At 30.0% G+C, this 60,948-nt stretch overlaps 5 protein-coding genes and 1 pseudogene across 6 annotated transcripts; 2 read left to right on the plus strand and 4 right to left on the minus strand.

Annotated features, from left to right (window-relative positions):
- The first annotated feature begins 5,182 nt into the window (after positions 1–5,182).
- Positions 5,183–8,244, plus strand: LOC124833456 (WAT1-related protein At2g37460-like). The gene is made up of 7 exons (XM_047307950.2): positions 5,183–5,472; positions 5,555–5,617; positions 5,705–5,821; positions 6,608–6,848; positions 6,972–7,133; positions 7,568–7,719; positions 7,806–8,244. The coding sequence occupies exons 1-7, from the start codon at positions 5,276–5,278 to the stop codon at positions 7,993–7,995; spliced, it is 1,122 nt and encodes a 373-aa protein (XP_047163906.1). The 5' UTR covers positions 5,183–5,275; the 3' UTR covers positions 7,996–8,244.
- A 2,209-nt stretch (positions 8,245–10,453) lies between these two features.
- Positions 10,454–15,708, minus strand: LOC124833461 (type I inositol polyphosphate 5-phosphatase 8-like). Of its 2 annotated transcripts, XM_088092128.1 has the most exons (11): positions 15,524–15,708; positions 14,587–14,632; positions 14,392–14,476; positions 14,207–14,281; positions 13,981–14,059; positions 13,751–13,855; positions 12,072–12,435; positions 11,674–11,870; positions 11,472–11,580; positions 11,233–11,381; positions 10,454–11,077 (listed from the first exon to the last, which is right to left on the minus strand). In XM_088092128.1, the coding sequence occupies exons 2-11, from the start codon at positions 14,614–14,616 to the stop codon at positions 10,807–10,809; spliced, it is 1,464 nt and encodes a 487-aa protein (XP_087948254.1). In that variant the 5' UTR covers positions 14,617–14,632; positions 15,524–15,708; the 3' UTR covers positions 10,454–10,806. The 2 variants fall into 2 exon arrangements, with proteins under 2 accessions (XP_087948254.1, XP_047163913.1); XM_047307957.2 differs by lacking the exon at positions 15,524–15,708 and having other exon boundaries at positions 14,587–15,362.
- Positions 15,709–31,519: 15,811 nt separating this feature from the next.
- LOC124833459 (zinc finger protein ZAT11 pseudogene) lies at positions 31,520–32,262 on the minus strand (annotated as a pseudogene).
- Positions 32,263–37,428: 5,166 nt separating this feature from the next.
- On the minus strand, positions 37,429–38,113 carry LOC124833460 (zinc finger protein ZAT11-like). Its single transcript, XM_047307956.2, has one exon. It carries the CDS (start codon positions 38,026–38,028, stop codon positions 37,561–37,563), a length of 468 nt encoding a protein of 155 aa, XP_047163912.1. The 5' UTR covers positions 38,029–38,113; the 3' UTR covers positions 37,429–37,560.
- A 2,469-nt stretch (positions 38,114–40,582) lies between these two features.
- Positions 40,583–48,367, minus strand: LOC124833452 (diaminopimelate epimerase family protein). Its single transcript, XM_047307945.2, has 9 exons — positions 47,991–48,367; positions 47,749–47,916; positions 47,351–47,421; positions 46,972–47,029; positions 46,612–46,791; positions 46,145–46,229; positions 44,607–44,666; positions 44,430–44,503; positions 40,583–40,886 (listed from the first exon to the last, which is right to left on the minus strand). The coding sequence occupies exons 1-9, from the start codon at positions 48,255–48,257 to the stop codon at positions 40,770–40,772; spliced, it is 1,080 nt and encodes a 359-aa protein (XP_047163901.1). The 5' UTR covers positions 48,258–48,367; the 3' UTR covers positions 40,583–40,769.
- Positions 48,368–54,867: 6,500 nt separating this feature from the next.
- On the plus strand, positions 54,868–55,856 carry LOC148198038 (uncharacterized). Its single transcript, XM_088115158.1, has one exon. It carries the CDS (start codon positions 54,924–54,926, stop codon positions 55,713–55,715), a length of 792 nt encoding a protein of 263 aa, XP_087971284.1. The 5' UTR covers positions 54,868–54,923; the 3' UTR covers positions 55,716–55,856.
- Positions 55,857–60,948: the final 5,092 nt, after the last annotated feature.

Raw genomic sequence — 60,948 nt, forward strand, 5'->3', positions numbered from 1 at the left:
TATGTGAAACCGGTGCAGAACACAGATATGACCTCGGTTGCATGCAGAACCGAAGCCGAAATGGTGTCTAAAAAGTGACAACTTTCTAAAAAGGTGATACGAGGTCAGACTTTTTGGCTGACAAATTTCTGAGCAGGTGATACTACCTCGGTTTCATACAGAACCGAGGCATAAAGCCTTCATTTTAAGCATCGGTGAGCACGGACCCGGTGTCCAAACAGTCTTAGGCTTCGATGCTTTCCTAACCGAAGCATATAGTCTTCGCGTTGTGCTTCAAATTCCAGAGTTTGCTCATTTCTTCTCGCGTTGTGCTTCTTATTTCTCTTCGCGTCGCCGCTGTTCTCCCAAGGGCTGCCTCCACCAGCGTTGTCGCTTCGCTTCGTCCGTCGTCGCTGCCGTCCATTGCTTCTTCGGTTCTTCTTCTTCGCGTTGCTGCCGTCCATTTCTTCTTCGCTGTTCTTCAGTTTAGATCCGAAAAGGGTTCGGCCCTTATTTCTTGTTTAGATCCGAAAAGGGGTGTTCATCCTTCTTCCCTGTTTAGATCTGCGCACAATAGGGCGAGATTATCTTCTCACGGAGAGACCCAACTTTGTGGCAGCACCACCAGCGGTCTCGTGCAAGCCAAAGACGGAGGCGCGGCGAAGGCGCAAGGGCGCAGTGGTCGTTCCTTTTCTTGTGGCGGGGCGCGGGAGGGAGGCTTCCTTCCTCTTCTCTATTCCGATTCGTCTAGGTTTTTTATTTCAATTTTTGGATTTTTGATTGGAGTTTCTGCTTGTTCCCTGTTCAATTTCTTCTTTTTGTCAAACTTATGTTTCGGGAGAAGAAGGAATATCCGGGGGCGGAAGGGGCGATGGGGTGAGTGGTGGCAGAGTTGAGACCTCCAGGAACAGAGGAACAGAGGAACAGAGGCTGGTGGAGAATCCTTCTTGTTTCACTGAAAATGCGGAATTGCGTTGTTGTGTTGGTAGCTCTGAAAGTGGGAAGGTGAAATGATGATGGTGGCAGTGGAAGATGGGTGTCTGCTTATGCATAAGAACATACATCAAGAACATCCTAAAGGTTAAAAAAATTAAAAAACAAACAAGTTACTGCCTCAGTTACGTAAAAACCGAGGCATAAATCCTGTTCTTTTTAACTCAGTTCACAACCGAGGCATAAAACCTACTCCTTTTTACCTCGCCGATATATGTCTCGGTTGTAGAACCGGTACCTATAAACAAAAGTAACCGGTGCAGTATCCTCTTAGTGCACTAGTGTTTTTATCTATTCTCTTCTCATGTTTTAAATGTTGCTTCTATATCCCTTTACCTAGCTATTCGATTTTAACATAAAATCCCCATTCAATATTGATAAATATAAATAATATTCAAATTTTAAATTAAATATAAAAAATATCCATTCATCTTCATTCGTATATCAGTTTTCTTTTTAAATTATTAAAATATATTTATCTTATTAGATATTTTAACAAATTTATATTAATTTTACATAGTCTTGGTCTCATCATTTATTTTCAAGGCACTTTGTTATTTTTACTTTTTTTTTCTATAATTGTTTTACATCTTTGATATTTTTAAAACATATTTATATAATTATGATGTTTTTTTTGGTATTTGACATAGAGAAAAAAAGTATGTTTTTTTTATATATATTTGATTATGAGACAAAAATTATATATTTATATGTAAATAAGGATGAAGATAAACATTTTTACTTCAAATGAAATAATTAAATACGTATTCGTTCTACCATCCCATGTTGCGGTCTTTAATCAACACACTTAACATTTATTCATAATATTTTGGTTTAATAGGTTCGGAGGTCCCTATATTTGCGGGTTCGTTTCACTTGGGTCCTCCAATTTTAAAAGTGATCAATTAGGTCCCTAATTTAACAAAATTGAGTCAATAATACCCTTTCCGTTAAATGCAAATCTGAATGCAAATTAAAAATTGCAGAAATTGCCACGTATTAAGCTCAAACTCTGCCACCTGCAAATAAAATGATGCCTCAGCATGCCACCTGTTTAATTTGCATTCAGATTCCCTTGCATTTAACGGAAAGGGTATTATTGACTCAATTTTGTTAAATTAGGGACCTAATTGATCACTTCTAAAATTGGAGGACCCAAGTGAAACGAACCCGCAAATATAGGGACCTCCGAACCTATTAAACCTAATATTTTCTTCTTAACATATTCTTTTACATATTAATATTCTAATCTTAAAAAATCCTCTTATTTTTTGTAAGATAATCTTATTTTAAATATTCAATGCGAATTTTAACACTAGAGCTAAAAATTATATTATAGTGTACATAATCCAATTTCTTTCATAAAGACATAAGATTTGTGGAGAAATCCATTAAGTTATATCAACTATGTTTTTCATTTTTACTACAACGACGTTGTTATCTTTTTAAAATAAATAAATAAACATTTTTTATTATATTAATCAAATTGCTTTTGTTATGGTGCAACTTGCGTGCTAATAACTCTTCCAAATAACTCACATGTCAGAGTTAAATACGCAGAAACTATTTGTCCTTTCAACCAATTTACCATTTATAATGTCTTTTACATACCATAGTTTACTTCAAGTATTATATACATATACAAAGACTTATATATTCTTTAAACTATCATTTTTTTCCTCAAATGAATATTGGGTACCTTTTAGTATACCTTCTATATGTTTACACAAAAACTTTCCTATTATTATTGATGGTCAGAGTAGATACTCTAGGATTTATCTTATGAAGAAAAATAGTGAAACTATAATTTTACTTTATGGCTTTGTTACATTTATCCAAAATTAATTTAACAAAATCAGTAAGAGCATAATAACTAACAATGCCAAGAATTCAATTATAAATGATTTTTATGACAATACTAGCATAATACATCAAACTTCTTACATTAGAAATCTAAAAAAAACCTAAGTGGAAATGAAAAATTAACATCTTCTGAAAATTACGCGATACTGCCTCATGTTTCAATCAAAACTTCCAAAGGTTTTTGGTCTTTATGTTATTGTGCATGTTATCGACTTTTATAAACAAACTTATCCTATCATAAATAACAAATGTCCTTTTCAAGTGTTTTAAATTAGCACCCAGTCTCTTAAACTTACTAGGTCTTCAAATGTCTTTATTTTGTCTACACATCTAAAAGGATAATAATATATTAATATAGATTTTTTACAACATTTTAATATTATTTTTATTAAAAAAATAATTTTAAGAATAAAACAATTTTTGTTAAAAAAATAAAATTGATAATGAAATATGTACACTAAAAAAATTATTGAGCAAAACAATTCCTTCTATATATATATAGTTATATATAGATAAAATTACACTATTAATAATTTCTTACGTGGACGGTGGGCCAGTTCGCAAATCCACAAACCGTATGGAGGACTAGAAAAATTAATCTGATTTTTTTATGCCGAAGGGACTCATCCAACCTGCCTTTTGGGAGCCAAATGAAGGACCAATCAAAACGGTTTGCTTGCATTGGCATTCTTATTCAGCACCAAACTATCATCCTCCATTATAGAAATCGGTCATATTTCATTTGTGCCATCCCTTGTGGACCAATACTCATCCAAATACCTTTAAGTATTTCTCACAAACTTCCACACTACCCTTTAGTTCTACAGGATTCCTACAGTGGGAGAGGGAAGGATCCTCTATAACGAGTCTTCAAGTGTTTGCAGTACATAGTTCAATGTGTTTTTTTACAGCCATCTTCTTTACAATTTTAATTGATAGAATCATTATTTTCATCCTATTTGAGATCTTTTTCTTCTGCCATGTTTATACATCAACATTAAAACCACTAATTATGATAACGTAATCATCCCAAAAAGCTTAATTATTCAAAAACCATGGATTAATAGTAATACATCTCGATAGCCTGATCGTGTTGACCAAGATGATCGTGACAAAAAGAAGGAGAAGAAGGAGGGACAAGTAGAATGGGAGGAGATGCTCAGAGACTTAATCATCTGGTTTTTAAACGTAAGGGGCAATTAAACACAACAATAATTCAAACATAAGAACAAAAACAAACACAAACACACATCAACATCATGTTAATTAGGGCCAACATCATCCAGGATTAAGAAATAATATTAGGTTATTTTGATTGTAGTAACTAAATAAAACCAAAAGTGTTTGTTTGTGTTGTGCACCCACAGATAAAGAATGAAAGAGGTCCACTTGTGTATAAAATAAACTGTGAGTGGGTGCCTGAGAGCAGAAAATAGGTGGAGTATCCAAATACTGATGCTAGTGGCTGCACATATTAAAAGCACAAAGAAACAAACTGCTTACAAAGGCTTAAAGCTACACCAGCTACAAAGTGGACCTCAGTGCTTTCCATTGTTTGAAGTCTTGACCTAAGACCAAAGTCACCAAAACTCTAACGCATTACACAACAAAGCAAAACTAATAGCAGAGGATATGGTTATTATGCTTGTGCTAATCATGCTTCATGCGTCGCTCTCGACTATTGACTCATTGGTTTTCTATTCAATAATGCATCTGAATAATTCACCACCCTTTTTATCCACAACTTTACATTGTTTCGTCCTCTTCCATTAACCCCCTAAGAGGAACGAAAGTACACCTCCTGAATTTTGCAGAAAATCGGAAATAAACAAAGCTAAAAGGATATTTGTCATTCCGATATTGATCGGGATTTTACGTCCAATTGGTGCTGTCACATAATCAAGATCAGCTCCATCATGGATCCAAATCATTCTCTAAAAGTAAACAAGCACCTCATTGGAAATCATCTACTGGGGCACTACTTTTCTTCCTCATCTTCTGACAAAGAACAGAAAAAAATTGTCGACAGAAAAATCTACCTCGTAATTATAGTTTATTAGTAATAATCATGTAAAATAAACGAATCACGAAAGAAGAAAATAAAAAAGAAACAATTGAACGATATTATTATAAAAGGTACTCCATGATGAGTAACACTCCAACTATGCAAAAAGATAGTAATAATTGAAAGCAGACACCGACATTTTAAAGAATTTGAGGATCAAGTACGTTGATTACTGTGACTCTCCCACTTGGTTACGTGAAATAACAGACGTCCTATTTGAGTGTATAAATATAATGTATACTATACTATTAATTTTCTATGCACCAATTCATGTACACGCCACTCCACTATATAAACACAAGCTATCTGTGGTGCACCAGTGTGCTATCTTATTCTTGTGCCTCAAGAAATAGGCTAGTCCCAAGCAGAAACAAGATGGCTTGTTATCAACAAAAACTGTTTGAAAGACTGAAGCCATTCATAGGTGTAGTTTTCTTGCAGTTTGGATATTCTGGTATGGATGTTCTATCCAAGGCTGCACTCAACAGGGGAATGAGTAACTATGTATTTGTTGTGTACCGTCATGTTTTTGCCTTTGTTGTCATGGCCCCTTTTGCAGTGTTCTTGGAGAAGTATGTTTTTCTCTTCCATTTATGTGTGTACGATTATTTGTGTGAACATGTTATTGAAGTAATGCTGCAATACTTTTAACAGGAAAGTGAGGCCGAAGATGACGTTTTCGATCTTCATGAAGATAGTGATTCTCAGCCTGCTAGAGTAATTTCATGCATGCATGCTTTTTACACTTTCTGCTAACCATGCAATATTCATGCACTTAACTCTGTCATTACTTTCTTATGGCAGGCCAGTTATTGATCAAAATTTATACTTTTTGGGAATGAAGTACACCACAGCAACCTTTGCTGTTTCCATGTACAATGTTCTCCCTGCCATTACCTTTGTCATGGCTTGGATTCTTAGGTAAAATTCTCATGCCTTTCAACAATTCAGGTTTATGTCTAAAAAGACATCATAAGTTTTGTTGGATTCTATTTTTGAGGGTGTATGATTACATAAATATAATATGAGCTCAACTCATACAAGAATGGAAAACATTTTAAACTCAAAACCTCAAAATATTGAGTTTGAGTTTTTTTTTTATAATATTTAATTTTGCTATTTCTAATCAATGAGACTTAAGTTCATTGTATTTCTAACAAGCTTTTTTATTAGAGACATAGTAACATTAATACAAAGAAGGTTGTATAATTATTTTGTATAACAATAAGAAAGCTGGAAAGAGAAGAAAGATGAATATCATGATAGAAAGAAATTAAGAGAAAACAAATTATAGAAAGTGTAACAAGACTTTTATCATTAAAAAATTACAAATTAAAGGTATATATATATATATATATATATATATATATATATATATTATATAGCATTCCACTAGACTAGACTGATGGAGAGTATAAAATACGTGTAAACCACTTATGTGTGAATAAAACGAATAAAATATTCTCACCAATTTTGTAGTTGCTTGATTATCTTTTTCTTTTTAACGCATTAACTTGTTTAGTTTGCTAGAAAAACATCTAAAGTAGAACAATTAACATTGAAATATACAAATCATGTTATGTCTGTAACTGGATGCATTAGGAACCACTTCAATATCTATCTGTAAAACTCAAAAAAATGTTACATGAAGCGAACTCTATGTGCTATTTTCATGAAATCTATCTGAAACTTGAGTGGCAATCCCAGGCTTGAGAAGATAAAATTAAAAAGCACACGCAGTCAAGCAAAGGTGGTGGGAACTTTAGCAACTGTTGCAGGTGCCATGATCATGACACTGATAAAGGGTCCAATACTCGATCTATTTGGAACACACGCCAGCAATACAAACAACGTGCAAAATGGTGGGGTAAATCTTGAACATGCAATAAAGGGATCAGTGATGATCACAATTGGCTGCTTTAGTTGCGCTTGTTTCATGATTCTCCAAGTGAGTCATCATCGTCGTCATCATCATCTATCTATCGCTGTTGATAGAAGAATGAATCCCAATCACATTCTTCTTCTGATTTCATGGGGTCACTAATACAATTTCATCTCTTGCTCTATCTAGGCTATTACCATTGAAGCCTACCCTGCTGAACTCTCTCTTACAGCATGGATATGCTTATTGGGAACGGTTGAAGGTGGCATAGTGGCACTGGTTATGGAAAGGAATAATTTTTCAGCTTGGTCTCTGAAATGGGATACAAAATTGCTTGCTGCTGTCTACAGTGTAGGTTATTTACTTTTATGGCTGATCAAACATAAGAAAATACAAATCTACCTCTGAGTTTAAGAAAATAATACATAAGTTTGTTTCAAAGTCATTAGGTCCTGAAGGTATCATAATTATGTCTGTTTCTGCATGGCATGCATTTAAAGGTTTTCAATTTAGGAGAAAAAAAAATTACAGACACTTTGTCATTTGGTTATTAATTGAGAATCACTGGTCCAGGATCACTCAAGAATTTCTTGCTCCCACAGAGGGTTCACTGGATCAGCATTGCCATCCATAAACTATATATTTATTGCAGACACTATAACAGATTAACTTTAAAATAGAATTTATAAATGCCACTACACTACCTTCATGCATAAAGTATCAAATTTAATAATTAATTTTGGAATATTTTATCATGTCTAAATTTACAAAGTATTCTCATGCAGGGCATAGTTTGCTCAGGAATGGCTTATTACATCCAAGGAGCTGTGATGAAAGATAGAGGTCCGGTCTTTGTGACAACTTTTAACCCTCTCTGCATGGTCATTGTGGCTATCATGGGCTCCTTCTTTCTGGCAGAACAAATGTACCTTGGAAGGTAATAGGAAATCCAATCACATGCCCAGAAAACTCACTAAAAACTCATAAGAAAATTAAACTAAATAAATCTGAATTTTTTTACAGGGCAATTGGTGCTATCGTGATTATTGTAGGACTGTATCTGGTGGTGTGGGGTAAAAGCAAAGACTACGAGTCATCAAGTACGATTACTGAAGAGAATATGTTGTCAGCCAAGCAAACAGTAGAAAAGAGCAATAGCAAAGAAGAACATTTCAGTAACTTAGGCACCATAGCACGAGATGAACAAGTATGAGGAAACATAACAAATTCAATCTAAATTTCGGCAATCAGGGATATTTCACCATCCAAACGCCTATTTGACAGAAAAATGATATACACGTTCTTAGTTATTTCATCCTTCAAATATTATGCAGTAGTAGAGTTTTTCAATATGTACCACACTCTGGTATGTCAAAAGGCAAGTTTTAATATAAGGCAAGAAAATCCCAACAAAAGAAGACTGAACAATTTCGAATACTAGTTATATTGATGCAGAGCTCCATATCAAGGATCAATTTCTAATTCAGAATAGCTACAAATTTCAGAGGCTGGAGATTTATTTATTCCAACCAGCTCACTCACCAATTCACTTGAAATGACACCATCCAATTAACAAGTGAATCTAACATAGTGAAATTTGATTTTCAATTCTGCATAACTAATAGTGAATGGCTCAACAGGCATGTATGATACTATAAAACAGGGTTTGGTGAAAATCATTTTTCTACATAAGGAGGTTCAAAAAGCCAAGTCGGATAGTAGACCTCTCAAATTTGACTAAACAATGCCTCTCATCATCGAGAGAATCTCACTTAATAAGAATCTTTAACATTATATAAAACTTTTCCTATAGCTCTGCAAGGAAACTTTTCCTAACACAACTGATTTGTAGTTATTCAAATATGTTAGTCAATGAAATAAAACAAGTAAATAGCTCTGTAAATCTATTCAAGTAAATCTTATGGTGAAACTATTGGAAAACAATAAAGAAGAAATGAAACAGAGGTTTAGTTAATCTCAATGACAAGTCCATCGTGTCAGGACTAAAAAATGCACTATGAACAAGATCACTGGGTTACAATAAATTACCCTAACATAATTTAGACATATCTTTCATGGTTCCCTTTTGTTCTCGACAAGGATGATTTGTCCACCATTGAGGAAATATTTAAACACCTGCGCTGTTGTTGATAATCAACGAGGAAAGGTGTCTACAATCCAAACTATTTACTCATATGAACACTAACAGAGGAAACTTCTGCTTGAAGATTTGAAGTGCTTGTTGAAGCAGTAACTGGGTCAAATAACTGGTCAATAAAATGACAACTAAAAGCATGAACAGTTTCCCCAAGAAGTATTGGCTCAGGACATTCTTCTCAAGATATGTTATGAAACCTTCACTGCCTGTAGCCTATTGGAAAAATACACGCACCTGATAGTTTTCCATGAAAGCAAGGTCTCGTCCTTCAAAAATCCAGGATTCTTTCGCTGCCAAAATGCCTGATTCTGGAAAGACTAACACGACAAAAAGTTTCTAAAAAAGGTGAAAAGAATTAGACTGTTGGTTCAAACACGAGGAGAGGAGGGATTCTTATGTGTGCTTTAGATAAAATAAAGGCTTAATTACCTACTTAGTCCCCATGTTCGGAGGTAATTTGCTGTTTAGTACCCGGTTTTAAAAATGTAGGCATTTGATACCTATGTTTTGAAATTTGTATCAATTGAATCCTACCCACTTAACGCCGTTATAAATGTAACGTTTTTCTGACTTTGTATGTGATTTGTGGACGAGCGTTTGTGGACGAGCAATTGATAACGCTCGCCCTGTGGACGCAAGTACGTTCAGTGGACGCTCGTCCAGCGAAGCGAACACCCAGTCAGGCAGAAGAGGACGCTCGTCCAGCGAAGCGAACGCCCAGTCAGGCAGAAGAGGACGCTCGTCCAGCGAAGCGAACGCTCAGTCAGGCAGAAGAGGACGCTCGTCCAATGAAGCGAACGCCCAGTCAGGCAGAAGACGACGCTCGTCCAGCGAAGCCAACGCCCAGGCAGAAGAGGAGGCTCGTTCAGCGAACTAAGAGGACGCTCGTCCACAACCGCTCGTCCACAAATCACATACACAGTCAGAAAAACGTTAGATTTATAACGGCGTTAAGTGGGTAGGATTCAATTGATACAAATTTCAAAACATAGGTATCAAATGCCTACATTTTTAAAACCGGGTACTAAACAGCAAATTAGCTCCGAACATGGGGACTAAGTAGGTAATTAAGCCTAAAATAAACTATGACTAGTAAGGATAGGAACACCATTAGTAAAGTGAAAAATTCACTTGCTGATTTAAGTTTATAGGAGTAATAAAAAGTAATTTCATTATTTTTAAACTCCAAAAAAGGTTACATTTTCTTTTCAATATTTTATTATCATATCTTTACTCTTTATTATGTTTTTCCATTTGAAGATTTTCTTTTCATGAAGTGTAGACTTTATTTTCTTGGATATAACCGGTTCCTGTAAATAGTATTTACGAACAAAATTAATATTTGATTCAAATAATTAAAGAATATTCATGAGAAAGCAACAACAATAATAAAGTAAAATAAAAAGTACAAACAATAAAAAAACAACACCTTTAATAAATGCAGAAAACCTTCTCAGTGCATAGTGACAAACACCATCAATGTTTGTTCTATACAAATAATACAAGTTGAACATTGTATTAAAAAATATCAAATATCGATATATTAATAATAGTAATAAGTATTGCTTTGATTACAATTTAAAATTTACAAATATTATCAATCAACATTTTCTTCTTCAAAATTTCCTGAGTTATTCATAGTATATTGACAACTATCCTAGCCGCTCGAGAAGTCGAGGTGTTTGGCCATAGTTCCAACACAAACCTCTTAACTAATCCCCACAAAAAACATCAGGGGTTGTTAGGGTACACGAAAATGAATACCCGAAAGACATGGATATATACCAAAGTGCACCATCTTGGACTGCGTTTGCACTTGAAGGTGGTATCGATCCGAAAACTACCTCTGCCTAGTGTCTTACGGACTTAAAACCTGGGAACTGTGTCGATGCAACTTTGAGCTCTCGTTAGCAGGAAGAGTTGCTCTTCTGCTTGGACTTTAGCAGCACTAGTTGATGACAACGCAGTACTTGTCAAGGGTTTTAACGTACAGGACCTGGGAACTCGATATTTGCTCGTCAAGTCCACTTCAACAGAGAATAGTGAATAAACTGGCCTGTGGTCTGAGAACTTGGACTCTCCCCGAACATACCACATCTGATTCAGACTTTCTCCTTTCCAAAGAATTCGATCGCACCTGATTTCACATCCCGCACAACCAATTTTGTCTCCGTTAAAAGAACTAAGCAATACAACAGTAATCATATAATTAATGTTACGTTTCAAAGGACTTTGCCCTTGGTGGATGACAAAGCCCAAACTATAGATGAATAGGGAATTCTCAAATCTTACCAAGCAGGAGTTCGTCGTTTTTCCCTGGATTTGGAAGATTGGGCAACATAGTGATCAGAATTGGTCATGTATTTGTAAGTAGGAGCAAAGTATATGTCCCCTTCATTCCAACCTTTGAATACTCGACCAGCCCTCTGCTCTATCCTTAGCTGCCAACCCAAGTAAACACAATATATAGTGTTAGCAAAGAGATTTTAAGTAATAAACTAAAACACCAAAAATCATAGCAAACATATTACCTGATCCTTCTCCAGTAATGCCTGCCAATTATTCTTCTTTAGTAGTTCATGTGTGTCCTCATAGCCAGCAGCTAGTCGATAATTCAAGTCGCCAAGCCAAATAATATTACTATACACATACCAAGAAAATTCAAATGATGATCAGAACAGATTAAAAGAAACTAAGACTAAAAGGTAAAAATTGTATAAGTAAAGAATTTACTCGTGTTCCAAAATACTTTCAGGAGGGAGAGAATGAGGAAGAGATTTAAAGGAGTGAGAAAATTTGGTTTTCTTCAAGATTTCCGAGACGTCCAAGTTTCTTCGCAATTCGTCACCAAATTTCTCCCCAGAAGCCAAGTGGGTGCAAACGAAGCAGAACGTGGTGTTGTACAATGTCATGCTAATCGATGTTGAACCCTGTTAACAAGCAGAACAAGTAAATAAAAATTGCAAACTCTACTTGTCCACAACGTTTATGTTACATCTCAATCAGAACAAAAAACAAAGGTCAAGTGCTCACCAGTATCCTACTATAGTATAGCCATTTTTTAGTGATGAAAAAAAATTACGAGAATTGCATGTCATGAGAACGTAATTAGAAAATGGATTTACATTCACCTTATTTCCAAGATAACCCATGATGCCTCGGCCAACACAGGACACTTTCAAATTGGAAACATGGGTGCAAAGATCCGCTCGAACCCACACGCACAAGAAAATACCAACCATTTGCTTGCTTGCTGCTAAGCAATAGCGTCGTGGAGTCTTAGGAAACTTTTCTCCATTATCCAACTCACCATCTAAAGGGACAAAATCTGAAAAACTTTGCCTACACTTGAGGTCGTGGTCACCATTGTTCTCATCATCGTCATAGTTGTTGGTGTTCAAGGCTTCATGCATAAGGCCCAACCACTTCGCCGCTGGGCCACTGTCCTCCGGCCCAAGTACGTTCCCAGCATTTAGCGGTACGATTTCTTGGAACCTAACAAAATTCACGCCAATAAATCAAATGAAAACAACTCCACAACAATGCTAGTCAAAATTAATGCTACGCCCACTTTCCTTTTTATCTCTCTTTCGAAGTTATTTTTGCACCAACCAAGAACACAATAAATCTTTTCATTGAATTTTCTATTTTATTCATTTCTCTCTTCATTTAACAAAATAAGTTATTTAAAGATTAGAAAATACATGACATTATAATTAATAATTGGTGTATTGAACTTTATATATAATAAATAAAGATAATAGTTCTACGAAAAATTCGATACTAATGAAGTATGAGGGTTAAGTATTACTACTGTTTACTGAGGAAGTAAAACTGATAGCATGAGGTACTGTAGAATATTAAAATATAAAATGTGTAAAGTCCACTAGGGTTCCAGAAAAAGCTAAAGTCAACTTTTGATGCTGTAACCGTTCTGAGATTTCTCATTCAACAATTTTTTCTATAGAAAAGAACAATTAGAAGTAATTACACAGTTTTGTGCGGTTGCAAAATTATTGCATAGTCAATTTCAATGTATAATTCTGAATTTTAATGTAAATAAAGAAAATAAAATGTTGTTTTAAGATTCTTTTAAGATATGTTGATGTTACTTTAAGAATAAAAATTACTTCTACGTTCTCTGAATAAAATCCAACTATTATTCTACGCATAGATCATTTTTAACATATATATATATATATATATATATATATATATATATATATATATATATATATATATATATATATATATATATAGACACATATAGTCCATTCTTTTGTTTTTATACTCTGACGGTTTGGTCTTCTTCTATTTGTCAAACATTTGATGATTTAAGAATTTTAAAGTCTCATTAATAGTGTTTTAAAATATGCAATTATTTAGCATCACACAGCAAACATCAAACAACAAGTTATTAAATAAGGATCTTGTAGTTCAAATACGATACAAAGTAATAGTTATATTTTTATTAAATAATTTGCAACACGTGCCTGTTAACATTAAATATACTTTAGCATAAAGAATTAAGTGATAGTGAATTGTAAAGAATATACTATATTTATAATTAAAATAATTTTTTATTTTAAATAAAGAAATTTTGACCAATAATACTGAATGAAATGATTTAAAATAAAAAAACGATTTGAATTTATGTTAAGAATGTATTAAAAATGAGAATAAATATGTATTTATATACGTTTGGTAGAGAGGAAATAAGTGGTGAGAAATAAAAAGTTGAAAAAGAAAAAGAACAAAAAAAATATTTTATTAGAAAGAAAAAAAAAAAGAGATATTAGAAGATGCATACCCAATTACATAGATGTGAGGGTCGGAAGGAGACGTGAGCCAATTCCTCAAACTCAAACCTTCCTTGGGTGATTTCCCTCCCACATTCCACGTTCCCACGAACATCCTATAATTCCTCAATCATTTTCACAACTCAATAACTTATTTACCCAAATAACTGCACACACACCACTTTTATAATCTTTGAATAGCCACACATTATTTCAACGAAGGGTTTGATGCAAGTATTACCTAAGGTTCATAGCTCCAGTGCCACTTTCAGGACTTGATTGCTTCCCAAGCACCAAACCTTTCATTCCACTCTTCCCCTCTTTCAAAACAAATCCACCAATTATAAGTCATAACTACTATTAAACCTAATTAATCAAATTCACGCTAGGCTTAAACTCATTATCATCATTCAAAATCAACACATCATTTCATCTCACGGCTTAGACGTGTACTGTTCGTAAGTTACCTGAGAAATCATCATCCGGTACGGCGACGTAACGATCTTCGTCTGAGAAACTCTTTCTTCTTTCCATCGCAGTTGCTGCGTCCACACATAGAAGAAAACAAACTCACGGTCAAGGTTTAACACCAAAAGTGAAAACCAAACGCAAATTCAAAACCGATAACGACAATTGAAGAATCGCGTTTCACCTGTTGCATCGTAGTCTGACTGAAACTTCTCAGCACCGTTCTTCGTATTGAGCCACTTCCTCATGGCTAATTTAGGCCACGAAGACTGCATCCCGAAAATTAGAATTGAAATAAATAATCGTTTCGCGAACAACGAGAGAAGATGAAAATGAAAAGGAAAAAGAAAGAAAATAGCGTGGTGGTGCATGTGCTTACCTTGGATAACTTCTTCGACTCTGTCTTCATTGCTGATGACTTAAAACTGAGACAAATTAGAAAGCAATTAAATGATGAGGAGAAAGAAAACGATAAAGGAAACATAGGTGGCGGCAACGTTTTAAGATCTAGATCATCCAAATCCTAGAGGGAATGTTTTATATTCCATTTGGTGATTTTTTACTAATTACGGGATGTCATACATGGAAAACAAAAATAAAGAAAATTATGTGGATCTAGATATTTATTTACTTATCCAAGAAAATTATGTCAGTGTTTAAAAATCTTAAACAAGCGGTTTTCAATTGCAATATAAAAGAACTAGTTGCAGGGGAAACAGAGACAGCTTTTGAGACAACAAAAAAAAAATATAACCTACATGAAAAATACACAAAAGGTTGGGTTCTTTGAGTTACGCAAAGTTTTGCACTTTACAGAAAACAGTGAAGAGATGAACTACTAAAGAACCATAAAAAGTTTGGGTTTTGGTACTTTTTCCTTCGTCTTTAGGCTTGTAATAATTAAAAGGAAGTTTGTGATCTCGATGAACGTCCATTGAAAAAGTGTAGCTTTTCTGACTTCCTCTGTTGTAAAGAAAAACTCTTGAAGGCATAATTTGATCATTAATTGACTGAAGAAAACCAAACCGAAAGAAAAAGTGAAAGGTCTCTTAATTCTGAAAGTCTTTTGAGGAGGCTGGAGAAGAATAAGATGCAGAGAATAAAGAACTAAGTTACAAGCAGAACAAAATGCAAATCAAAGGTTACTGAAAAGTGAGTCAACGACATTGCTAAAAGAGACCGTTCTTCACAAATTTGAAAAGAGGGATGAAAAAGAGCAAAGAACGTAGTGATAGTAGTTAATGGTGATTCTAAAAGAAAATGACAACTTAAACCGATGAAGCTACCCTATAAACCAGGGTTGGAAGATCACTTACAAGAATGGACCAAGGTTTCAGTTTAACAGTGGTGATTAGAGACTCTCTCGCTTTCTAGTCCAAGCTTCAACTTCCCTTAATTTTTTGTTTATGATGTAATTAGAGAGAGTTAGAAGAGAAAGAATAAGTGAGTGTCGGAAGGTCCTGTTAGTTTTGCTTGGTTCCGTGGATTGAGAAAGAATGCAGAGAAAGCTTAGGTTGGGGCGTTTTCAGGAAAAACAAAAGAGTTATGCGGCTATCAAAATTTATACATGTACGGAGATTTAAGATTCAAGATTCCAGAGGAAAAGAAGAGTGGGTAATTCTTTTTCATGATTTTTAAAATAGTAATTATTAAAATATTATATATATTATATATTGAGGCTATTTTTAATATGTTATAATTGAAAAAAAGACTAAAAAATATAATTATAATGCTGTGATTAGTTTTCATTGGTCTTAAAATCTAGAAACGTGGAGGAGTAGTTTTTTGAAAGATGAATCTTTTGGAAATCTGAACTGAGGAGAAGAGATTTCATAAATCAGAACATGAAAATATAAAATTGTTAAAACTTTTAATTAATGATTGATTTTGCAATGGTGGGTGTTGTGGCCTTTACGCATTTGCAAGAGCAAAGAAACGTTGCTGTAGTGGTTAAAGTAACTGAACCACTCCAATCTTAACCGTACACCTATCAGCTTTGAACCGTACTTGATCCAACGGCCAGGGGAAACTTTGTACTGGGTACTGTCTGTCTCTCATTATCCACGTAATCACAATTAATTAAACATAATAATAGAATTATGGTGATAATGACTTAATGATTACTGGCGGAAATACAGTGTCGCATTTTTTTCTAAATATTTATATTAAACTCATATATTATGAATATGCATACATTTACATAAACATTCACTTACACACCACCCCTTACATTTTTACGTTGTGAATTTACAAATGTTAATAATTTATATTATCATACAAATATTTATAAAAATGGACACGCATGGATGTAACTATTATACATGCTCACATCTTTCTGTACATATCTGAAACATCCACTCACATACTGTATGCACATATTCATATTACAAATATTCATATTACAAGTAGAATGATACTTATGTTTTTTCTAGATGCTATAATATAGTTAATAGAATATAATATGATGGAAATATAGTTAATTATGTTGAATATTATTAAAATCATGTAATATTTATAGAAAATTAAATAAAGTAAGTAGAAAAAGAAATGAATTTAATTATTATTTTTTAAAAGAGAAGAAAGTATAAAATATTTAAAGTCAGGAAATAATATAATAATTTGTGTGTTTATTCATGATTTTAATAAACCATAAATATTTGAGAAAAAAATTATATAATAAATCACATTTATGTATTTAAATATAATAAAAATAAAGAATATGAATATCTTATTAAAATGAAAATAAGAAGATGAATAAGAATTTCATAAAATAAAGACAAAATTGAGATAGTATTTACTGTAAAATTAAGTATTAAATAATAGGATAAAAAAATATAATAAAGATAAACATGTAACTTATGTAAAAATAATATTTACTTTTAAATAAAATTATTTAAATTGTTACACTGTTATAAAATTTATTAAACTTAAATCTTATCAACAAAAATAAAAGACTAATTTTCTCTATCTCAATTGTTGAATGAATAAAAATTTAAGATTTATTAAATTTTTAGTGTGCTGATGTAACCTTTTATATCTATTTTTTTGGTTATGTAATTGTTATACCTGAATTTATATTTAAAGTAAAGAGATAATTAAAAATATGTTTGATATAATATAATAAGTTTATTTAATAAATTATTATAGATGGTTTTAGTTTTCGTATTTTATATTTTTGTTTGCATACAGTATTTAATTATGATTCCACAAAACAATATAAATTATATTAATTACTTTAATTTTTATAACTGAAATATAAATATAATTATTAAAAATACAACTATTGATATTTAACATTATAAAAATAATTCAAAAACTATATTTTAGTTTATTTTTTTCTTCAGTTATTAATTGTATTTGAATTTTATTAAAAAAAAATCAAAATAATGATTATTTTGACACAGAGAAAATATATTTAATACAAGGTGAGATGCATATCTTAATTAATACCAACATGTGCCCTACGTTGTATCCTTCTTGGTATCAGTTTTCCATGCCAGATGCATAGTGTCCTGTTTGGTTAGGGTGTTTTATTACGAGAGTCCTACCTGTTGTTGAATAGTACTTGTGTATGTCTCATTCCTTTCTTATGTTTTAAATTTTGCATGCCAAACTTATCAATAGAGAAAGAAAAGACAAAAATGTAATAAAGTGAGAAATGAAATGATAAATGGAAAAATAAAAATAAGAGTGAAGTGTTTTAATACACAGGAAAATATATGGTTGTTATAGTGATGAGTCACAAGTAGTTAAGTGTGTTTAATAAGATTTGGATTGAGCAAGAGTTAGGTCTGATGAAAGATTAGCTGGGCCTGTATCACCTCAGATTGAAGGCTAAGTGCCCTAATCATGTTCCCCATTTATTCAACAAGTTAAGATGAGTTTGAGAGTGAAAGAAATATTTGATACGGTTGAATGAAGTGTCATGTTCAAGCATTGGTACGTGGTCCGTGTGTCAAACTCTTAGCAGATACCTAGATTATGTATCATGCCTGCCTGTAACCTACCCCATCAATGTGCCAAGTAATTAGCTATGATATTCATTAAACAAAACAAACCATTCGTACGAACAAAACAACTTAATTCAATTTATAATATTGCCAGGTTAGAAAGCATATCTATACTAAATTTTGTTACCACGTGTTGGTTGCGAGCTCTTATACTATCATGAGATATCATGGCTGTCATCACAAAACGAAAGGTAAAAAAGAGAAAATAAAATAGAAAGAAAAAGTGAAAAATTTGAATACTATTGAAAATAACATAAGTTTGTACAAAAACTAATTTTATGTGAATATAGGAAGAAAACACGGAAAAGTGAAGATAACGTGTATATGACATGAATCGAATGAGACAATTGACAAGTTGATCGGTCGAATCATAATCAAGATTAGATATCGAACATAATTAAGCTAACTTTGAATCAGGTTATTAGCATATGGGTTGTAATTGGACCAACACTAATCAGAAGTTTATTACAAAAGTTTATAAGTACACTTTTGATATTTGAGTAGTTGGTCACTTTTATTACGCATTTATTGTTAAAATATTCTCACACACTAATTTTAGTATCAGTGTGTTTTGTACAGGTAGCATCCGATAAAAAAAAAAGAGAGATTTGAAGACTAAACTGCAACCTAAGCTTGGAGTTTGTAGATTATTTGAGCAAAAAATATTAACTTCGACTTCATAACCAAAACATAATTGTTATAAAAGCTCTAAGCGATGTGTAGTCGAGTTGTACGGTCTAATTATACTGAACTATATAGTCAAATTATACTATCGAGTTGTGTTGCTAGACTATACTGAACTTATCATTTTATTTGACTTTGATATCATCTTAATCTAATTTAATCTTATAAAAATAATATATACAATAAGTTTTTTTGTAAATCTATTTTATATTATCTTTATGTAATTCAATCAATATTATTATGTTTGTTTGATTTCTAAAAAGTCTAAACGTGACGATAGAATTTAACAACCTTTGAATCTAAATATTTTTATCCATTAAAAAGCTACCCTTTTTATGGTGACTCTTAGATGTATTTAATATGAATGCGCAAATGAAACTCTTTTAATTCAAAAACCTAGTACGAAAAATTATTTCGCATTCGTGGATAAACTAAACTCTTTCAACGTGAGCAAAGTAGATGTGATGACGATGAATGCCTAATTCATTATGTATATACACTCACAGATTGGCACCTTCTGCCTCACGGATTAACAAGCAACGTGGTACAAAAAAAAATTGTTTAACTTAATGGATCAAACAAGGTATACTTTCATGGCGAGGACACGTAAACTAATTAGTCATATTTTTATTGGGACTTTGTTGACAGACGCACGAAAAATTTAAACTTTTTGACCAAAAAGATCAATAGAAAATTGCTAGATTGCAATATCTTGGCCGGTTCAATGTAGATAGGGTTTGTTATATTTCTTATGCTATGAAGATAGTAACAGAATAGGCAAAAAATAGTATATTAAGGCACATCTTAGGATTTGAAATCTAACCTGATGTTAATCATCATTAATTAATTAGTTGTCGAAGAATTAGGACGCATGCCACACAAATGAATTGTCTCTTATAGAGCAAGAAGCTGAATTTCATATGTTGTGCATCCAAGGGACTTGCTTTTACAGCTATCACTAACTTTTGGATTAAGTTTTCACATTCTAACTTCTTTTCTTTTTTTAAATTTTAGTTTTGGAAATTGTTATTCTCCATATTAAACATCAGTTTTGTGACACGTTGTAGAAAAACCCTAATTATACTGTATAGAGACTTCTCCCTTTCCCTTTTTGAAATATAATTCAAGATCATCCTGGAACCAAAGTTTTTATGACATCCATGTTGTGGACATATAAGTTCTTCCAACATTGTAAGACAGAAAGATATATCCTACGAGATTTAGAATGTTATTTCTACTTATCTGGTTCAAAATATTTGGATATTCAGCCCGTAACACTTGAATTTCAACATATTTAAAAACAAACTTTAAGATATTCAGAGCAAATTATATACTTTTAAGGATCATCGAACAATTCAAATATGATATGATAATTTATTATATTTGTAAAAATTTAATTTTAAGTAACAAAATTTGTTTTACATAACTATATGTTATTTATCGATCAAGAAATCTATATTGATACATCTCCTCTCGATTTATCTTAGAGTCTCATCTATAAGAAACAATCCATCTAAATGTAAGTAGAATATTATTATTTTCGATTATGATTGATTTAGGAAAAGTAAAATTAATGTCAATTGATAATAAGTAAAAAAAAGAGAATAATAAAGGACTGATATATATTATTTTTGGATAATTTTTTTTAAATGCTTAAATGGAAAGAAAATAAAAGGGAAATTTAAATTTTATTTTTTTATGTTAATGTTAAAGTCATCTTTTTTCAGATAAGTTAAAATTACTTGGATTTTTTTTTTCCACTAAAAACTTATCCAAAGATTTAAATAATTGATGAGAAGGCGTAGTAAAATCTTTGTGTCAGTAAAATCTTTAATATAATCTGCAGTTTATGTTATAAAAGCACTTATTTAATTCTCAGTAATTAATTATCTTCCAAAGTTTATTAATTTTCTTAAAACTATTTATAAAATAAATGTTTTAAAAATATTAAAAATAGATACAATTAAGGGTTTTTTTTGTATAATGTTTTCTTTTATTTTTATCTGCCTCTCAAAATCACACTTTAGTTTGTATATCACCCTCCACAAAGTGTCTAAACAATTTTTTTATTTTCACCTTTAAAATTAAACCATATTTTGAAAATAAAATGAAAGTCAATATTATTATAATTTTGGCTATATGTGATGCATCCACCCTTATTACTTAACGTCCACTCTACAATATATATTGCTCAATGGAAAAGTCAACGAAGTGCAATTCATTACAAATACAACACCTATACCTTAGCATATAGATATGAGGAACAGTATAAACGACAATCACAAAGCTGTGGAACACTTTGAATTGTAGACTTTTAATTAGCAGTATTCAGAAAAATCGAAATCTAAGTTTCTCATTTACTGATCTTTATAAATATGCTTTAACATGATTATGTATACAAAGCACAGTGTTAAGGTTGTCCTAGTCTTCCTTTTTTTCCACCACACATTAATATTCTTTGTAGTTTTGTTAACGAAGATGAACGTGGATGGAATAAATGAGTATATTTGAACCATTAGATTAAAATAATCTACACATCCAGAATATATAAGTTAGCATCGACTTAATTAATAACTCGACACTAACGTTTATGCATTGTAATATTTTTTTAAATATTTAGTGACAACTTAGTCGATACTAATTAAAATAGATAAAATATTAAAATTAAATAAAATTAGTGTATGCTAAGTCATCAATAATTTTATTTATTTTTAATATTTACTTCAATTTTTTTTATAATTAGTATCCTCTTAACTAAGAGGCTAACTTTAAATATGAATATTAAAAATAAAATAAGTATTCATTAAGTCAACACTAAGTTTATTTATTTTAGTTCGTGTATGTTGAATCAAAACTAACAAATATATTTATTTAATAAAAAAAATTAAATTATTTTTTTATTTTTTAATTATTTTAAATTAATATTTTATACTGTATTAGGATAATTGATGGTAATATTTGAAAGCTAAATTTAATTTTTTCTAGAATGTCAATTCTCAACTAATTAAGTTCACTAAATAAAATATAATAGTATTGCTAACATACAAGTAGTTGTGTTATTAAGATTTGGCTAACCATGGATAGTAACAAAATCTTCCTTTTTGCATCTCAAGGGTTAACTACTGCCATGTCAATATGTAAGTATTATCATATATAAATTTGTTGCTAAAATAAATTACACTCCTGATTAAATATATAATATTATTTTTTAACTTAACTCATTTGACATAATTAATATATATTTTAAACATAATTATACAATTTTTGAAATATAACATGAGGTAATATTATATATCTTTGAATATTATGTAAGTACGACGATAAACTTCAAGAATAATAAGTTCATGAATTTTGAAATGATGAGTAGTACTTTGAGGAAAAACAAAATATACATTACACTAATATTTTTTAATTATAAAATAAAAAATAACAACCATTAAAGTTCTTGGGTAAAACACCAATGCTTGTATATAACTTTTGTATAAAAATTTTCTTTTTAATCCAATGAAACTAATAGTAGAAAATGGTACTCAAATCCATTCACATTATTAAAAAAAGTATATATGCTTAACTATTTATTTTTGTGTTTATATTTTTTAAAAGGTAAAATATTTCGATTACAAAAAATTATAAAATAAGTTATTCATCAAAGAGTAGAGATCAGCAACCTAATTTTTATCTCTCAAAATCGAATGTTCTCATTACCTACGGTTGGAAAATTAAATTTGCATTCATTGAACTAATAAAGTATCTTATTTATTGTAAATAACTTTATGATGTATTTCATAGTTTGAATTATTTGATAATTAATGTCCAAGGAGAATTCACGATGTATCAAAATATTTTATTAGTGTTAAGAAATTTCTTTTTAATATAAACTTTGACTTTTGCTTTATTTTAGGTTTATATAATACTTTTATTTTGGTTTTGGTTTGATGATTTTAATTTACATTGGATTTGAACGCCTCTAGATAGTTCGAAGAAAAATAGAATATAATATTTGGTGTGACATTCTTTATTATATAACTGGGTTATTAAAATTTAATAAAAATGTTTTATTAAAAGTTATTATGTTTCTTTAAATTTATAATAAAAACACGACATGTTTTAGGTCATCAGTTTTAAAATATTTTCGTTTTTAATCTCGATGCAATTTTTTTTATCAATCTCTGTCACTTTTGGTGTATACTCTTAAGTATAATCATTAATTGAACACGCAGTAACTATAGCACATAAGTTATCATTTAAACTAAAAATATTACGTAACATGTATTTTTAAATAACTTATATTTTTAGTTCTTGATTATTTTATTTTATTTTTTTAAAATCAGTTTGGTTTTTCAACATTTGTTTTCACTAACTTGAATCCATCAGCAATTTGTTAATCTATTTTAGTCCCTAAAGCTTTTTATGTTTTAATTACATGATTTAAGCAAATTTTTCCTATATCTATGAAGTCTTCTTCTCTAGGGATTACAGGTGGAAATACGCCAAAGTTTATTAAGAAGAACAAACTCTTCAAAAGATGGATTAGGGGTGAAGGATTTGAAACTATTTAATACCGTCCTAATTGGAAAGTAAGAGTGATTATAATAAAGTTAAAATATGGGTCTTAGAGAGCTTAGAGGAAATAAAACCAACAACTATGACTCTTAGTGAAGGTATATCAACAAAATATATTTGGAGAGAGATAGTAAGAATTACCATTTAGATAATAAACTGTTTAGGCTTAATTCATGATTATAAATTTGCTAGTTATGGTAAGCTATTAGGCTTATATCTCTTATATTATGAGAATTTCAGAAGATTATGTTAATTGTTTGATCAAGTTTATCAAAGCTAGAGGTGAGAGGTGGAAAAGTCAATTTAGGTTAATGATAGAAGGAAAAGGGATATAAAATAGAGAAAAAAAGAACAAAGATGTCTTAGGAAATGATACTTTGAATTGGAAAACATAAAAAGTGGAAGTAAGAATGTATAAATGCTTATTTAATGTTGTTGCCACCATTCACATTATATGTCTACAGTTTGAAAGGAGGAGAAGAATGAATAATCACTAAAAGAAAAAAAGTAAAGTTGTCGAATATTTATTAGTAATCATTAAAATTTGTTAATAAAATTATAATTTTTGATAGTTTATCCACGGTTAAAAAAATATAGATAAAATATTCATTAACTAATTTAGAAATTAATAATATAAATAACTTAAACTTTGATTGTAGACCAATTTGGACTTTGGTTTAAAAACCAATTATAACTTGTTATTATTAATAAAGACTACTTTATATATAAATAATTTTTAATTTTAAAAAATAGTATTTAAGTTAATTAATATATATAATGATTAATTATTTTTATCTATATTAGTTGTTTTTAATTATTTTCTTGTGATATATTTTATTTGTACAATATGTATGTATAATTACAAATCAAAATATACTAAACAAAAATATCTATGAGCAACTCAAATTTTAAAATTTATTGATAAATTTGGTCATCAATCAAAATTTGTCAGTAAATATAAAAGTTCTTATAATAATATATATATATATATATATATATATATATATATATATATATATATATATATATATAATGAACCAATTTGATATCATAGTGATCTATTGCCACTGAGGACTGAGTGTGGTAGATGGATTTTGATACGGAAGGAAAGAAAAAAAACTATGAATAAATTACAAGGAATTTGCTTAATGTAGGGGGCTGTTGATAATTGTCCCATGAGTTCTGTTAACAACTTATATACGATATAGATATAGTATAATAACTAAACAATAATGTTATGATAACTGGTAATTAATGACCTTAACTTCAGGACTCCGTATTAAGAGAAGTCGGGCTCTTTTGGTGAGATGGTCTTCAACCTTTGACCGATTAGGCTGAGTATATGTATACAAATATTCTCAAATAAAGCAATATTTATGAATGAAAACACAAGTGATCTATTTGGTCTCCTTCATCACAGTACAAAATGGATTTTGATAAAGGAAAGAAATAACAAACTTTATGAACGAAAACACAAGGAATTTGCTAATGGGGTATGCAGAAAATTTATACTCTTTATATTCATGCGAACATTATGTTGACCACTAGTGCTAGTCGCAACCATGTGAAGCAAATTGTAAGGAAAAATTCGTCAGCAATGACGATACTGTAATTGTCTGATACCAACTCTTTTTCTTTTCTCTTGATCAAATAAGTCTTTTGATTAATGGAGATAGTTTCACTCAATCAACCACTAAGTACAATAATTACATAATTTGCTTTTAATACACTAATATATTATAGTTGATAAAAATCCAATTATACTGTTTTACAACCTAAACTTCTATTCTTAATAGTAAACAATTAAAATGGACAATAAAAACGAGATTCACGTGACTAACAAAATTAACCAGTGGTACATCTTCATCAGTGTGCATTCGGTGATTCTTATGTCGATAAATAATAGGACTTGTCATTTAGGAACATAAACCTGGAGTGCAGTGCCACTTGCATTAGATGATTTATTGTTTGAATATTGGGCATGTCTCACAACAGTGACAAGACCGTTGAAAGGAAATCAACCAACCCATTAATTTGGAAGTGAGTAAAGCATGCAAATTTTTGATAGTAACATATACTCTTAATGGAGTTGTAGAAGTTGACTATAGGGGAATTTTGACTTTCCTCGAATCATCAAGTGGTCTATATGACGTGAATATGATGGGCTGAATATATATATATATATATATATATTATATATATATATATATATATATGTTTATTTTTCCCACAAGATTTGGATATCATTGCTCGTAATATCAACCACAATTAATGTTTTTCTTAATGCTATTACAATAATGGAAGGTTTGGATGAGAACTCAAGGATTCAAATATTCACGCACAGAAAGAGATGTGTGAATTTCTAGCAAAAGATTCAGGGCTTATTGAACCGTCAACCATTCAAATTAAATAATAGACAATAATTGTTAAACGTTGTTTAATTACTTTGACAAGTCGCGTATATGTTCTTTGGGTCTATTAATATTAAGTGTCTATTATATGGCTCTCTTCATTTTTTATTTGGATGTTATATTGTGAATCCACAATGTTTTGTAATGAAAAAGTGAAATTTATTTTATTTTATTAAATTTTGTAAAATTAAATTAAATTTAAATTTTACCATTTTGATATTACTATGATCAAAGAGGTAAAAGCATTCTGTTCTGGAAAAATGTTAAAGAGGAAAATTTTTTCTAGAAGGAAATTAATAGTGTTACTAATAGTGATATAATTGTCGTGGATAAAATTTAATGTTATGAAAATATTAATGCGTCCAGCCACAATAGTAGTACACTATAAAGTTTGCAACAGAATCCAGAAATCCAGCTTTTGGCAAAGTTGTACTCAACTCCAACTTGAAATAATTTATTCCAGGGATTGATGATTTCGTAACTGACTTCAGTATTCGTGTCTGATTCTAGTTATCTAATGATAAGGTTGCCGGCTTTGCCCACAACTAATCATAAATTATGGGAAGAGTTGAAAAATGTTCCTTTCCTGAATGCATTAATATTAGGGTCAATTTTCATTAGAAGATAATAATGATATATATTATGGTTATTGTATCACATTCTTTCACTTCATTAACTTATATGCAACAACTTACCCATGGTCTAGATTTTGCAGCACTGTGGCTGTAGGATAATTTAGTTGTAGATGTATGATTCAAACTATTAATAAGTCAAACATAATAACATTTCACATGCAGTTTTTTTCAATTCAAACCTATGGCTGAAATGCAAACGGGATGAATGGTGTCTTACAGGAATATTCAAACTTATCTTATATTTTTTTAGCATAATAATCGATTTATGTTTGGAAGTAATTGATTTATGTTAGTCAAAATTTGGTTTTCACATGTTTTGAAAATAATTGATTATTTCAGACAATAATAGATTATGTTAGGTATTTTTAAAAAATTAATTCATGAATAATTGATTATGTTAATTTTAAATGGTTTCTAAGTTATACGTAAATCATAATAATAAATTATATTTAAAAACAATCCATTACATAAGTGAGTAATCTCAATTTTTTTAAAAAAAAAAAAGCTCTCTTATATATATTGTATGCAATTCATACTTTAAAAAAAAAAGTCTTGTTATTTTCTAAAATATCATTCTTTGTTTTTTTCTTTTTGTTTATAATTAAATTTTGTTATCTTGGCCGGTGTGAATTAAATGTTTTCGTCGCTAAGGCTTTGTTCACTTGAATAGATTTGGGAGAGAGTGATTGAATAGATTTGAGAAAATTTGATGGTAAATTTTTTATTATTTATTTGAGTGGATTTGGAAGTAAGTGAGAGTGGATTTAGAAGTAAAGTTTGTGAGAATTAATGTAGGATTTGATTGATGTGACAGATTAAAATAAATTTACTTACAAATCCACTTTCACTTACCTCTAAATCCACTCAAATAAACAACAAAAAATTTATTTTCAAATCCTCTCAAATACATTCAATCACTCTCCCTTAAATCTATTCAAGTAAACAAAGTGTAAGTGTTTCGTATATCTTGATCTAGTTGTCTAAGTATTTATAGTATTTAGACATTTTCAAGATTTTAATAAAATATCTAGTTCAAATTATCTTAATTAATCTAACGTAGATTTAACAGAATCAAACAAATATAAAATATTTGTGTTTATAGATTTTATTTATATTTATTATCATTATGTTATTGGTACGTATTAATCATTACATTAAGTTTCTTTTATTATTAATAATTTTAAATGTTTTTTTTTGAAAATTTAAAAAGTACTTGTTAATCGATTCATTCCTTCTTTGATTATGTTTTTTAGTAAATTCTTTGTTTTATATATGGATAAATTGATTTTCATAAAAAGTTTAATAAATTTAAAAATTATGAAGAAAGTCACGTTGAAAATGTCAATCATATTACACTTAATCAATTACATTGTCAAAATAATAAATATTTTAAAAAATAGTTTATATTTATAATTATATAAACAATCAATTATATGAATAATTGTTTATAACTTTATAATCATTTACATTATAATAAGCATATATAAACAAATCATTTACTTTTAGTTACACAATCCAAACTAATTAACATCAAACTTAAAAATTCTTGTAAAGAAAAAACGTCAAAGTCATATGTATAACAGTAGTTTAAAATAAATCGGTGCTTCCATAAAGAGTTATTGAAGTTTTGATTTACTTAAATGAGGTCAAAAATCAATGGGCATTAATCACGTTGGGACTGACATGAAACAATGTCTTCTCCAACAACGACTTCTTTAAAGAGGTCAAACGTGTTGTTGAGAATAAAACAAGATGCATTACATGAATGAGCTTATTTTTTTCTTTTAACAACAAATATGTTAAGATGAATGAGGTTATATTGAAGATAGTGTTAGTATTGTACATAACAAATAATTGTAAGAATACCTTAAAAAATTTCTTACAATAGTATTATATTTTTTTATCTTTTACTTTATTTGATAAGTATTAATTTTTTTCAATGTAGGTATTAAATCTATTTATTTGATAATTTTCTATTTTAAGAAATATAAAATATTATGTAGAAAAATTCTAACGCTTTACATTAACTTTCTTTAATCCATGCTTTAAATTAATAGATATCATTGTTAGTTGAATCATCATTTTGAGCAATGTAATAATTTCCGTGTTCAGTATTTATAGTTTGTAATTATTTGGAAGAATAAAAACTCAATTGTCATCACAATAATGAAATAGGAGAAAAAAAGAAGATGAAGCTAAATTCTCATATATTATTATGAAGCAAGTTATTGAAGACATTGAAGGAGAATGCATAGGCTTTTTTGTGGGTAAAAAGGGCCTAATGTATATGGGCTTGTAAGCCCAATGTTTGAACAATAGAAACCTAGTTTTTTCTTATTGTTATATATGATAACTTTGATTTTACTCTAATTATTCAAACAACACAAATGTTATTGTTCTGTTCCAAGCTAAGAAGCTAATCCACCTTCAGTGCATTGAGATCAGAATTACATGTAACAAGTAGTAGCACTCTTTCAAAGTAAGCTTAGCAACCACCAACAGACAAAATAAAACATAAAAGGAAATAAAAGTCATCCAACAATGATTTTGTGATAATGAACCATAATACAGTGATAATTTGTTGTCACATCTTCACTAATATCTCCCACCATTCTATCACAATTTCATCACTCCACCACTAAAACCATATATTCTGGCTCCCTTTACTCCACCTCACTTACATTAAAAAAAATCATTAAATAACAAACTAGATTTAAAGACAAAAGATAATTATTCACTAGATTAATTAAATTAAATATTAAAAACGAGTAGGTAAGTTCTTTTCAAAATGGGTACTTCTGCAACATGTTTAACTGAAGAAACATCTTCATTAATGGAAGCTCTGTGTCTTCTCATGTGGCCTCCACGTGCTTGTCCCATCATTGTACACACATGGATTCAAAAGAAAGCAGCTTGTGAAGAACAAAATTAGTGAAACAGTGCCTTGCAATTTTTTCTATAAAGGTGCTGCTCTGCGGATTTCAAATATTCAAAATCCTCTAAAGAGCATTTATATACGAAGCTTTCGTGTTTAAGAATAAATTGACTAACAAAATTTATTACATAAATAATATTTGAATGTGTATGATACAAATAAATTAATTTTTTTATCAGTCTTTGGTATTTTTTTTTGTTTATGTTTATTAAATTTGAGCATTTAAAGAGTTTATAATTTTGTTTAATTGGTGTATTAATTAGTTTATTTCTAATCAGTCTAATTTCTGATAATAAATCAATAATATATTTTCTTTAACGTAGAAAAATATTTTCATCTAACTACTTCAATGTCAAAAGATATTTAAGGTTTCCAAGGTAAACTTGATAAACTTTTCTAACCATTCACTTTGGGATTGTTTCAATTTGTTGTCATACAATCTTCACTTATATCTCCCACAATTTCATCACTCCACCACTGTAACCATATATTCTGGCTTCCTTTACTCCACCTCACTTACATTAAAAAAAACATTAAATTTAAAGACAAAAGATAATTACTCACTATATTAATTAAATCAAATACTATTTTATATATTAAAAATTATTGATATCTAAAATAGTTTTTTTTATCAATAAAAATATAATTGGTTTGTAAATTTAAATTAATCTCTAACATTTTATTAAATAAAAATATTAACACAAAAATAATAATGTATGTTACTTAATTTACATCTAACAATGAAAAAACACACCTAAAAAAAGAATAGTAACATTTTTGTAAATAAGTGAAAATTATTTATGTTATTTTTGTAAATAAATGAAAACAATTTATGTTATTTATATTGACATAAAATATGTCATTTATACCTCTCTCTTTACATTGTGTATTTTTCATGCAATGTACATTTATGTGTACCATAACGACATTGGATTTGAAATTAGTATAAAAGATCTTCAATGTGTTAGTAACAATAATTTAGAATCAATAATATTAAGTAACTAACATTGATAAGTAATATTAAAGACAAATTTAAACTATAATTCATAAATTAATTATAACTTTTTTTTATTAATAATAAAGACCATTTTAAATACAAATATTTTTTTAGTAATAAAATAGTATCTAATTTAGTCAATATAATATTTAATTATGTTTAGTTTTAATTGTTATTCAATGATTTTATTATAATGTTAACTATCTCCATTGAACTCTTAACCATGTAGCTAGGTTAGTTTATCACAAGAAAAGGGTGATGAATGGAAGGATTTTACATTCATACACAACCATGTCCATGTCATGAAGCTCTGTGAAGCATTATAACCCTTCATCAATAGTCCCATTCTTGAATACCACAACATTTTATAAACAGAAATTATGAATTGTGAGTAAATATTTTATCCTATTATTGCAAAAATGTTTCTCATCTTTTGTAAGTGTTTTTATTTTTTAAAGAAAAATGTTTTTTTAACAACTTTTTCATGACAACTTTTTTTATATAAGTTTTCGTAGCATCGTTTTAAATAAACGAACTAATAAAATAGTAGTTTATTGTTAAAAAAAAGTTGTTAACACGTCCTTTTCTAAAATATTCTTTTTAACTGTTTGACTTTTCGTATTCTATGTTCCAAGAATATCAATTCACAACGAGAAAGTTTACGATCTTGTTATTTTATAAGCATTTCTTTCTTCTTGAACTTGCTTACTACTCTTTGAGTTCTTATCTTCTGTTGAGATTCCCACCTAGGAGTAAGTTTTCAGTTCTATGATTCTTTGAGTCGATTTCTTTTTAATTTGCTTTACAATTTTTAAGTGTGCGAACAATTTTCTTAAACCTTTTTCTTGTTTTACTCTTTCTTATTATTTTCTTACTTTAAGGATCTACCTTACAAAATTTTGGTAAGCCTTTTTTGACACGTTATAATTACTTGAGTTTTTGTCTTTCTCATCTACGAACATCAATTCTTGATAGTAGGTAAGTTTGTTAAGTGTTTTTTTTTTCACGAACATGCCTCGCAAATATTTGTCTTTTTGCCTTGCCTATTTGACAAAATCAATGAATAAAAAACGTGGATAAATTCAACAAAACCATTGTTGCAGCTTCGTTTCATCTAATATTACAAATCACGTTAAAAAAATTGAAAGAATGCATTACACGAATTGAAAAAAAAAAGAAAAATAAAAGGATGCTAACTAATAGAAATTCTGAAAAGAAGAAAACTAAATACAATGAAGGGAAAACAAAAGAAGAGTAAAGAATCAGACTAGGGCACCAGCATTGAGTGGGGTTTTTCCAAACAATAACTTGAAGTCATTCTCTAAGGGTGTTAGGTTCAAGTCCATGCACATACCCCTCGTGCTATTTGATCTTTTCAAAACGGGTACTTCTGCAGCATGCTTAACCGAAGAAAAATCTCCATTAATGGAAGCTCTGTGTCTTCTCATGTGGCCTCCAAGTGCTTGTCCCAATGAGAATTCTTGTCCACAAATGGTACACTCGTGCATTTTGGGTTTCCTAATTCCCAAACTTAGACCTATAGGCTGTGCTTTGAGTTCATCTCCCTCAAGTTTCGACCTTTTATGGCTAGCCCTATGGCCACCCAATGCTTGAAAAGACGAGAACTTTCGCTTGCATGTCTTGCACTCAAATTCCACATCCTCAACATGTTTTCTCTGTAACTTATTTTGTTGGGGGCACGATAGAAGCATTAGACAATTTGCCAAATCAATCGTTGCAAACCCCTCAATTTCTCTCTGTCTCTTCATATTCATGAAAGATTTTTTCTGTTCTGGGATTGGTGAGTAAAACATGGACATGGAGGTTTCTATTTATAAAGCTCTTCCACACACACACACACACAAAAAAAAAGAAAAAGTCAAGGAATTTGACTGATTTAAATAAACTAATTACGAAGGCTTTCTTATATTAGTAGCAATCAGTGCTTGAAATTAAGAAAAATGTGTATACTTTAAAGTAACAAACCTAAGACTGAGGGTGGCGACTGGTCGTACTTTGAAGGAAAAATGACACAAAGGCCCTTCTGTTTTGAAATGTCTCGTGTGACATTGGCATAAGGGTTTGTCTCTTTTGGATATTTCACAGAGAATGTGTGCTCGTGAATTGAAAACCGCGTGTTGTGCACACTGAACGGGTCGTGGATAGTGAGCTAGCTACCCTACAACAAGTGCAACTTGGTGCTTTGATTGTTCTTTGAAACTCCTGAAATTGTATATAAAATATAAGAGGATAGGAACACCACGTTTTTATTTCTACATATATAGTCAAATTCATTAACGAAAACGTACAATGAATAAAATATATGTCACAATGAATAATTTGATTTTGATTGTGTAAAGGTTGAAGATGGACTGCGTGCGTTGACATATACGAAAATGTTTTTCTACATCCACAACTCATTTTTATGAGATTTTCATTATTAAGAAAATTATGTTTTATATTTATAAAAGAAGAGAGAAATTGAAAAGTAAAACAAAAAATATAAATGGCAATTTAAGAGAATCAACGGGGTAACCTGCTTTTCCACGTGTATGTTGCTTTGTCATGCTGGTCTCACAATGTGCTAACACTGATGAAAAGAAAATAAGGTTGAATACGTAAATAAAGCAATGAGATACACGTATTTTGATTTTATGAATATCTATTTCATATTTATTTTTTCTTTTTACTTTTTTTTAAAAGAAATATCAATAGGATAGTATTGACCATGGAGATGTTTCACTGGTTTTTTTTATAAGACGGTCAAACGTTCAAAAAGCCTTGTAGAACTTATACGACTCACCAATCTAATTCTAGAAAATATTGTGTATTTTATTATTTCATATGTCATAACAAAGGTATAAGGGCGTAAAAATAATAATATTTGACAGAATAAAAATGAAAAAAAAAATACAAACTTTTCTTAAGATTTTTTATATTACAAACTTGACCAATATTAACATTTCTCGTGCGTACTGATCTTTTTAATATTTTCAAAAATATTGTAAAGTATTTTCTCGTAATGAAAGTTACTGTTAATGTTAAAAAAGTAAAGAGAAGATTAATTGAATTTTTATATTTTATTTTTTTTGTTGAATTCGGATAAATAAAAGGTAAAAACAAAAATAATATTTATAATTTCTCATTAATACAAATACGACTTAAAAGTCTCAAACTCGAGGACTTCGTTTATTTGACTATTTTTTGAACTGAACAGGCTTTTGACTTTTTGAAAAGACAACTAAGCCCTTACTGCCCAAGTAATCGCTGACGGCAATTTCGACCACGCCGACATTTTCCCTTCAAACAAACAAACGGTCATTTGATATATTTAAACTTAGAACAGGATACAGTGTCAACTAAAATAAAATAATCAAATAAAATTTCATCTTTTTATAAGTACAATTCATGAATCTAAAGTCCTAAGTCTAAAATTCTAATAAAGCAGATAGCTTTTTCTAAATTAAGTTTAATACATCCCCTTATTAACTATTTTATTTTAGTAAATGATATAATTTTTAAAATTACTTTTTAATTATATATGTCTATGAAGTTGTAAATCATTTAAAGATTATATTTATAATAGTGATTTATAGGTTATATTAAACTCGTTTAATTTAAAGGTTATTAAAAATGATTGATACGTGATGTCTTTCTCATATTCAAAAGATATTTAATATTTTTAGTAAGTAAGAAATTTAACAATGAACTGTAAGAAAGTGTAAATTGTTCCTTTGACGACATAATTTGAGGGAATTCTTCTGAAAACAAATAATATAATGATTTTAATGTTGGAAGCAATGGGCACTGAAAGCATTCAAAAGAAGAACAAAATTAGTTGATGGTGATTAGTATAAAATGAATTGTTAATAATTAATAGAATAGTATATGATAAATAAGATTGAGAAGTGTGGTCTCTGTTCAAAGTGTATGTGCTGTGGGTAAGTATGCATGAATGGATTAAGAAAAATCAGTCACAAAAACAAACTTTTCTTTTATGTTTCACATTTGGTTGGTGCAGTGAAACAGTGTCTCTGTAGTTTTTTTAAATCTTATACACTCAATCAACCCTCTTTATGTATATGGATAGTCAAACCTCAAAATGGAACAACTATTTTTTATCAGTTTCAATTTTCAAAATGTATTTATACAACTCGAATAATATGATAGAAAATAATTTGGATCAAGGTTAACAATTTACTGTCATACGAATTGTTAGCGGTTTAATTGTTTGTCTTTGCATTATTATTTGTTTTTATGATTTGTTCGTTATGTTTGAAAGTTATTTACAGAAAACTCTATTTATATTTATGACATAATTCACTGGACATCCGATCAAATATTAACTAAATAATCATATGATACATTAATTATTTTGTTAAACAAGTACAATTCATCAAAAAATCCATACATAATTTTATCAATTAATAATAGTAAAAATTAAACAATAAGCTTAAAACTTTATGCTGAGTAATTTGTGATAGAAAATTTTCACATCGTCAATTTAACTCCATTTCCTTAAGTTTATCAGTCACACATTTGAAATACTCCAACTAATTACTATTGAATTTAATTAATTTAGTTTGGTTTAGTTTTATTTAGGATAGACGACACCCCAAATCCAACTTGAATTCTCAAATTAATTAGGTAAATCCAAACTAACGATTACCCTAATCTTCTGACAAGTATCATCATCAGTAGATTAAAAAATATTAATGAAATTTAATATAAAGTTAATAATTAATTTAAGTGAAAATAAATTATGCAGAAATGAAAAGTACAAATATATATATATATATATATATATATATATATATATATATATATATATATATATATATATATATGGGTTTGCTAACACGCGTACGCCTGTTTTTCAGTTGGTACATTTTTAGCAATGTGTACTGGGTTTTAGTAGACAAAAATACCCTTATATATCATGGATTCTAATAATTTTCATTCTCAAAACTAAAAAAAAAAAAAAAACCCCAAACCCTTAGGCACCTCTCTCGTTCTTCTCAATCATTTATTTTTCACCTCTCTCACTTCAACCTTTTCTCTGTCATCCCCACTGTAGCTCCAATTGAAAACATCAGAAACATTGCCTTCGTAAAGACATGAGTCATTGATATATTCACCTTCAGGCAAAGGTTCATTCAAGATCTCTTCAATTTCACCATCTTCACTAACCTCTCTAATTTCGTCATCTACATATGTTGAATCATGATCTCTAAAAAAATCCTCCAGGCCAATTACCAATTCTTTTGGATGTCATTATGTTTGTGAAAATTAGATAAAATTATATACGACAAAAATTATAAAATGAAAACTCATTATAAAGTTATTTTTTGTAAGAAATTGTTTAACAACTGAGTGTTTCTGATTTTTCCAGGCCAATTACCAATTCCTTTGATGTCCTTATGTTTGTGAAAATTAGATAAAATTAGATAAGACAAAAATTATAAAATAAAAACTCATTATAAAATCATTTTTTGTAAGAAATTGTTTAACAGCGAGTATTTCTGATTTTTTCCAAGTCAATTACCAATTCCTTATGAAAATTGGATAAAATTAGATAAGACAAAAATTATAAGATGAAAACTCATTATAAAATCATTTTTTTTAAGATTGTTTAACAACAAATGTTTTTAATTTTTTCAATTGGGACTACAATAGGAATGATAGAGAAAAAATTGGAGTGAAAAAGATGAAAGAGAAAGGGTTGAGAGGAATTTTTGATTTTTTCAATTGGGATTGGAGTGAAAAAGATGAAAGAGAAAGGATTGAGAAGAATTAGAGAGGTGAGTAAGAGTTTGAGAGTTTTTTTTTTTTTTTAGTTTTGAGAATGAAAATTATTAAAATACCCTTAAAACTTAAGAATATTTATATATATATATATATATATCCAATATAAAGGTTTTGAAGTCATTCAATCTATAATTATAATAATGCATAAAATATTTACACTATATCGACATATTCAAATTTGATTCATGGTTTATGGTTGAAGATCATTACTTTTTATAAGAATATTTAAAAGTCAAATAATATTATCTATTTAAACCTTATTTCTTTATTTATATCTATTATTATAAAGTACGTATATATATATATATATATATATATATATATATATATATATATATATATATATATATATATATATATATATTTATTGAGTTCTCCTCCAGTAAATATATTATATTTTATTTATATACTTTATTTTTCTTAAATACTTTACTATTCAAATTGACACTATTGAAATTGAAGATATCTATTTTACATGAAAATGATTTTATAATTTCATTTCGAGTTAAAATTTTAACATGCCATATCAAAATAATAAATCTAAAAATTACTCATTTTTATTTTTTTTTCAATTGAAAAATTTCCTAATGTTCTCATCCATTTAAAACAAATAGTCCTTTTTCATTGCACTCTAATTCACTTAAATTATTATTAAATAACTATAATGCTTTACATTTCTTAATATCGAATGAAACTTAAAATATAACCAAGCAGTACACGAAAAAGAAACTTGCAAGCATAATATTATGGCGGAGATAATATAATTGACTTGCTCCATTCTAGATAAAAAGGAATCTAACGACGACGAAACTTCACACATCCTCCACAAAAGAAAAAACAGACAAATAGTGACAAATGTTACAGACACATAGTTTTCTTGGTTACTTCAATTTAAAGAAATAAAATCACATAATTTTGTCCATCCCACTCCATATCCAATATTCTTATTCTACAGTTTTTCAATAAATATTTACAGACAACAAGGATTGCGATGAAGAATCAGAAAATTGTATTCCTTTAGAAATTGTAGCTGCAACAGACTCAGATGTTACACATAATGTTTTTATCTATCAATGTTGTGCAGCAAAAGTGCTCATCAATGACTCTAAATTTCGGCTTTATCATTATGATTGTTACGTGTGTTCGGCAATAGAAATATTGTGTGGGAGAAACAAATGTATTAATAAAGAATCAATAATAGTAGGAGCCTAAAAGAATCATCTACACGAATGAATTTACAGAAAAGATTGAAAGAATACATGTATAGGGGAAAATGTTAGAAAAAGTATGAGAAGGAAGATGATTATTCTCTAGAGGTGTAACTCCAAGTCCAAGCACATAACCCTGGTGCTGTTGGACCTTTTCAGAACTGGGAATTTCGCAATAACTTGGTCGATAGAAGGAATAGGAACAAAGCCTTCGTTGCTGATACCTCTGTGTTTTCTCATGTGTCCTCCCAGAGCCTGCCCCAGAGAGAACTCTTGGCCACAGATGGAACACTCGTGCATTTTGGGTTTGCTCCACAAGCTAAGACTTTTTCCCTGTTCTTTCAGTTCTTCCCCTTCAACTTTCTGCCTCTTGTGGCTTGCCCTGTGCCCTCCCAGTGCTTGAAAAGATGAGAACTTGCGGTTGCACGTCTTGCACTCAAATTCCAGAGATCCAAAACCTTTCTCTTGTGCCTTGTTGCTTTCTTCAGGACAAGAGAACAGCATAAGACACTTTGCCAAATCTAAGTTCTCGGATCCTTCGTTACCACGTTGTCTCTTCATTGCTACCATGTTGAAACGGAAGAGGTGTTGTGTGTCTCGAAAGAGTTTGTTATATGAAAGTATATATGAGATTCAAAGGCGGTGATGAGAAACTCTGGAACATGGTATGAGTATTTATAAGATTTGGAATCGAACCATGTTAAGTTTTCAAACTAGAATAAAAAAGACATGTTGGACTACGCTTTTGACTAGTTGTATTTTAATGACGGGAACGCCCCAGTGGTTACGTAGTTGCTTCGCGAATATTGTCGTTAAATTTGTCTTCTTTGGAATTTGGAGAGTGAAAGTATGTGGTCCACGTGAGGCTTGTACCACACGCTCACTTCTACTTTTAACTTTTCGCCGCGTTAAATACCGAGTGAACAGTCACCGCCCGCAATACTTCCTCGAAACTTCGACGTGTCCTTTTCCTTAGCCAGAACATTCTCGGCAGTTTCTAGTGTTAACGGAACTTGAACAAAAAGGGAAAGGAGTTATTCATAAAATGGATTTGGTTGAATGGTCGAAAAATCATGTTTTTCTTTGTGTTCCCAACTGGGTTGGTTGGTAGAACCATCGGAAAGGTCGTGCTGTATGTGCTTTCACACGGGGATGTTTGAACTTGCAGCAGAATCCGGCATGCTATGTGGGTAGTGAAACTTCATACCCAGTCAAATTTGGGCAGCTGTTTAGTTTCTACTTTGCCACCACAGTCATCCCTCTAGCAAGTTAACAGGGAAAAATTATACTTTACTTTCAGCTAATAGAAAATTCCATCCCTTGATTCCTTCCCGATCTGGTTCTAGGTTTTTTTGGTGAACAACACAGGCAACGCGCCCCTAATATCTACTTCTACTTAGTTGGTAGGTTTTTGGTAGGTCGAACTATTACTTTCAAACCGGCGTCAAAAACTTCTTACTTGTTATTTAGTATCGATGGGATTCGCTAAAAGATTATAGGATACTAAACTTAATTAATTTATCACTCTGCTTCAACTTCTGTTTATAATATTTATAATTTTTTAATAGATTTTTTTATTAGAATTACTGATCGCTTAATCCTGGCTATTCGATTTTATTTTTTTGGTGAAGATAGCTTTCACCGAGTAACGGACTGACCGTTTGTCCCATACTTTACAGTAGGGATTTTCATCCAACTACCATGAGTATGGATTCCGATGTGTAGTTTCATCCTATTTCAACTACTTGTGCACAAGGTTCAGTTCACATCTAACTAGAATCAGTCTTGGGTTTGGAATTTTTGCTTTTTGCTTGCGGACTGTTATGTTTTTTCGGAGACATTCAACTTGTATTCTGATGAACCCGAACAAATTGTTCATTCGCATTTCACGATATCATGGAATGCTTGATCATCGTTTAATGTATTTATATTCGGGAAATAGTTTTTGAAAGGTTTATATTGCTGTATTTTCGAGTATTACAAAAACGCATAAATTTGTGTAGATTATACTCCTTCAAGTCGTTATACTACTATACACTCTTTATATCTTTAAAAGGTTTATATTCTTTTGAAAAGGTTTATATATACTGATACACTTTTGATAATTTCGAAGTGAGTAGTAAAAGTTGTGGATCTTGTATGCAAAAACAAAGTTGAGTCTTTCTTAAACTTGTATCCATGTGCGCTTCAGAAGATACCTACCATCCTTGTTTTATTTAATAATGAAAAGTAAAGGACATTCGAAACAGAAACTATAATAAAGATCACTTAAAAATTGAGGTTTTGCAAGAAATCACTTTAGAAGATATTTTTCAGTCTTAAAAATATGACTTGTATAAAATTCATGCATCTTAGCAAAACTAGTAACGAAGAGTAAAGGATATGATTTATCATTCATAAGCTGCAAACATAACGGATTTGAAGGAACAAGACATTTGTTACACTCTCACCTTTATAACAACATTGCCATTAATTTGACAAAAAAGCTAAATTATTACATTTATAAAAATTAAATATAGAAATCAACTTAAAAATAATAGAGAAAAATAAACTATTAAGTCAAAAATGAAACTTTATAGCAAAATCCTTGCCAGAGGATCTAGAGGTGGTATTTATTTGGATTGATCAAGAGAATTCCACATTTGACTTATTGTAAATTTACTTGTAGAATACAGGCAATAAAGTAAAACCCGCGGTCACTCGCTTGCTACCTTTCTGAAGACAAAGTGCGAGTATTCTGACGAGATATATAATCCTATTGGAAGCTTCTTCACGTCAAATTCTGTAGTAAGCTTATATAATACAACTATAGTATCATTTTTTTTTTCCTGAAAAGATATCTAATAAATTTTACATAACGAAAAAGTTTCAATAATTATACTATTTTGATTGTATCCTTGATTGTATCCAAGTAGAGATTTTGAAACAAAATAAGGTACATATCCACCTATTGCAGCATTTAATTGAAAACAGTGAGTATCTTTTTCTCACCATCTTACATATAAGTAGATTTGTTTTTTGAAACCACTACACTGCTAACATCATCCCAATCAACACTTGTACCCTAGAAGCGCAGCAAATTTACATATTTTACAATCTTAAAACCTGCTATCATGAAAAAGCATTAAAATCCACACAAGCCAACGTACCGTTTAGCTCATTACTGCATCATCGTGACTCGTTCAACCAAATGGTTGAGATTAAATTCGTAAATAAAACATTCATTAAAAACAAAAAGTCCGCCTCCCAAGGAAAGATTATTCAGCAATTCCTAATTCACCCAACTATTACGTTTAACACTGGGCAACATATCAAAGAGGCAAAGATCCATAATAAACTAAATCGGCCGAGCCTGTCATATACACATGATTATCTTCCTCCCTCCAATCAATCTGAAGAGGCCCTCCAGGTAGATCAACCGTGCATATCTGTATCAAATTGACAGATGAAAAAGATTATGGCAAAATCAAAGCAGTTATTTCATGGAAACAATGAGGAAAAACTTCCCTTTTAGGCTTGTATGTGAATTTAGTCTCTACAAATAGATAAAATATAAATCCCTCTACAACTATCCATTAAGCCTCTAATTTGGATACTCTGAAAAAAAAATTGAGGGATTGGAACAGATAAAAAGAAATAAGTGGAAAATTGGTGTCAAATGAGATTGTTTTGTTAAAGTGAAATAGAAAGGAAAGAGAGGGGAAATGTATAGAATTATGTGTTTGATTGGGGAGGCAAGAAGGAAAGTGATAATTTGTGATGAATGACAATTTTGCAATTGTCTTTCACATTTTTCTTAAAAATAAGACAATTGGATTTATGATTTATGATTTATGCCTGATGGCCAAAGATGTTTCCAAAAAAAGTACGGATAACCAATTACGTCATTAATATACATAATCAATTACATCACACCACATAATCAATTATCCTGCAACGCCCAGGGCAAATGGCAAGACATCAAGGCCCAAATATGAAAAACTATCTTTGGAAGCGTGCTTCTCCTTCAAAAGGCTTTCCATCTCTTCGCCAATTTCTCCAGGGAAATCCATAAAGGACAAAATCATGCTTCACCATGTGGAAGACAAAATCATTTTGGTTTGTGAATGTGTTATGCAATTCATGGGTTACTCAACTAAAAGCAAGGGTAATGTGGTCAATTTCACCTTGCCAGATCCATTTCCTCCTCTTTCTCATGTTACTAGCCAGGAAAACCATACATGTGGGACATCCACGTATTTCATCACAGATCATCCCAACTCATTTCGTCCAAATTCATCACTTTCCAATCCATCCTTTCTCCCTCCTTTTCACCCCAAACAAACAGTGTAAATGCTGACCCCTTTTTGTTTTTGCAAATAGACACTGTTATTATCCATTAAATACAGATTTGTTGGGAATTCATTCTACAACTCTTGACAATTTTTTTTATTATGGCAAGGACCAAAGGTCAGGCGTGTTGGGAACATTTGACTACACTAGACAATTTATGATAATGCCAAGAACCGATGGACACAAATCATGACTCAGATTTTAGAGACGAAGTCCAGTGTTGGCATGTAAGTATATATAATAGAATACAGAATCAAAAAACATATCTCAGCTTTTCCCTTTTTGAAAAACCTCATCTGACTTAATAAAAGCAGTTACACTCACCATCCAAAGCCATAATGGAAGATATAACACCAGTATCAACTCAAGACAAAATAAAAACTAAGACCAAAACAATATTTGCAACGGAAACTGCAGAAAGAACAATGCTAATATGGAAATGGTAGGAATAAATCATACCATAAATCCCTAACATGAATTTAGAACAAAGAAGCTGCGCAACAAAACTCATACACTCCTACCACCTAGCTGACAAGTTTGCAAGGTTTAGACCATCAATACTATTTGTGAAGCAGTGAGGCGTTCTTTAGCATCTTTTATAAAAAGCTAGTTAGACCCAATTACGAACATATAAGCAGAAGGAATAAGAATGGCCTAAAGAAACAAGTCAGTCAGCCTACATTAGTTAGTTCTTAAGAGAGTTCGAGTTTACCTGAAACAAGTAAAGGAGGTCCGAATTCAGGAACTGAAAAATTGAAAGATTGAGTGGGTCACACACTCAACAAAAGTTTGCCCCACCTTTACAGAGATGTATACCTGACAAAATAATTTCTGCATGGGGAGCTACCAACAAAGCAAACTTGCTACCATGTTTAAGGGATAGGACACAAATTAAGAAATTCAGTTGGACACTTGATTTGATGGTATGGTAATTTCTTCACCAGTTCAACTTAAGTATATATTTACGGTATAACCTCAACTTCTTTGTAGATTTTCTTTTTGGTACACCTACCAAGGTTATTCCATATTGCTACTGGAAGCTTGAGTGCTTTCATTTGAATCTATCATTTCCGTTAATGTTGTACTTCACAAAGTTATTTGATAGAAAGTCTATATTTCATGACAAGCACTCAGAGAGAGGATGATATCTTCAATGTCCAAGTTGGAGCTGACTTCAGAAACTAACTTTCAACCTGTCCCTGTTCTTTAATATTCATCCATTTTCAATATTGTGACTGAAATAGATATTGTTCTTTTTTCAGGTGAACTGGCAGCCATATAGGATGATTGTACTTAAGGGTTATCTCAGACAAAAGGCCTTGAAGAGGTTTGTGATCTCGGTCATAGCAGTACTGAATGCCATGGGGCACCAACCATAAAAGTGGCTTGTCAATTATTGAATGGGGACCCCAACATGGCAATTGTCAGTTTTCACGCCAACTTCCTGCCTATCCATGTTAAGTGCAGGAGCAGAGATGGTATGAGTTTGTCTAAGGACATTTGATAAATTTAGGTGACAATTCCACCACTAATCGCCTACACATCCTGACATCTCCAACACACTTTAGGTTCAACATCTAAAGCAATATATTAGACGCCTTGCAACCTTTGCCAGAAAGCTGTGAGGAAGATGGTGGTGATGGGGAAAGGATAGTAGTAAAGAGCATAGTGGTTAATTGATAGTCGCAAAGTGAAGTGGCCATGCCCAAAAATGAGAGCCTATAGCAAAACCTCCATTCTAGTCTAATACACACAGATATATTAAATAAAATAATTAATAGAATGTATATATATATATATAACTATAGAGCAAAAAAACTACAAAATTGGGCACTAGTCATGATTAATAATACTCATGATAGTAAATACCCAAACAAAATATAAAGTAGATAGAAAGAGTAGTCAAGGGAAAAAAGGACTAAAAGCCTCTAAAGCCCAAAGAAACTCAAGTACAAGACATTCAAAATCAAATAGAATATTTTAATAGGAACCTTCATTCTCTTCAAGATTCATCACACTGTGCTAGTCAATAATACAAAAGAACACATGAAGTCAAGGGAGAAAAAAAGATTTTGGTTGCTGCCAGCATGAAAGGAAAAAAAAAAAGAAAATGAGAACAAAGGAACACAGAGAAAAAGAGTATACATAGCAGTGGAAAAGGAAAATACAAAGCATATAAAAGAGGGAAATCAGAATTCAGAGGAAAGATAGGAAAAACTTCAACGGAGTGGTCTGGCTGCCAGAAAAGGTTTCCCGTTGTCAGAGAAGAACAAAGGTTACCAGACAAGAAGAATTGTCTGTAAGTTCAGGGTGAACAAGGCTAGGGAAGAAATAGAAGAGTTTCTCTTCAAAAGCTAACCCAAACACAATTAAAATCCTAAAATACCCTAGCTAATAATTAAAGATTTAGGTTATTTGGGGGGTTAAATGTGCACAGCCACCCTCTTACACCACTACTATGACTCAAACAGAAACACAGAAATGCAGCACAACAGCATTTGCACAATGCCAAACCGGAACACCATCATGCTCCATTGCTAATACAGCCACTTCGACCTTATTGACAACTTCGATTATGAATTTTTTTTAATAAAAAATAAATACTTTTTATATTATTACAAGCATAGTAGCAAGCTTACCCTCCCAGCATGACCCTCAAGAACAGCCGCAACAACAGTAGCACAAGCTCCCGTTCCACAGGCTAGGGTTGCTCCTGCACAACAAAACACGAACTCAAAATTGAACAAACCCGGACAATTGTACAAACAACTAGTAATACTAATCTGACACATCATGGCTATTTAGAATATTCTAACCTGCTCCCCGCTCCCAAACACGCATTTTCAGCTGAGACTTAGACAATACTTGCACAAACTCTGCACATTAAATAAGAAACCATATAATTAGTGAGACATACAACAACTGTATTAGTGTGATGATATTTAATTGGAGTTATGCATAAGGAATCAAAACATCAAGGGTGAAATTTTGCTGATAAATAAAGCAAGCCATAATTGCACATTATATGCTCTATACAAGGACCCTAACCTAAGCTACTAATACAGTCCGACCAAATCCTAGAAAAAATACCAGCAATATCATGATACCAAACATTAAACCAAGAACAAAAACATGTCACTAAATCAGTAACCACCATCTGCCAGAATGTGCATTTAGCTTGCCATCAAAGCTATATTGCTCAAGGAAGAAAAATAAAATAAAAAGGTCCAACTGGTAGAAATAAATTTAAAAAAAAAGGTGCTGGGATCAGCATAGGTAAGAAAGTTTGTTAGTTCACATAAGGTCAGAAGAAGAATTGGTTCTCTGTTTTGTTTTTGATGATGTCCAAGAAGTCTTTAGTTAAAATTGTAAAAGGCCTTAAAGAACCTTCCCTACTGGTATTGAAAGATAAGCATGTTCTTCATAAGTCAAATTGAACTAGATAAAGACTTGAACCAACCTGTTTTTTAATGGATAATTAGATCTTCATTAAATCAACCAAAGTTTAAAAACAGGACATCTTTGGCTTTTAATTGATTAAAATAAGTATCTAATCGATTGATCTGTTAGAAATTGCTTTCTGGAAATGATGTTGAACAAATTAATCGATTTGGTTATAACATACTTGATTAATCTGGGCAGTAGCAATCAATTTTTGAAATCAATCACTGTTTTCTAAAAGAAAATAAAGGCTTTCTTCAAAACATAATTCTGAAAAAACGTGTAAAAGAAATGTTGAGAGTGATGACATCAAAAACTTTTTGCAAATCTTTCAAAACCAAGAAGTTAAGGTTCTTCAAGGTTATAGGTAATCTTTCCATGTAACATCAGTCACAAATCCAGGTGATCGAGTTTCTTGTTTCTCTTTTGCACCTTCTTTAATTTGTACTTTAGACCAATGTGTGGTGTGTTTTAGTTGGTAATTGATAGCTTCAATGTCTTGTGTTGTTTTTTTGGATCTTGAAAAAGTTTTTCAAGGGTATTGTGTAATTCTTTTTCTCTAGTTTTCATAGGAGTTTCTTGTAAACTGACTTGATTAAAGTTTTAGTGATTCCAGTTAAGGTTGCTGGATAAACCGGATGTAGATTCTTAAAGAATCAAACCAATATACAAATTCTTGTGTTGTTCTTTATTCCTTCTCTTTTAATAATTTTTTGTTGATTCAAATATGGCCATTACAAAGCAGTAATCTAAACTCTACCAATTACTTTCAACAAAAATATTCATTTTACACAAAGAACTTGCTTTTCTAAAACACAACCAATTCACCCCCTCTCTTGGTTGTAATCAGCCAATTTCATATTTTAACAAAGTTAACAAGCATAGTTCAATCATAGAAATAGAAAAATCTTGCCTGTGTTAGTTCGTGCTGGGAACACCTCATGATGTTCAAATTTTGGGCCAATTTCTGCTAGCTTCAATTCATCAACTAGCAAATTCTGTTGCAACAAGGATTAAAACAAACATTGCATAAGCAGTAAAGACTGAAAAATATTAATCCATGTAAAACTGTAGCACAACAGATGAAAGTTGACATCTTAACTTTTAAGATGCAATTAAAAAATATTTTTTGACCTTAAAAATTATATTTCAAAGGAGCTATGTTTCTTTTTATACAAATGGTTCTAAATTCAACTGTATGCAAGAATATCCATTTATTTGTATATATAAAACATTATTTTACAGATCCTATAGATTAATGTCTTGTCTTCCTACTATTCCACAATATTTCATACCTTTGAATAGATGTAGTGCTCTGTGTAATACATCATAAAAGGAAATCGTACGTATGAAATATCTACTGTATGTCAAAATAAAGACCTGACATCCTTCTCTACTGAAAGTTACACAGTGTGGATTTCCCATGCTAACACAGGTCACATGCCAGATAACTCCATCCACGACTAGCTCCGATTTAACAACAGCACTATCCTTGTTTGCAGGTAATTTAGTAGGCACATCTGAGGCTTTAAGAACTGGTTCCCCCATGTCAACTCTTACCTGAAACAGTTAGTATTCTCTATCAATCTTGAGAAAGAGAACCAATATCATATAAGAGACAAAGAATATTCCTTCCTAACGTTAAACCGATTAAGGCATCTTAGGAGCTGCATGAGCCAATGCCTTAAAACAATATCACATATCAATAAGCAAATTGCAAATATCTGTAACATAACATACATTTCCATCCTCTAAGACTTCAGGTATAATAAGACCAGCTCCAGTATGAACGGTAAAACTGCAAAGTAAGGAAATACATTATTACTGTAAGATGAAATTTCATTAAGCCCATTAATCCATAACTATATAATGGTAATGACTGAGGTGGCAGCTAAACCATCATAAGAAAAATCATCATCAATTTAGTAAATTAATTTTCAATATTATCTGACACAATAATCTTATCTTTACAGATATTTGTCACACGTAAAGAAAAAAAAAAGCTCAGAAGAACACGGTCTCACAATTCATACACAAGACATAAAAAATGAGAAGCTGAAGCGACTGAAAAGAGCAATTACGAAACGTTACAGAAAAGTTATAGAAAGAAAAACCGTACCTATGGCTTCCTTCTAAACTCTCTAGCTGAGAAACGAATTTGGCAAAACATCGCACTCCATTGCCACACATCTATGAATATGAGCATCATTCGGATTAGTGACAGCAAACTTGTCAGTGATAAAAAGACTAAGATTCTATACTTTTTTAAGTTTGAGCGATAAATTTCTACATAAATATTTACAGGGGGAAAAAAAACTAGTAATTAAAATCAACTTGTGTACTTTTTTATGCATTTCACTTTTCGGAAAAGTTAAATGAGAATGCTTCTAAGTTGATTTTAAATTTAGGAAAAAAATTCAATGTATTTAACTTTCTTATTCTCTACTGCAATTCAGTTTAGGCCCAACCCCGTTCAGACGAAAACAGACACGAACGAGGCTTGGTAAGAAGAACTACCTCAGGCTCACTACCATCAGAGTTAAAAATCCTCATGGTATAATCAGTGCCATTGATTCCAGGCAATACAAAGATAACTCCGTCAGCTCCAACACCGAAGTTCCGATCACACAGTTGAACCGCTTTCTCTGCAGTGATCCTGGGCTCGGACGAGTCTCTATTGTCAACCTATTCAAAACGACGCGTCAAGAACCGAACGGTTATCAATTTGATAAAGGGAAAGCGAAGGGGAATGAACTCACCAAAATGAAGTCGTTTCCGAGGCCGTGGTACTTGGCGAAATGGAGAAAGCCGGTCTGTAGGCGGTTGAGGAAGGAAGCGGAGGGGGTTTTGACGGGGGCGTCGGTGCTCATGGAGGAGGCGACAAGGCGGGAGTTAGGGTACTTGAAAGTGCGTCGCGGAATGGGCAAAGTGGATCGGGGAGAGTGGAGGAAGAGATTATTGAGGGAGGTGAGACTGCGGCGCGTGGGGGATGTGAGAGGAACGGTAATGGTGGCTGTTATGGCCATTCTGCAGCTTCGAATGGCGGCGGATACTGCAATCTGCCACTGTCACCGTCTGGGTTTGACTCTGTCGCACACAGTGAAGCGTTAAGGGCTTCCGGTACGCAATCTCGGCCGTTAAATAGGTGGGTTGATGTGCTTTTTCTTAGATTTTTCTGGTTTATGGGAAGAAAACGTACTTAAAAATTTAATTATTAAAATTTGTGATAAGTAAAATATATACAAACAAAAATAGAGGAACTTATAGTTTATAATTATAATTTTAACTATAATTTTTTATTTGATGAATATTACTATAATTTAATAATCTATAGAGGACCACTTTATCTTTTAAATAAGACATGTAGAGGAACTTGTAGCATGTTTCTTCAAGTTCAGAACGAAATATATTTAATTGATTTAGATTAACTTAAATGTTGATATTGATATTATTTGTCAAATTTCTAAAAAAACTATTTAACATTTGTAATTATCGAGGCATGTTTTATATAAGTAATTTTACTTAATTTAAAACAGTAGAATGTTTAATAGAATGTATGTTTACACGTTTAATGTTTATCATTAGATTAGATGAAAAAAAATAAAACCATCTAAACTTTTATGTTAATGTAATAAATAATTGGTATGAGGATACAAGTCCAAATTCACAACCACAGAGAACAAAAAAAATAGAAAAAAAGACAGCAAAATGAGTGATGGTATGTTTATTTATAGTATGTTTTTGTGTCATCCAAATGCGTACTATAAAGTCGCCACCAAACCCAAATACATAACACGTACACAGTTAATCTGGCACTAGCTATTCCACGCTTGACACAAGTGTTTCACCTCTGTTAGCATTTTCCTGCTAATAATAGCTCGTTGAATAAGGAATTTTAGTAACTTTAAAAATTAAATTATTTATTGTTAAATTCTTATTTTTTAAATAGTTTGGTTAGATTAAGGATTTGAAATATTTTAGATTTTAATTTTTTTTATTTAGATGAAGTAGTTTAACTTTTATTTTAAGGTAAAATTTTATTTTAAAAAATATTTTTACATTTAAGCTTACTTAATCTCACAATTTGTTTAAAGGGTTAAATATGTTTTTAGTCCCTAAACTATTGGCCGTTTCTGGTTTTCGTCCCTCTTCCAAAGTAAGGTACAATTTGGTCCTCATTCTTTAGAAAAACGTTCGTTTTAGTCCTCAAAATTTTGTTTTTAGTCCTCGTTTTAGTCCTCAAAACGTTCGTTTTTTCGACTAAAACGAACGTTTTTTAAAGATTGAGGACTAAATTGTACCTTACTTTGGAAGAGGGACAAAAACCAGAAACGGTCAATAGTTTAGGGACTAAAAACATATTTAACCCTTGTTTTTATATTGGATCTGTTTTGGATTGAATTGTTTTGATTTTTCATATAGATTTAGTAATTTAGATTAAATGAGCTTAAAGTTTAATCCAAATTAATTCAACTCGATTTTTCATTTCCAAATTACTTAATTCGGCCTTCAAATAAGTTTGATTTTCGACTTAGACCGACTCAATTCAACCTTCAGCCAAAGTAAATAGGTTCCATTTTCATTAAACGACTTGGCTCGACCTTTGACCTAGGACGACTAAATTAGATCTTTGGATTAACCTTTTGTTCAAGGCGGCTTCATTTGACTTTCAGTTTGAGTCGAATCGCCTTAACCTTTGATATGGACTAACTCATTTGACATTCAACCTCAAATCACACGTTTCAACCTTTAATTCAAATGAATAATCTTAATTTTCAATCCAAATCTAGTAATATATTTTGGAGAATAAATCCATCGCATCACACTTATCTCTTTTGTTATTTTAATTATGCTTATTAATAATATTTTCCAAATTTATCTATTATTAGATATTTTTAAATAATCTAAATAATGATGTGATATAAAAATTTATATTTGAAAAGTATTGTATTATAATTTTGGGACGGTATAAAATCTCTTATATATTCTTTTAGTGAGTCATATCTAGTAGAACATATGGTAGTCATATCCATTACTCTCAAGTTTACTATTACACTAAAATCAGGTATTAACTACATACGTTAATAAGTTGATTAAAATACATATCTAATAAATTCTTCTACATTGTTAATTAAGAATAAAAAAGTTTCTTACAATCATCATAATCTATTATTCACTGTTGATGAGATCCATCTTATTATTGGATAAAGAAAAGATGATATTTTATTTAAAATAAAGATCATAAACTTAAGTAGATGATTTAAGATTTAACTCGAACCTCATCATGAACATTAAATATTCTTATTAGAATGTGAAAAGAGTCACAAGACAACTCTTAAAAACAGATGAAATCTATATCTAAAAGCAAAATAAATGTCCACTTGTAAAAAAGTACTTGACACCCAAGTTAATAAAACATAAAATAAATGTTAGTGAGAGAAGAAAAAGGTAAATATGCATTATTTTAAAAAACCATATATTTTAAGCCTTTGTATCTACCTAAATAGGCTGAAAATAAAAATAAAAATTCACCTGTATAATAGGCTAAAGAATACAATAAAAATTCATTCCTTACTAGCACTTCTTTCGAGTTATAATACGGTTGAATTATTGCATACTAAATATACTTCTGCAATATGACATAATAAAATAGTTCTTATATTCTAAAAAGTTAGAGTAGATACACATATATAAATATAATTAATTTTTATACATATAATGAAGTTATATATATATATATATATATATATATATATATATATATATATATATATATTATAGAAAATAATGATACTATAATTATATTGTGTCGTTATTCGTTAATAATAAATTATAATTATAATTGTTACTATTATTATCTGCAATAAAATACAATATTGAATATGTTGGGAAAATATATATTTAGCAAACAAATTTATAATTAAGAAATACATTACTATTTTTTGTGGCAAACATTTCATTTATTTAAAAATAAGAAGATTTTTCACTAAAGTAATAATACATTTGCTTGTTATAAAGCATTTGAAATTACTCACCCTAAAATGATTCTGTTTTAAGCCGATAAATATAAATATTGAATATACAAAGGTGTAACTTATCCATAACGTATAAACGTATTTTTATGATTCAAGGACACACAAAACTTAATAAAAAATATTCAAACCTCCTATCCATTCCAATACATAAAAGAAAACTTAGAGTAGTTTTCACTTACTGTCAGTGTAACTTTCATGGATCAATCTTTTCTTCATAAAAGGGTCCTCATCGTCGTAATCTTCCACAGCTGCTTCCAACATTCAATTCATCTTTTTCTAAAAAAAACTAAACAAGTGAGTATCAATTCTTAACAAACAAGTATATAAATAAATCGAACAATATTGTATTATACGTATCTGATATCTAGATTGTATACTCAAAATAATTTCAATCTATATATCCCATATCATTTCGACCAAATTACTCTAGATCCTTTCTATTAAAGTATAATGTTAATTCTATAATAATATAGAAAAGTCTAAAATATAAGACAAATATTAAAAACTTTACATAGCTAAAAATTTATAACATTCTACAAGTTGTGATTAATATTTTTTAGAATAATTGTGTAGGTGAAATGAAGTTTATAAATACCCATGTTACTAACTTTTGAGGTAAAGACAACTACAATGTATACTTCTTCCAATTATTACTATTTTTACTTTTTTTTTCTATCTCATCAACTATTCCTTTCACACTAAAACCTATAAAATAAATTCTTTATCAAAAGTAGCACTTAAATCTCACTATTTTTACAATAGAACCCTAGATAAAAATAATTAAGTTAATTAAGTTTATATGTGATGTGTGTGTGAAAATCTCTCAAAATTAAAAAACTATAGAAAATATTAAGAAATAAATAAAACTACAATTTTTTTCAAAAAACAAATATATAAGTACATTCGTCTCTGCCTTCGAGCAAGCTTGTGTTTGTTTCAGCATTAATATTGTTTATATAAATGGAAATGTGAGTGGTTATTGCATTTGTTTCTATCTATGTAAGAAGACTTGAAAGCGTAAAAATGCGCTGATTTATGTATTTTTTTTCTCGTCGCATCTATAAGAGGATTTGAAGGAAAATCCAACTCGATATTGTGTATGATTACGAAAATATCTTTAGTTGATATATGTATGATTCACAATTTTATCAAGATGGTTACTCTCTTTATTTATTTATATATATATATATATATATATATATATATATATATATATATATATATATATATATATATATATATATTATTTTTCCTTTTTTTTCTCTTTATATTCTGACCACTAGTGAAGTGTACATACCTAATTAACCAGAAGTTACATGTATCATCCTCGCTTTATTCTTAATTGAGTTTAATAATAATAATAATATTATTATTAGTATTTATAACAATAATATATGAACAATAATAAGTATTATTATACTTATAATGATAATAATTATACTAATAATATAAATAATAATAATTATATCCATAAAAATAATTATTATAATAATCATGGGTAATAATTAAAATAATAATAATAATACAATAAATGGTTATAATAATAATAATTTCTACCAAAGGACAATTGGGTCATTTCAAAATTTCTCTTTTATTCAAATATTTTATTTCAATAAAATCATCCACAGATTTAACTTTCTTCTTATTTCTCCTTACTATTTTTCTTAACATAAACAATTTCACATTCATCTCCTTTTTCCCTCAAATCCAATCTTCCAAACAAAAATATGAAAAAATTGCGCAATTATTTTACAATGAAATGACTAAACTAAATGATATTTCGCAAAATTAAGAATTAAGGTCAAATTCTGTAAAAGCAATAACTAAAATAACTTATCGTCGTTATCAGACGTTGAAGTTTATAAACGAACTTTAAAAAAAAAAATGCAACCAAAAATACGCCCAATTATTTCAGTTAAACTAAGTCACAATTGCCAGCTACAATGTGCTAGACCGCTACGGATAAGTATAGTCAACTCATTTGTTACAGAACAATAAATGGTCTGAAAACAGAAACCTAAAACTGCAACATGGTTGACATAGGAACCAATTTTCATTGTTCAGTAATTGTTAGAACCAACAACGTTACACAAAATCCAACCGAAGGTTAAACTCACATGCATGTTTTGTTGTTTAGTATAAGCAAAACTGTAGTTCATCTGTCAAAGCCTAATTATGAATTGGCCAAATAATGACTCAAAAATACTTAGGCCTTAAAATAGGCCACAATCAATTAACAAGGAAAACAAGAGGATACCAATGATATATTGGGAAGCAACATCCCTATAATCACGGGATAGTTTATTCACTCAATAACTGTTCAATTAGAATATAAAATTGAAGTTTCTGTTTTTTTGACCAAAATCATATATCTTTCACTTTTTTCTTCAAGAGAACTCTACCCATTTCAACATACATAAAGCAGCTTGTGTTGAACCACAAAAGTAGCATTTCATATTTCAGTATTGTTCGTGAATTGTTCGTAGCTACATAAACACGAATATGATTTCTTCTGAGAACCAGGTAAATGATTCTCCTATATAACTTACTTTGAATTGCACAATTTTCATTCGTGTTCCAATTATTAATTTTTCTGTTTATATTATTGGATGGATAGGGACATATCAAAATCTAGATTCTATGTTGAATTACAGCTAAAAACAATGTTCACAAAATGAAACTTTAGCTGGTATTTATGACGGTACCAATAAGATTTACTTAATAGCAACCAAATAACTCAAACGTAGTTTAGGGAACACAATAATGTATGTTCACAATATTGTCAAAAGATGTAGTACTTAAAAACAAAAAGCCCTTTGAAAAGTTGAATTACCCTTGCTTTACCTTTTTGAAGTTGAACGCTCATTACTTTTGAATCCCTATAAAGCCTTTTAACATTGTAAATAATTCTTGAGAGACACATCAACAATTACATCATCCTGGTATTCAATTTTCACATATTTATCCAATCTAGACTTAAACTTATATCTGTATTTTCAACAATTTTCATATTAAGGACAGTTTCTTCAGTTGACACACTCTTCAATGATAGAAATTTTCCTAACCATGAATTATTCAATTATGAATTTTATATTTGTATTGTATTTTGTTTAAGTCAATCATTAAGACAAATTTAACTGTGATATCATTATGAATCTTTATTAGTGAAATAAATAAATAATTTACTATAAAGACATAACAATAATAAGATCTAAATCAAATTCATATAAAGATTCACATCATTTATAACCCAAAACTTTAAGATAATAAATTTATGTGTTTTCATTGTTATATTGTACTTAATTCTTATTTTTACTTGAGACTTAGATTTATACTTTAAAATTTTCATAAGTGATTTATAATGACCAACAAAGAAATAAGTCAAAAGTAAATACCAATATATAATGGCTTGTAAAATATATCAGCCATGCCGAAAGGCAAAGGTACTTTGTCTTCACATTTTGAACAATCCCTCTAATAACATGCTTCAATCATTCAGGTACATAATACTAAAATATTATTGGTTTAGCATCTAGTGGTGTATTGTAATTTGAACTCTCAGTTGCACACTGACTAAACTTTGCCTTGTGTTGGCAGAGCATCGAGGAGGTTAAGCACAGGCTTCTCTGCACCAAGCTTGAACTGGTAGCAGCAAAAATGGAAGCTAATGCTAAGATCAAGAAATATGAGGAGACGGTTAAACACTTGTACAAGTTGTTAAAGAAAGTTTGCCAAGAAAGAGATGAAGCAAGAGACCGACTTCAATTGCTGATAAGAAATGTACAAGCACCGACCCCAGTTGAGACAACAAGTACTATTATTCCACAGGTTGATCAATCATGCCTCCAAAACAAAACAAAGCCATCAATGAATAGCACCAAGGTATCATATTCAAGCTCCAAAGTCTTATCAGATCATTCATGTGATTTATCCTTGTCAAATCTCCAGTCAAATGAGAAACATTTCTCCACGAGTTTAATGTCTCAAACAAGAATAGTTGAAACAAGCAACTTCACCTTATCAAACAACATCGAAACAGACATGGTTGAGAGTGATTCCCTAGCGATTGATAAACTGGTTTGTGGGAAACCCTTACCTCAAAAAGGTAGATTATTGCAAAGTGTTACAGAAGCAGGACCTTTGCTTCACACACTTCTAGTTGATCCAGTTCCACATTGGAAAAACCCTCCTACTTTGTCTTCCCTTGCCCTTCCACTTGCTACCCAAGAGATCAACTTTTCTACCTACAAAGATCATGATAACCCAAATGGATTCATTCCAACTTCTTTAAGTTTGGCATTTCCAGGGAGTTCTCATGGACATTCTCAGACATCTTCTGCATCAAATTTTGGGTTATCCGTGAAGAATGAAATGGTGTCATGTGTGGATATGGATTCCAATATCATGCACAATCATGCATTAACTGGAAAAAAGAGAAAGCTTTTGTGAGAATTGCACTGTTTTGAGCTTCAAAATCAGACTTGCTTATTTATTATGTGAGATAAATGAAGTTATAAGATAGATTACTAGGTTACAATTGCACTGTTTTGAGCTTTAGTAAAGTCTTGGGAAGATAAATGAAGTTATGTGCATAAGGAGAATTTTGAATGAGAGTAATGAGCATGTGCTCCCTCCTATACATTATGTTAAATTTATTCTCTGAATTTTGTTTCACATTTTTTAAACTTACCTAAAATATGAATGTGGCTGTCCAATTTGATTTGTAGTTTGACTGGCTAATTGTAATAAGATCTGTTTTTTCAAATAAGTGTTTTATTCATAACATGCATTTCTTAAATTTAAACTCGATTTCATTGGAATGTACGACATATATGTAGTGTAGTTAATAGTTTAATTAATCTTCAATATATTCCCATAGTCTTTATATAATTCTTTTTTCTAAGATCGCACGTTTAAAAAAAATATATCACCCAAAGAGATAGAATTCTATATGAAAAGGTAAATTCTGGTTGGTAACATAGTTCATGCAACCATGCTCTTGGGCTTTCGTAATTGCCGAAAAGATAAAAGTTCTTTGTTGATGTTGTTTCTAACATGAAGTATTTAGAGACCTACAAAATATATACTTGAACAAAAAAAAAAACAGTAACGGAATAATGTATCTGATATATGACGTTGAAATTTTGTCTAAAGCTTTTAGTTCTTATTTTAAAGTCACAAATTTCATAGTTGATTAAATCCAATTGTCCTTTACCGTGAGATTTTTGAAAATTTGTTTGCATTAAAATAACTTAAATAGAAAGCATATTTGTTAGGATATAATAATGAGTTGAAAATTGAATATCGATTTCATAAAAAATTTTAAACCAAAAATATTGAATCTTAATATTTTAGTTAATACGGTGTTATATTTTTTATATTAGCATAGAATATTTAGAATTGTTTAAGACTAAATTTCATCCACTTCATTTGTATGTTTTTACAATCATATAAATTCCAAATTCATGTCAAAATCAAGTTACAAATATACTTAAATCTTATTCCTAACGTCTTTGAGCCTATTATAATTCATCAAGTTCTAATCTCTTGAAATCTTCAACAATCAACCACGAATTAAATTTAAAAGTCTTAAGATTATAATGAAACATATTCTATTCCTAGATACAATTTCTAATATTAGGTTTTCAGTTATAGGTTCAAAAGAAATTTTTTTCTAACACCTCAATAACTACAATCAAATCATGACATCAAGTCACAATAAATATTAAGTATAAAAATCAAACATTAACTTGAATATATATATATATATATATATATATATATATATATATATATATATATATTAGCAACACAAATTACATAAGAATTCAGTTTATTACATTTAATCACAACAAATATGTTAGGTCTCTATGATGGAAAACTTAGGATTTAAAATTAAAAAGATAGGAAAGAAATTGAAATAATAGAGAAGAAGCAAATTATCTCCCAAGGTTCTCGCAATTGTTCCATGTTCTAACGATGTCTCACATTCACATCTTCACCTCCACTAGTGCAACAGAGGGATACGACAACGATTGTTTTTTGTCTTTGCATCAGTTGTAGAATCCGAGGTATATTCAGATGGGGTAAGAAGTTTGAGATTTTTTGTCTCGGTTCAAAAACCGAAGTAAAAAGGTTACGATTTTTCCTCAGTTCAAAAAACCCGAAGCAATAAACAAAAAAATGGGTCTATAGACCCTTAAAATTAATTAATTAAAGGGTTTATGACCTCGGTTGAATCCAAAACCGAGGCAATAGACCATTTTAGCCTTGATTTTTACCAGAACCGTTGTCTAAAGTATGTTTTTTCTTTTAAAAAATGATCATTTCTGTAAACATTCCATAGCACATACCAAATAACACAAACCCAGAAACACATAAAAACTGACTTGCACATACAACAAACCTGCACATAAGAACAACTATTTAATGTGATTTTTGGTTTTCATAGCTAGAGTCATTATCTTTGAATGAATTTTTTTTTACCTCTATTTTAAACTTCTATTTCACGAGAAAAATCACAAGAGCACTTAATTTCGGTGAATATGAAGTTCAAAAATTATTTTGGATTACAAATTTTAAAATGACCATAACTTTCACTCCGGTTAATCATTTTCCTATTATAATATATGGATTTGGGGTAGAGAAAATTTGTTGATACCGTGATAGCTTGCATAACTAGCTAATCCTTCTAGATCTCCAAGAAAATGTTGTTTTATGTTTTTTAGAAATTTAATTTGTTTTTTTTAACTTTGCAAAAGTATTTAAATCGTTAGACACTGAGTTTTGAGCTGTTTGTGAGGAATTTTCATGATATTTTGGACCTTCATACAAATTTTCAAGTCATTTCGAATTCATTTGAGAATACTCTCAGTTTTACCTATAGTGATAGATGAAGAACAAACAACCAAAAACATCAAAAACCTAAAATAAAACTAACCTTAAAGGTGCGTTTGGTACTGGAACGAAACGTAATAAACATCATAAAGTACTTGTGCATAAAATCAATTGGTCAAAACGAAAAAAAAATTATATTAAATACTTAATCAACATTAAATGAAAGAAAAAAAAATAAGAGAAGTATATTATTACCTCAGTTGTTATCATATATTATTATTATTATTATTATTATTATTATTATTATTATTATTATTATTGTTATAGAATCCAACAATACATTGTATACATTTCAACCATATCTACATTTATCATAACCACATGTTCCAATCTTTTATCCATTTATCTTACTTTGAAATAGAAAAATGACAAGTTATTATTATCCCTTTTCTTTTCTTTTTCTGAATGACGTTTTTTCTTTGGAAATTTGGAAGAACCGAAAAGTAGAAAGGATGGGTAATCTGATCCTCGAACAATTAAGTATTTTTATGTGTTAATTTAACTAAGAAACGTGAAACGTCAATTGTAATTTGATCTTACTATAATTATTCTTAGTAATTTGTATGGAATATTTGCTTAATTTTGTAATCTCTGTTAGACGATATTATAAGTAGTGCAATATCAAATATCCATGACAAATTTTATTTGCAAATACTTGAAAACACAAATATTTTTTTCATATATAGTTGTATATTATCTTTTCTTTATTTTGTTGAAATATTTTTTTTTGTTTTTTATGTAATTAAATATATCTGTAAAATTAAACTATCCTACAACAAACTACAAATACAAAATTCAAATCCATGTGACACCGTGAAAGGAAGTACCAAAAAGATTACAATTAATGCAATCATTATATAAACTATTACTTTATATGTAAAAAATAACTATTACTTCGGGGAGGTGTTAAAGTCGTGTAGCCAATTCTATATTTGACTAGTTTTATGTATGTTGTTTATTCAACCGTGTTTTTATGTGTGCTTCTCTGTATCTGTTTATGTATGCTTTTGCATTTATTTTGTCTTCACAGTTACCTGAAAATTCTTGTATAGTAAATGCATTGAATAAAATTGAGAAAAGATATTATATAATAATACAAATTATTATATTATCCTAATTTATAAATGGTGTCCGGTTTGGATTAAGATCCCTACTTAAATCATTCAAATTTATTTTAGAGATTGGATGAGCTTACTGATGGTCTTCCATTATTTAAGTTGTGTTGTTTGTTATTTTTTCTCGTTCTCCAAACTGTTTGGAAAGATACTTACAAAAGATACTTCGACGCTTAAGTTAATGACTTTACATGATAATATTTAATAAAAATGAGTATTCAGAATTAGTTATTTAACTATGTATCAAATATATATTTGTATATATTTGTTTGCCCATTATATTGACTTGATAGGTATCCATACCTACATAAATTAATTTATTAATTCAATATACGTGAAATGAAAATATTTACTAGACTTTTTAATTTACCCAAAGATAATTAAATTAATAATCATAAAAGTGTGTTACACACCTCATATGTCATCACACTAAGTTTTGTGTCCTTAAGTTTTCTATCCTTATATTTATTATTACAATTGATGGTTTCTTATCGTCTCTTGAATTTGTCTACGTCACCTTTGTCTCTTTCAAATATTTATTAATTCTCAACGTCATTTTGAATATTTTTATTTTGTTGGTTAATTATAGGACTCTTGCTACTAGAGTTTTTGTATGTTTTATGAAGATTTTTTAGACTTTTTACAAAAATTTACAGGAAAAGTGTTTCTTATAATTTTTTTTACGAATTTTGATCAATAAATAATACCTTTGTGCGTAATTAATTATCGTAAAATTTACAAATTTACAATTTTTTTATGAAAAATATCCGCAGTAAATTTTCTTAGGAAAAAAATCTACAGCTACGAAAAATAAATTTTGTAAATAATTTAAAAAAAATATTCCCAACTAAATTTTTTGAAAAAATGAATTTGTAAGTATATTTTTTCTACTAATAATTTTGTAAGAAATTCCACTATAATTTTTTATTATAAATTTAAAAAGTATATAATTACAAGAGTTGTTATTTTAGTCTTTACATGTGAAAATCTAAAAAATAATATTTTAATAGTGATAGTGAATTAAAAATAATGAGACTTTATTATTTTAATATTAAAAAGTTTTAACATAAAAAAATGAGTTTCATTATTTTAAAACAGGCTATCTTTCTATAAATTACTTTTCTAAAGTCATCTACCTTTTCTCTAAGAGTTCTAACTCCTCGGTCATCTGTTTGACGATCAGGAAGTGTCTAGACGATCATGGCAACAAGGTCTATTTATCCATCCGATCAATTTCTGCTATAGAGTAAGTAAGTTTCAACTCCTTTTTGCTCTTCGCTCTTTAATCTAGTCCATGCATAGAAGTTTCCATTGCATGTGTACCTTAACCTTTCCTCTGAGTTTCTTTGTCAATCTAAGGTCCTAAGGATTTTTTACTTTCTCAATTTGATGTTTTGTGAGTGTTTTTGGAATTTTCTTGCGTTTCAAACAAACAATCAGAGATACATTTGTAGAGTTTGATTGTTCCTTGTGAGGTAAGGAAAAGTAAAGTTTGTTTTTAGATTTTCTTTGTATTTTGAAGTTAGTATCTCTGTATAATAATAAATTAGATGAAATTGTGATAATCACTTTAGTACATTTTGGTGTTTAAATGATGATTGATGATAGAATGATGTTGTATTTTGTAATGGTGTGATTTGAATGTTTAAAACTCTCATGATTTGGTATGA

The sequence above is a fragment of the Vigna umbellata genome, chromosome 5, assembly GCF_029865625.1.
Source record: "Vigna umbellata cultivar VRB3 chromosome 5, Vumbellata_1.0, whole genome shotgun sequence".
In the NCBI taxonomy this organism is placed as follows: domain Eukaryota; kingdom Viridiplantae; phylum Streptophyta; class Magnoliopsida; order Fabales; family Fabaceae; genus Vigna; species Vigna umbellata.

Bases quoted from the DNA above. Each gene is read 5' to 3' on its own strand.
- LOC124833461 (XM_047307957.2), bottom strand. From the start codon at position 14,691: ATGTTTCCTTTATCGTTTTCTTTCTCCTCATCATTTAATTGCTTTCTA. The intron at 12,436-13,750 runs GTATGCATCTTC...GAATTTTGTTAG, and splicing joins CCTCACATCTATGTAATTGG to GTTCCAAGAAATCGTACCGC. The intron at 11,581-11,673 runs GTAAATTCTTTA...GTATGTGTATAG, and splicing joins GAAAGTATTTTGGAACACGA to TAATATTATTTGGCTTGGCG.
- LOC148198038 (XM_088115158.1), top strand. From the start codon at position 54,924: ATGGAAGCTAATGCTAAGATCAAGAAATATGAGGAGACGGTTAAACAC.
- LOC124833460 (XM_047307956.2), bottom strand. From the start codon at position 38,028: ATGGTAGCAATGAAGAGACAACGTGGTAACGAAGGATCCGAGAACTTA.
- LOC124833456 (XM_047307950.2), top strand. From the start codon at position 5,276: ATGGCTTGTTATCAACAAAAACTGTTTGAAAGACTGAAGCCATTCATA. The intron at 5,822-6,607 runs GTAAAATTCTCA...TGGCAATCCCAG, and splicing joins GTCATGGCTTGGATTCTTAG to GCTTGAGAAGATAAAATTAA. The intron at 7,134-7,567 runs GTAGGTTATTTA...ATTCTCATGCAG, and splicing joins TGCTTGCTGCTGTCTACAGT to GGCATAGTTTGCTCAGGAAT.
- LOC124833452 (XM_047307945.2), bottom strand. From the start codon at position 48,257: ATGGCCATAACAGCCACCATTACCGTTCCTCTCACATCCCCCACGCGC. The intron at 46,230-46,611 runs GTCTTTATTTTG...TTGTTGCAACAG, and splicing joins TCAGTAGAGAAGGATGTCAG to AATTTGCTAGTTGATGAATT. The intron at 44,504-44,606 runs GTTAGAATATTC...TTTGTTGTGCAG, and splicing joins TGTTTGGGAGCGGGGAGCAG to GAGCAACCCTAGCCTGTGGA.